Source organism: Pristis pectinata, chromosome 10, assembly GCF_009764475.1.
Source record: "Pristis pectinata isolate sPriPec2 chromosome 10, sPriPec2.1.pri, whole genome shotgun sequence".
In the NCBI taxonomy this organism is placed as follows: Eukaryota; Metazoa; Chordata; class Chondrichthyes; order Rhinopristiformes; family Pristidae; genus Pristis; species Pristis pectinata.
Genome location: NC_067414.1, coordinates 32,495,892 through 32,567,980, shown reverse-complemented (window position 1 = coordinate 32,567,980; position 72,089 = coordinate 32,495,892). Strand labels below are relative to the sequence as shown.

Here is a 72,089-nt window from a genome sequence, read left to right as displayed (position 1 = left end):
AATTAGATATCACATGGCCAGGTTTCTTACAGTAATAACAAGTACGCTCAACAGGTTCCTCCAGCCCTGGCTTCTTTTCATCTTTTCCTTTTTGATTACCTCCCAATTTAATCTCCGGTTTACCTGGATTGTCTTTGTAACTCTTTTGAAAGGTTTTAGGTTGTCCCCATTTGGATTTATGGGTTAAAGCATAATCATCTGCCAACCTAGCAGTTTCTTGTAAAGTTTCCACTGCCTTTTCATTTAAATATGTTGTTAATTCAGCTGGAACACATCTTTTAAAGTCTTCCACTAGTATCAATTCTGTCAATTTATCGTAATCCCCATCTACATTTTTAGCCAGGCACCATCGTTCAAAACATATTCTCTTTCCATTGGCAAATTCCATATAAGTCTGATCTGCAGATTTCCTCAAGTCTCTGAATTTTTGTCTATAAGCCTCAGGGACCAATTCATAAGCCTTCAAAATAGCTTGTTTTACCTTGGTATAATCAGCTGCATCCTCAACAGACAAAGCAGAATAAGCTTTTTGAGCTTTACCTTTAATCACACTCTGTACCATAAGAGCCCATCCTTTCCTTGGCCAGTTTGAACTCACAGCAACCTTTTCAAAATGTTGGAAATACTGATCAACCTGATCTTCTTCAAACGGAGGGACTAATCGAACCTCCCTGCTGGCTGAAAAACCATCATCAGAATCAGATTCCGAACTCCTACGCTTCATTTGTAACTCATGCTGCCTCTGTTTTTCCTTCTCCTCTGCCTCAAACTTTAACCGAATTAGTTCCCGTTCCGCCTCTAACTTCATCCGAGTTATCTCTCGTTCGGCCTCTAATTTCTTTTGTTCGGCCTCTAATCTCTTTTCCTCTCGTTCAGCTTCTATCTTTAACTGGGTTTGCTCTCGTTCGGCCTCTAATCTCTTTTGCTCTCGTTCAGCTTCTAATTTATTTTGTTCTCGTTCAGCCTCTATCTTTGCCAGCTGCACCTGTGCCTCAGAAATTGCTATTTCACTGCCAGGAAACTGTTTTAACACTTCCTTCTCAAACACTTTCTTTTCCACATAATGGCCAGCTATCAGTCTCTGAATATCTGCCTTTCTCATAGACTGCTTTACTTCTGTAAGGTTTAGCCTTGTAGCAATCTTTATCAAATCATCCTTTTTCGCCACTTCCAATCCCTTTTGGGTTGGTGACTCCAAAAATGCCTTAATATCCATTGCTGCTGGTTTCCACACACACAAGCCAATTAAAAAGAATTTATCAGACCTCCCTCAAAAATCTTTGGATTGAATCCCGAACAAATCTCGTCAATCTGGGGAACAATCCCAGACGACACTCGTTAACCTTTGGATTGGATCCCGGACGAATCTCGTTAACCTTGGGAACTATCCCGGACGACCCCCCAATTTTGTCACGAACCAGCAACAAAAGAAACACACTGAGCATGATTTAGTGTTAAAAACTATTTTATTAATCACTACTTATGATAATACGTAAAATAAAAGTAAAAATGTTAGTATGTTAGAATTCAAAAATGTTAAACCTCGAACGTTAACCCCAAAACTAAACTCGTCGTGTGTGTGTGTGACAAAGTCCAAAACTCCCAGTTCCGGAATGGTTCTTAAAGTTCAGTTCCGCAAGCCATAAGGTGAAACGTGAGCAAGGGCTTCTTCAACAACCACCGTTGTCTGAAGATAAGACGTAGACGTAGAGAAACATAGGGAGAGTAAATACGAAATCCAAATGTTCCATGATGGAACCCAAACGACACTCCAGCATTTACTCGGTAGTGACTTCCTCACCCCGAAAAGCATCCGAATCGTGGTCGTCCACACACAAATACCTGTTTCCTTCTACAGGTCAGCAACAAAGTGAACTCCACCGGATTACTTCCAACTTCCATACATGGATTTCAGTAGCAAACACAGTTATTGTTTCTCATCCATCGATAGAGAAAACAAGCAGGCTGGTGTCTCTCTCCCTTCTCTCTCTCTTTCTCTCTCCTTCTTTCTTCTTCTAACTTCTTCAACAACGTCATTATGTCCTTTATCTTCTATTGACGTAAGCACGCCCCACACACACACACACACACACACACACACTCACCATCTTAAAGGGACTTTCACTGAGTCCGTAACAGCCTACCATGCGGAACCTTGTCAAACGCCTTACTAAAATCCATGTAGACCACATCAACTGCACTACCTTCATCAATCTTCCTGGTCACCTCCTCAAAGAACCCTATCAGGCTAGTGAGGCAAGATCTTCCCTTCACAAATCCATGCTGGCTGTCCCTAATCAGTCCATGATTCTCTAAATGATCATAGATCCTATCTCTTAGAATCCTTTCTAGCAGCTTACCCACCACATACGTAAGGACCCCCCCAATCCCCCGGTACCATCCCCATGGACAACAAGGACTCAAAGATCCTAGCCAACTGTTCAGCAAACTCCTTCCTCGCTTCACGAAGCAGCCTGGGGAATATTCTGTCAGGCCCCGGGGACTTACTTATCTGTCCTAATATTTTCTAACAGCTCCAACACATCCTCTCTCTTGATATCTACATACTCTAGAACATTACCCTTACCAACACTGTCCTCAGCATCATCAAGACCCCTCTCCTTGGTGAATACTGAAGAGAAGTATTCATTGAGAACCTCACCCACTTCCACAGCTTCCAGGCACAGCTTCCCACCTTTGTCCTTAATCGGACCTGCCTTTACTCTAGTCATCCTTCTGCTCTTCATGTACAAGTAAAAAGCCTTGGGATTCTCCTTAACCCTACTCGCCAAAGCCTTTTCATGTCCCCTTCTTGCTCTCCTCAGCCCCTTCTTAAGTTCCCTCCTTGCTACTCTACATTCCTCACGAGCCCTGTATGATCCTCGCTGCTTACACCTTATGTATGCTGCCTTCTTCTTCCTAACTAGTTTTTCCACCTCTCTTGTCACCCATGGTTCCTTCACCCTGCCATTCCTCCTCTGTCTCACCAGGACAAATTTATCCCTAACATCCTGCATATCGACCACATCTCTATAGTACATTTCCCTTCAAAAATGTCATCCCAATTTACACTCTCAAGTTCTCGCCTTATAGCCTCATATTTCGCCTTTCCCCAATTAAAGATCTTCCCGTCCTCTTTGCTCCTCTCCCTGTCCATGACAATTCTAAAGGTTATGAAGCAGTGGTCGCTGTCCCCCAAATGCTCACCCACCGATAGGACTGTCACCTGACCTGATTCATTACCTAAAACTAGATTTAATATGGCATTTCCTCTAGTCGGCCTGTCAACATAGTGTGACAGGAATCTGTCCTGGACACACTTAACAAACCCCGCCCCCATCTAAACCTTTGGCACTAAGCAGGCGCCAATCAATATTTGGGAAGTTGAAGTCTCCCACTATAATAACCCTGTTATTTTTGCATCTTTCCAAAATCTGCCTCCCAATCTGCTCCTCAGTATCCCTACTGCTACCGGGGGGCCTACAGAATACTCCCAGTAGAGTAACTGCTCCTTTCTTGTTCCTAACTTCCACCCATATTGACTCTAGAGAGGATCCTTCTACATTATCCACCCTTTCTGCAGCTGTAATAGTGTTCCTGACCAGTATTGCCACCCCTCCTCCTCTTCTCCCCCCTCCCTTTTAAAACACTGAAAACCAGGAATATTCAATATCCATTCCTGCCCCCATGTCAGCCATGTCTCTGTGATAGCCACAATATCGTAGTCCCATGTACTTATCCAAGCTCTCAGTTCATCTCCCTTATTCCTGATGCTTCTTGCATTTAGGTAAATGCACTTTAGCCCATCCGCCTTACTACTTTTATAGCCTGTATTCTGCTTCTCCTTCCCCAAAGCCTCTCTACCTGTTAGATCTGACTTTTCCCCATCCCCTTCTTCCTCTGACCTACTCCTCCGGTTCCCATCCCCCTCGCAAACTAGTTTAAACCCTCCCAAACCACCCTAGCAAATCTGGCTGCAAGGATATTGGCCCCCCCCCGCCTCAGGTTCGGGTGTAACCCGTCCTTTCTGTACAGGTCCCACCTTCCCCTGAAGAGATCCCAATGATCCAAAAATCTAAAACCTTCCCTCCTGCACCAACTTCTCAGCCACGCATTTATTTGCCATCTCCTCCTATTCCTACCTTCACTAGCGCGTGGCACTGGCAGCTATCCCAAGATTGCTACCCTTGAGGTCCTGTTCTTCAGCCTTCTGCCTAGCTCCCTAAACTCACTTTTCAGGACCTCATCCCTCTTCCTACCTATGTCGTTGGTACCAACATGAACCACGACTTCTGGCTGTTCTCCCTCCTGCTCAAGAATCCTGTGGACCCGATCAGAGATATCCCGAACCCTGGCACCTGGGAGGCAACATACCATCCAGGATTCATGCTCACTGCCACAGAACCTCCTCTTTGTTTCCCTTACTATCGAGTCCCCTATCACTACTGCCTTCCTCTTCTCCTCCCTTCCCTTCTGAGCAGCAGGACCGGTCGCAGTGCCAGAGACCTGGCTACTGCTGCTAGGCCCCTGCAGGTCATCCCCCTCAACAGCTTCCAAAGCGGAAAACCTGTTATTGAGGGGAACAGCCTCCGGGGTCCTCTGTACTATCTGCCTGTTCATTTTCTTTTTCCTTTTCTCTCCACTGACAGTCACCATTCTATCTACTTCCTGGACTCCAGAAGTACCTGCTCTAAGAGGGGTGACTTGTCTCCGGATGTACAGTATCTACATAACTCTCTCCCTCCCTGATGCTTCGCAGTGTTTGAAGCTGCAACTCCAGCTCATCAATTTTGGGCCGAAGTTCCCCCAGCCTCAAGCACTTACTGCAGATGTGGCCATCGTGGACCGCAGCAAGGTCCACAAGCTCCCACATCAAGCAGCTGCAGCACACCACCATGTCCTCCATCTGAACTAATTCTTTTTTCCCCCCCTACCTAGTTTTTTCCTACTTAAATATTTCTAACAGATAACAGGTAAACCTTACCTTTACTTACCAGCTACTCACCTGCCTCATCCCTTTACCACCGAAGCCCCTTGAGCCAAAGCCCAACCAGTCTGCTCCCTCTCACTCTGCTGCCCGCTCTGACGCTGCCCGCTGGATATGGCGGTTTGCTTTTTAAACTGCCCGCACTCTACCTGCTGACGTCACGCGCCTGCGCAGTCCTGCCCCCACTATTCCCGATAAGAACTTATATAAAAAGACTTATAAAAAAGAAGCTTATAAAACAAAATCTTATAATAAAAACCTTATATAAGAAAAAAGAAAAACTTATCTGTTCCGAAGTCCCGACGCCTGCCGAAGCGAAACCCACAAAACCTCCGAAGTTTGTTTTTTTTTTACAGTAAAGGGTGATCCGTTCTGACACCAACTTGACATAATTTTTATACAGAGTTTGGAGCACAGACTTTCCACTCAGAAATAATACACAATCCTAGATCCATCCATGATGCAGTACAAGATGACAAATGTCCCAGCATTCATTACAGCAAAAAGAAAATTGACCTGATGTTTGGGTGCTGCAATAGAAACATAGAAAATAGGAGCAAGAGGTGGCCATTTGAGCCTGTTCTGCCATTCAATAGGATCATGCCTAACCAGTTACCTCAATACCATATTCCTGCTCTCTTCCTCACTCCCCTCGATGTTTTTTTTTCTGTCCAGCAATTTATCTCCTTCTTAAAAACATTCAGTTTAGGCCTCTGTAGACCTCCGTGGTAGCAAATTCTGCAGCTTTTTATTTTCTGTTTCCTCTTATCTCATCCTTTGTAATTCCCTCTGACATTTTCCCCACTATTCATGTTAGGCTAGCTGGTCGGCAGTTTCCTGTTTTCTCTCTCCCTCCTTTGTTTAATCGCAGGGTTACTTTTGCCATCTTCCAATTTGCAGGAACTATTCCATAATCTATGGAATACTGGAAAATGATAATCAATGCATCCACTATTTCCATGTCGAACAATTTTGGTACTCTGGGATGCAAATTATCAGGCCCTGGGGATTTAAGATAAGATATTTATTTATTAGTCATATGTACACCGAAACACACAGTGAAATGTGTCTTTTTGTGTTACTGGTTTTCAATGCCATTAGTTCCTCCAGTACTATTTTCTTACTAAAATTAATTTCCTTTAGTTCTTCAGCTTTATTTCAAAACTTGATTCCTTAACATTTCTAGAAAGTTACTTGTGCCTTTTCTGTGAAGACAGAACCAAAGTATTTGTTTCATTGTCGGCTATTTTCTCCTGTTCCCTGTTATGAATTCTTCTGTTTCTGACTGGAGGGAACCTGTACTTATCTTTTTCTTTATTTATACCAATAGAAGATCATTCTGCTACTGTGAAAGCTCACACTACTGCTGTGGAAGCTCAGTAGCTACCCACAGACTCAAATAGCCATGCACGTTCAGAATGCTGCCATCATGGCTATGGATACCAATGTGTGAAGTTGCTTGAAGCATGTCATAACAGTCTGACAATCTGTCCTCCAGCAGTGCCAAGACACCATCCAGGACAGTGGCACTGGCTCCTTACAACATAAACCTGCTGTCCTCTAATGATAGCATTTGTCAAAATGTAATCTGTTGCAAAAATTTCCAACCTTCACCTGCCAGGATCCCAACTCATCAAGTTCATGGCCATTGTACAATGAAAGCAACAGCTAATAAAAATCAATCAGCAACCAACCAGCAAATAGTTGATGACTCTATTATCTTGCACTGGCAGAGAGTTGTCCTGCTACAAATGCACATTCAGATGTCCAAGATTAAGAGAAGGATTTAGCTGGAGCTTTGAGTTCTAAAATAACAGCACTGGCAATAAATCAGCATTGCAGGCAGATTACCATTGTGATCTGACCATTTTGGATGCTTCTGGTGGGCATTAGCTGTGTCAGCATTCACACTTTCAAGCATGCAGCCATTCTGAAACTGTACAAACTTTCTTAGTGTGACAGAGCCACTACAGAGCCAAAATTTGCACTTCATTCCTATAAACCCTTTTACTTGCCACAAATGTAATAACATATCATTAACATCTATTCTCTAATGTGGTAATGACTCCCTGAAGCTAAATGGAATACTTAAAACATTTGCCACTTAAAGAAGAAAATACCCCACTAAAAGAACAATTCCATACAATTCTACAGATGATAAAACTCATAATTAGGTTCAATGACACAAGGAAGCAGTGTGACATAGCACGATGCTGAGAGCAGAATAAAAGCAATATTGTAACTGTCCACAACATTTTGCAGTTCAATTTGCACCAGAATACATATAAATCCTCTCTTCAGCAATGTTAATAAACTAGTAAAACCAAACCTGAATGCAGTGGAAAACCTTCCCACCCCAGTATCTGATGACATATGAACTATTTTTGCCTGTTGTCAGATATACATGTGCAGAGGCAAAGATGTGCTTATGGCAATTAGACATGAATAGAAGGAATGTTCAACATTAAGAGCTTCCTCGGGGACTTTAAGAATTAAATATTTTTACCTGCTCTTAGAATGTGGACTAAGCCATAGGACCACATTTATTGCCTATGCTTAAGTGTTTTGAGATAATGGTGGTATTTCTTTCTTGAGTCCCAGTAAGCTCATTAAAGCTCCTCAGAAGGTATTCAGTGTCATTCAGGTAATGTGAAACGTGATGACTGAAGCCAATTATAAGTCACACAGTTATGAGCAGCAGGTTCCCTTCCTGAAAGAAGTAATTTATTTTTTCTCTACAAATTGTTATTGCTTTTTTGCCTTTGGTGCTAATTGAGATTTATTAAATTCAACATCACTTTATCTTAGCAGATTTGCATGCCAAATGTCTGGAGTTTGCTGCAGGTGCTACACCCATTTCACCCTTCTCACCAGATTCGTGTCTTGGCCATGCCCGAAACAATCCATAATACTTCACAGATTAATTCAAATTATCCCAATTCTAAGAATTAGGGTGGAAGCATGAAGCCTCAGCACACCACAGTGACTCTGTTATTGCTGCAAGAAACAAGAAACACAAGCAAGTAGGAGCAGGAGCAGGCCAATTGTCACCTCAAGCCTGTCCCACCTTTCAATGTGAACATGGCTGAACTACCCCAGGTCTTGACTCCCTCATTATGTCAGATCCCTACAGCATACAATTCCTTGCTCTTTTAAAAATTTATTTACGTGCACTTTGAATTCTTCTTTTAATCTAGCCTCTACTATTCTTTGGCAGAGGGAATTCCAGAGGTTCACTACCCTCAGTGAGAAGAAATTTCTACATACCTCAGTTTTAAATGACTGATCCCTAATTTTGAAACTATGTCTCCTCTTTCCAGATTCTCCTTCTTGTGAAAACATCTCAATACCTACCCTGTCGTACCCCTATATGATCTTATATATTTCAATAAAATCACTCCTCATTCTTCTGAACTTTAAAAAATACAGACCCAACCTCTTTAACCTTTCTTGATAACTCAATCCTCACATTCCAGCTATCAGCCCGATGAATCTCTTTTGGACTGCTTCCAGTGCTACTATATCTTTTCTTAGGTAAGGGGACCATAATTCCAAGTGTGGCCTCACCAATATGCTGAATAGTTTTAATATTTCTCTATTTCTAAACTCCAATCCCTTCACAATAAAGGCTAATATCCCATTTGCCCTCTTAACTACTTGCTGCACCTGCCTGCTACGTTTTTGTGATTCGTGTACTAGAATACCGAGATCCCTCTGAACTTCACTAATTTGCAGTTTCTTTCCATTTAGATAATAATATGCCTTTTGATTCTTACCAAGTTGCATGACTTCACACTTTTCACATTAAACTCCATTTGCCAAGTTTTTGCCTATTTATTTAATGAATATCCCATTGTACAGTCACAATATCTTCATCACAACTTACCCTTCCACCTATTTTTGTGCCATTGGCAAACTTGAAATCTTTAAGTTCTGCCCCTTTTCTGGGTCATTAATATAAATAGTAAAGAATTGAGGGGCAAGAACTGATCCCTGGGGTATTCAACTAGTTACATCCTTCTAACCTGAAGTAAACCCACTTATTCCAACTCTCTTCTTTCTATGTGACAGCCAGCTTCCAACCCATGTTAACACACTTCCTCTAATAACTACCATGAACTCTTTTATGTGACATTTTGTCAAATGCCTTTTGGAAGTCCAAATACACCACATCCACAGGCTCCCCTCTATCTACTTTCTAGTTACATCCTAAGAACTCAAACAAATTTGTCAAACATGATTTCCCTCTCATGAAACCATGTTGACTTGGGTTGATTAAATTGAAGTTTCCTAAATGATTAGCTATTTCTTCCTTAACTCTACAATTTTCCCATCGATAGATTTTAAACTAACTGGCCTGTGTTACGGACTCAATGAATGTCCCTTTAAGATAGAGAGAGTGTGTGTGTGGGTGTGTGTGTGTGTGTGTGTGTGTGTGTGTGTGTGTGTGTGGGTGTGTGTGTGTGTGTGTGTGTGTGTGTGTGTGTGTGTGTGTGTGTGTGTGTGTGTGTGTGTGGGGCGTGCTTACGTCAATAGAAGATAAAGGACGTAATGACGTTGTTGAAGAAGTCAGAAGAGAGAGAGAGAGAGAATGGAGAGAGAAACCAGCCTGCTAGTTTTCTCTATCAATGGATGAGAAACAATAACTGTGTCTGCCGCTGAAATCTATATATGGAAATTGGAAGTAATCCGGTGGAGTTCACTTTGTTGCTGACCTGTAGAAGGAAACAGGTATTTGTGTGTGGACGACCACGATTTGGATGCTTTTCAGGGTGAGGAAGTGTCGTTTGGGTTCCATCGTGGAACATTTGGATTTCGTATTTACTCTCCCTATGTTCTCTACATCTACGTCTTATCTTCAGACAACGGTGGTTGTTGAAGAAGCCTTTGCTCATGTTTCACCTTATGGCTTGCGGAACTGAACTTTAAGAACCATTCCTGAACTTGGAGTTTGGGACTTTGCCACACACACACACACACACACACACACACACACACACACACACACACACACACACACAAAGAGTTTAGTTTTAGGGGTTAACGTTCAAGGTTTAACATTTTTGAATTTCTAACATACTAACATTTTTACCTTTATTTTACGTATTATCATAAGTAGTGATTAATAAAATAGTTTTAACACTGAATCATGCTCAGTGTGTTTCTTTTGTTGCTGATTCGTGACAAAATTGGGGGCTCGTCCGGGATCCAACCCAAAGATTAACGAATGTCGTCTGGGATCGTTCCCCAGATTGACGAGATTTGTTCGGGATTCCATCCAAAGATTGTTGAGGGAGGTCTGATAAATTCTTTTTAATTGGCTTGTGTGTGTGGAAACCAGCAGCAATGGATATTAAGGCATTTTTGGAGTCACCAACCCTAAAGGGATTGGAGGTGGCGAAAAAGGATGATTTGATAAAGATTGCTACAAAGCTAAACCTTACAGAAGTAAAGCAGTTTATGAGAAAAGCAGTTATTCATAGAATGATAGTTGACTATTATTTGGAGAAGGAAGTGTTTGAGTTGAGTGAGGTAGTTGAGTTTCCTGGGAGTAAACCAGTGATTTCTGATGTGACTTTTCAACCAGTGGAGTTGGAGGATCTGGAGGAGGAAGAATTCGAAGAGTTAGAAGAGTTTTCTGGGAGTGAGTCAGAGATTCCTGTTAGACAGGTGCAGATAGCAAAGATGGAGTTAGAACAAACACGACTGAAGTTCAAGTTGGGACAAAAAAAGATAGAGGCTGAACGAGAGCAAACCCAGTTAAAGATAGAGGCCGAACAAGAGAAATTAGAGGCTGAACGAGAGCAAAGGAAATTAGAGGCTGAACGAGAGATAACTCGGATGAAGATAGAGGCTGATCTAGCAATGAAGCAGATGGAATTGAAGAGGATGGAGCTGGATAGAGAGGAGAAGGAGAAACAGAGGCAGCATGAGTTACAAATGAAGCGTAAGAGTTTGGAATCTGATTCTGATGATGGGTTTTTAGCCAGCAGAGAGGTTCGATTAGTCCCTCCTTTTGAGGAAGATCAGGTTGATCAGTATTTCCAACATTTTGAAAAGGTTGCTGTGAGTTCAAACTGGCCAAAGGAAGGATGGGCTCTTATGTTACAGAGTGTGATTAAAGGTAAAGCTCAAAAAGCTTATTCTGCTTTGTCTGTTGAGGATGCAGCTGATTATACCAAGGTAAAACAAGCTGTGTTAAAGGCCTGTGAATTGGTACCTGAAGCTTATAGACAAAAATTTAGAGACTTGAGGAAATCTGCAGATCAGACTTACATGGAATTTGCCAATGGAAAGAGAATATGTTTTGAACGATGGTACATGGCTAAAAATGTAGATAGGGATTTTGATAAATTGAAAGAATTGATATTAGTGGAAGACTTTAAAAGATGTGTTCCAACTGAATTAACAACATATTTAAATGAAAAGGAGGTGGAAACTTTACAAGAAACTGCTATGTTGGCAGATGATTATGCTTTAACCCATAAATCCAAATGGGGACAACCTAAAACCTTTCAAAAGAGTTATAAGGACAATCCAGGTAAACCGGAGATTAAATTGGGAGGTAATCAAAAAGGGAAGGATGAAAAGAAGCCAGGGCTGGAGAGACCTGTTGAGCGTACTTGTTATTACTGTAAGAAACCTGACCATGTGATATCTAATTGTGCCCTTTTGAAAAAAAGGAAGGAAGCTGTGCCCAATGCTTGCTTTCAGGCAATTAAAAATCAAAAAGGTTTAGGAGATGCTGTTAAAGATTAGTCCTTGCAAGAGGTAAAAGCGGAAAAGTTGGAGGAGGTGAGAAAGGAATTCCATTCTTATGTATCAGAGGGTTTTGTTTCACTGAATGATGAGTCACCCCAGGTGCCAGTGAAAATTTTTAGAGATACTGGGGCTTGCCAATCTCTCTTGCTGGACAGTGTTTTAAATTTTGGTGAAGAAACTGACACTGGTGAGGTAAATCTAGTGCAAGGCGTTACAGATGACACCATGTCTGTCCCTTTACACAGGGTGATTTTAAAGTCAAAGTTCGTAGAAGGACCAGTCGAGATAGGGATAAGACCTAGGTTACCAGTGGAAGGAGTTTCTTTGTTATTGGGAAATGACCTTGCGGATGGAGAAATTGTTCCTGTGGTACAGTTAATGACCAAACCAAGGATTGATGAGTCTGAGAATGATCCAGATGTGTACCTATCATGTGCAGTGACTCGAGCTAGAGCTAAAGAATTAGCCAAGACCGACAGTCCGGTGCAGTCTGATGTGGTTCCCTGTGACAGTCCTAAACAGGAAGAAAATTATGATGCCTTGTCTGAGACTTTTCTGTCTTCACTGGAGAATCAACATCCTTATAGTGAGCCTGAATTTAAAGATTTGTCTTTGTCGAGGAAGGAGTTTATGGTGGAACAGACAAAGGATCCTGAGTTGACAGAATTGAAAGAAAAAGCACTTTCATGTGAGGAGATTGAAAAAGTGCCAATTGGATATTATGTCAAAAATGGAGTGTTAATGAGGAAATGGAGACCTCCTCATGTCCCTGTTAATGAGGAATGGTAAGTTATTCATCAGGTTGTTGTTCCAAAAGTTTATAGGAATGAGATTTTAAATCTGGCCCATTGTATGCCTTTAGGTGGCCATTTTGGTGTGAATAAAACTGTAGGGAAGATCTTGAAACAATTCTATTGGCCTGGTTTGAGAAAAGATGTGGTGATGTTTTGTCGAACCTGTCACACATGTCAGATGGTAGGTAAACCAAATCAAAAACCCCCTGTGGCTCCGTTGAAGCCAATTCCTGCTTTTGGTGAACCCTTTTCGAAAGTGATTGTGGACTGTGTTGGCCCATTACCAAAGTCTAAGACTGGAAATCAGTATTTGTTAACCATCATGTGTGCCACTTCTAGATTTCCAGAGGCAATACCCCTTAGAAATATTAAGGCCAAGACGGTGTCAAAGGCTCTTTTAAAATGTTTTACCTTGTTTGGTTTGCCAAAAGAAATCCAATCTGATCAAGGTAGTAATTTTATGTCAAATTTTTTTGAACAACTAGTCTATGAGCTGGGAGCAAAGCAGATTGTATCATCTGCATATCACCCAGAATCTCAAGGAGCTCTGGAGAGATTTCATTCTACTCTCAAAAATATGCTGAAGACTTATTGCTTTGAAAACACAAAGGATTGGGACGAAGGTGTTCATTTACTTTTGTTTGCCATTAGAGAATCAATCCAGGAGTCATTAGGATTTAGTCCGTTTGAGCTTGTATTTGGACATAGGGTGAGAGGACCTTTGGAATTGTTAAGAGAGCAATGGGTTAATGAAGAAGTGCACTTGAGTCTGTTGGACTATGTCCAAAAATTTAAAACTCGGTTGGAGAGAGTCTGCCAGCCAGCGAGAGAGAATTTGAAAACCAGCCAGATAAGAATGAAGACATATTTTGATAGACGTGCTCGGCCTAGGACATTTGCAGTGGGGCAAAAGGTGTTGGTATTTTTCCCTAGCCAAAATAATCCATTGCAATCTCGTTTTTCTGGACCCTATGTTATTGAATCTCGAGTGACTGATTTAACATATATAATCAAAACACCAGATAGACGCAAGAAAACACAACTCTGTCATGTAAACATGCTAAAGCCTTATTATGAGAGGGATTCAGTTGTGGCCTTGGTGGGTGATGTGAAGGTTGTTTCTAGAATGCATGATGTGGATGTTGAGGAAGGCCAATTTAGACCAAATATTGTTTCATCGAAACTAAAAAACCAAAATATCCTGGAGAACCTTGAAACAAAGTTGGACCATTTGCAAGTTTCACAAAAACAACAGATGAGAGAATTAATTTTAAAATTTAAAAATCTGTTCCCAGATGTTCCAAACAGAACATCGATAATTACCCATGATGTTGATGTTGGAGATGCAAAACCAATCAAACAACACCCATATCGCATGAATGTGGAAAAAAGTAAACTTGTTGATCAGGAGATAAAATACATGTTGGAAAATGATATTATTAGACATTCTACTTCAAATTGGAGTTCGCCCTGTGTTATTGTACCTAACCCTGACGGAACTGTTAGATTTTGCACAGATTACAGGAAAGTGAATGCTGTAACAAAGTCAGATGCTTACCCTATTCCTAGGGTGGATGATTGCATAGATAGAGTGGGAAAGGCAAAATTTCTTACAAAGATTGACCTATTAAAAGGGTACTGGTGTGTTCCATTAACAGATAGAGGAAGGGAGATTTCAGCCTTTGTAACCCCTTCTGGATTGTATGAATACAATGTTTTGCCATTTGGAATGAAAAATGCTCCGGCAACATTTCAAAGAATGATTAATTTGGTGATTCATGGGTTAAAACATACAGATGCCTACATTGACGACTTAGTGACTGGGAATGATACATGGGAGGATCACATCTCTGCGTTAGAAAGGTTGTTTGAAAGACTTTCCGAAGCTAACCTTACAGTTAACTTGGCTAAAAGTGAATTTGGCCATGCCACTGTGACGTATCTTGGTTATGTTGTAGGTCAAGGCAAGCAAGCTCCTGTTCAGGCAAAAGTTCAAGCAATATCTGAGTTCCCTATTCCCACAGGTACGAGGACTGTTAGAAGAGATTTGGGAATGGTTGGATATTATCAAAAATTTTGTAAAAATTTTGCTGATATTGCTCTTCCCTTAACTAATCTTCTGAAGAAGGGAGTAAAGTTTGTTTGGACAGATTCTTGTCAAGAAGCATTTGAGAAGCTGAAAGCCATTTTATGCTACCATCTTGTGCTCAAAACACCTGACTTTGAAAAGCTATTTTCATTAGCAGTAGATGCCAGTGATGAAGCTGCAGGAGCTGTGTTGTTGCAGAAGAGTGACCTTGATGATATTGACCATCCTGTAGCTTACTTTTCAAAGAAATTTAATGAGCATCAAAAGAATTATTCCACCATAGAGAAAGAATTACTGTCTCTTGTTTTAGCCTTGCAACATTTCAGTGTATATGTTTGCACCGCTCAGAAACCATTGACTGTATATACAGATCATAACCCACTGGTGTTTCTGAGCCGAGTCAAAAACAAGAACAGAAGGCTGTTAAACTGGAGTTTAATTTTGCAAGAGTTTGATCTCATGATAACTCACATTAAAGGCAAAGATAATGTGATTGCTGATTGTCTTTCCTGATGTTAAATGGGAAACATGTATCTGTACTAATCTGTTATTCTGTAATTGTGTAGCATGATAATTATTAACATTACTAACTGTATGCGCGGTTAAATTTTTCTTGGGAAAAATTCTTTTTAGGTGGGAGGTGTTACGGACTCAATGAATGTCCCTTTAAGATAGAGATAGAGTGTGTGTGTGTGTGTGTGTGTGTGTGGGGTGTGCTTACATCAATAGAAGATAAAGGACGTAATGACGTTGTTGAAGAAGTCAGAAGAGAGAGAGAGAGAGAGAATGGAGAGAGAAACCAGCCTGCTAGTTTTCTCTATCAATGGATGAGAAACAATAACTGTGTCTGCCGCTGAAATCTATATATGGAAATTGGAAGTAATCCGGTGGAGTTCACTTTGTTGCTGACCTGTAGAAGGAAACAGGTATTTGTGTGTGGACGACCACGATTTGGATGCTTTTCAGGGTGAGGAAGTGTCGTTTGGGTTCCATCGTGGAACATTTGGATTTCGTATTTACTCTCCCTATGTTCTCTACATCTACGTCTTATCTTCAGACAACGGTGGTTGTTGAAGAAGCCTTTGCTCATGTTTCACCTTATGGCTTGCAGAACTGAACTTTAAGAACCATTCCTGAACTTGGAGTTTGGGACTTTGCCACACACACACACACACAAAGAGTTTAGTTTTAGGGGTTAACGTTCAAGGTTTAACATTTTTTGAATTTCTAACATACTAACATTTTTACTTTTATTTTACGTATTATCATAAGTAGTGATTAATAAAATAGTTTTAACATTGAATTATGCTCAGTGTGTTTCTTTTGTTACTGGTTTGTGACACCTGTAGTTTCCCACCATTTGTCTTCCTCCCTTCTTGAACAAGAGAGGAATGAAGGGAACATTTTCAAATCCATTGGTGCCCTCAAAGTACTCAGTAAGTTTCAAAGAACTTCAACTAATGAGCCCACTACCACTGAGGCTATTTTCTTTAAAATTCCTGAGCCCAGGCCATCAGGCCCTGGTGACTTACTTGGCCTTAGACCCGTGAGTTTTTCTAATGCGTTATCATGATTGGGATTTTTTACAAGTTCTTCCATGCTGTTTGAAACCAGCACATCTGTTATCATCAAGATATTTGCAGTGTCTCCACAATGAAGACTAATGCAAAAAATTGATTTAACTGCAATTTATTGTTTCCTGATATTAATCCCACAGCCTCACTCTCCATAGGTCTCACACCCTAGCCACTCTCTTCCTTTTCACATATCCAGAGAAACATCTACTATTTGTTTTGATATTACATGCAAGTTTTCTCTCAAAATCAATTCTCTTTTTATGACCTTTTTAGTTTTTTGTTGCTGGTTCCTGAATAATTCCCAATTCTCTGGCCCTCACTACTTTATATGCCCTACTTTTCAATTTAACATTATCTTTGGCCTCCTTTATTAACCATAGATGGTTCCTCTTTTTCATGGAATCCCTCTTTCTAGTTGAGATAAATTTCTGCCGAGTGTTATGGACCAGCTGTTTAAATATCTGCCACTGTTCCTCCACTGACCTATCTCTTAGTTTATTTACACAATCCACGCTAAACAACTCCATCTTCATACTCCTGTAATTGCCCTTATTTAAGTTGGAGACACTGGTTTTGGACCCAAGGTATTCACCTTTAAATTGTATCTGAAATTATACCACGTTGTGGTCACTACTACTCCTTAACCACAAGATCACTTATTAATCCTTCCTCATTACATATAACCAAATCTAAATTAGTCTGTTCCTTTGTAGGTTCTGTAAAATAGCCTGTTCCCAGGTAGTATAAGTCTCCTCGTGACAGGACATTTGTAGACCTTCAGCATGTAGTGCTGTAAGTGGGTCATGCAAGCACTAGTTTGTCTGTGTTCTTCGCATAGCCAGAGTATTAGAATTAAACTCCCAATATTTTTAATCCATCCAATAATATTTGATGACTAAATTTCAATTCACTTGTGATTAAGTAGAAGGAGAAAGTATTGGATTCCAAGTGGGTGTTCATGTCATTTAGTTTCTGAGGACTTTTCAATGTGAAGATTAATTAACAAGGTTGAATGGTAGCATCCTTCCTCCAAGTCAGAGGTTGCAGATCCCTTCAGCACTCCAGAATACAACCTAGATTGGCACTCTGGTGGAGTGTATTCCTGAGATATGGCTTCATCTGGTGCTGTCATTCAAACCCAAGGCCTGTTCGACTGCCTGCCTGTTCAGGAAGATGCAATTCTCCAGGTGCTCTGGCCAATCAGAGTAAATAGTCTTTACTCAATCAATGCTACCACAACAGACAACTGAGCTTTCATCTCAATTGCAGTTAGTGAGATTTACCATTATTGTGTTTGATTTTGTTTCCATAACCAAACCTAAATGGTGTATATCGAGTGTGCCTAAACCTTAGTGCTTGGAGGGCCATTTTCAGATTGAAGAGGGAGTCTATGTGCCAGAATTATTGCTGGTAAGCACTGGGACGCAGTGACCACTGAGTATGTGCAGAGATGTCACTTGTGTAAAGTTCTACCATGCATGCAAAGAAAAAATGCAGCCCCACTTGGGCTACTTGCAGAGAGCATAAGCAGTCTTCCTTCATCCAGGAAGGTACCCAGTTTACACCCTTTAAAAAGCAAATAACCACAAATAGTGAAAATTTGAAATTAAACCGAAAAAGTTGCAATTACTCAGCTGGTGAGGCAGCATCTGCAGAAAGAGAAACGGAATTAATGTCTCAGGTTGATGATCTTTTACCACATCTGGAAAAGTAGTAATATCTAACAAAAACTTACAGGAGAAATTTGGATCTTTTTTCCAGTTCTGATGAAGGGTCTCTGACCTGAAACGTAAACTGTGTTTTTCTCCCCCACACCAACCACTAGCCCCTCTAGATCTATGTCCTCTCACAAGCTTCCCACCACCACCATTACCAGACCTTGATCCTTTCTCCAACTCTTTCCTCCCCACTGTGGTCCTCTTTTTAACCTCCAAGATTTTCTCCACAACATTTCTACCATAGGTGATGCCTTGTGCTCGATGTGTGGTAGCATACCCAAACCTGGGAGCTTTTTAGCAGGCATTAAGAGTTGTGTTACAGGCTGAATTTGGTCCAAGGGTATAGCTATCCCTGGTGTAGACAGAAACATAAAATTATCAAGGGTTATTAAGAAAATAAATGAATAAGCAAAACAGTGGCAAATGGATTTCAATTCATAACCGGTGTGAGTGTCATTTAGTTTGACCCTTTATGGGGTAGATCAGAAAATTTTCTAAATGGTGAATGGTCGGAAAAAGCAGAGGTCCAAAAGTTTCAAGAGTCTGTGTACAAAAATTATTAGAATGATAAGGAGAAGTACAAAAAATGATCAAAAGGACTAACAGAACATTGTTTTCTGTCCCTAAAGGACAGGAATATAAGATGGTGCTACAGCTAAACAAAGCCCTTGTTTGACAATGCCTAAGACAATGTGACAGGTTCTGGGCACCACACTTTAGGGTGGATATTCTGATCTCAGTGAATGTACAAAGTAGATTTACCCACATGCTGCCTGGATTCCTAGGCTTATGTGAATAGGTCGCAGAAACTGAGAGTATTTCCAAGAGCTTAGAGGACTGTGAGATGATTTGGTAAAAAATCTTCAAGATATTAGAAGAAACTGATTTCTGCAATTTGGGAAGTATAAGATTAGGAGATGGGTCCTAAAAAAATTAAAGCCAGGACTTTCACAACTTAAAGTTAAGGTAAACTACATCACAAATGGGACAAAAAATAATTGGAACTCTCTTGCTCAAGCAGTGATTGCCCCTTGGTTATTTGGTATTTTTAAATCTGTGAATGATAGATTTCTATATGAAGACATTTGGGGCAATGGCAGGTGAAAAGAATTAGGTGACAGTTCACCCACAAACTTGCTGAATGAAGAAACATACTGGAGGGGAGAAATGACCAACTCCTGTTTCTGTGAGTAGATTCACATAAGTACCATTGAATTAGATGTGTAACCAACATTCATATTCTACTAAAAATGTTCTCATATTGGGCAACAAGCGGTTACAGGTTATGTATACTTTATTGCAGAGTACATGAAGGATGCTGAACATTTCTCAGTACACAATGGAATCATTCTTAAAAGATCACTGAGAAGATATATATCGTGGAAAAACAAACTCAACCCTGGTTCCTTTTTGCACAGAGTAGGGATTTTTTTGGTTTTCTACAAAGACTTCTGTTCTGCATATGTATGAGGAACAGGTAGTAGAAGAGTACAGCATTCTAATACCAGGTTGTTTTGTGGTTGGCATGAGACAAATAAAATCATGTTATTTTGAAGTCACCACATTTTGTAAGATAAATTTTAACAGTCTAATTAACTCTGTGAATAATAGATTGGGTAATGCTCTCCAGATTATCATTACTAAATTTGGCAATCTGTAAAACTTCTAGTGCATTTTTATCTAACAATTTTCTGACTAAATCCATCCTGCCTGTTCTGAACTTTCTCTAACTGGGGCTTTCAGGCTCTTCACCTATACTGTATATACCTCAGAAAGTGATCAGACAAGAATTACATTCAGGAACTCCTTCAACAACTTCTTTCAGAATTTTTTTTAAATGTCTCCTAGCAAGTTTAAGACTCAGTTAACTGCCACTAACTCCAAAATTCTGTAACCATCGTTAAATAGATGAGCACTGAATTTTTACTGCATTAAAGTTAATCTGAGCAAAGTCCAAAAATAAAAGGTACTATTGATATTTCCAACTTTAAGAATATTGGATACCTTTAGCCAGTACAATTCCTGTTAATTTTTGTGAGCGTTAATAGGATTTTGGCAGTACATCGTGCAAATTTATTATTGATAAGATATCTTTATTTGTCACATGTACATCCAAACACACAATGAAATACATCTTTTGTGTAGAGTGTTCTGGGGGCAGCCCACAAGTGTCGCCACGCTTCCGGAGCCAACATAGCGCGCCCACAACTTCCTAACCCGTAACGTCTTTGGAATGTGGGAGGAAACTGGAGCACCCGGAGGAAACCCACGCAGACACGGGGAGAACATACAAACTCCTTACAGACAGTGGCCAGAATTGAACCCAGGTTGCTGGTGCTGTAATAGCGTCACGCTAACCGCTACACTACCGTGCCTGTGAAGTGGTTTTCAAACATATAAAGAAAAATATGTAAAAGTTAATACTTGCGTTCAGTGTCATCCTTGGCTTAGCACTAACGCTCTTGCTACTGAGTTGGAGGTTATGGGTCCAGACCTAATCCCTACCAGATCTTACCTGTATTTGGCAGCTGTCATTCTGTTCAAATTCTGACAAGGTAGATATGTTACCTGCCTTTATGCCCGATGATTTAACTTTAATGGTGCGGAAGCTTTCACTCCACCCTAGCTTAGATTGTGTCGATCAATTCAGCCCTGATTCACAATGCCCTGGGGACACAGCTAAGAGCAGAGCCCACGCAGCAAACACAACTGAGCATACAGTATGCTTCTTAAAGAAGTACTCCTGATGTTTGAGTAAAGAAACTAAGATGTTTAGTGGAAAAAAAAGTATATCTGCAAAAGAACATTGCCAGGACTGCAACTGGGGTAGGCCATCAGCATTTATTCCTATTCTTTCTACAGTGCTGATTCCATTACACAATATGCACACTCACCACGGATCATTCTGTTCTTGTCCCCCTTTTATAATTGTGCCCCCAAGGAGGACATAGCATTGCAGCTCAAGGCGTGTTCAACAACTGTCTCAGCACCTGGAGGGCCTCTGCCATGAGAGGTTGCATTGTGGATGGTGGTCGTACTGATTTAAGGCTTACTATATTCCCACCATGCCTGGACTGAGCAGCTAGTACATGCAACTTGATACTTCCTTCATCGAATCCCCCAAGGAGCAAATCCAGGGCTCTGTGTGCATGTGGAATCTGCCAGCCCTGGTGTCCTGCCACTGGTGATCCGCCACCAAGGATCCTGCCACTGGTGATCCAGGCAACATTGACATGTGAAAGCAAGGCCAGAGGGGAAATTGGCTACAAAAAAATGAATTTTTGTTTTCTGTAGTATTGTAGGAAGCAGCACCAATACGTTTGATGAAGTATCCTAAAAAGCGTTGAGGGAGAGGGTCTGAGTAGAAGAGTGCAGATGCTGAGCAAAGAAAAAACGGCTAGAAGAACTCAGCAGGTCAATCAGCATCTGTGGAGGCAGAGGGAGAGTCTAGGTTTCAGGTTGAGATCCTGCATCAAGACTGGGAGTGTAAAGGGGAGATAGCCAATATAAAGTGGTGAGGGGGAGGGGTGAGGCTGGAGCTGGCAATTGATGGGTGGAACCAGGTGGGGAGAGGTTGATGGGTAGATGGAGCCAGGTGGGGGAGGGAGGTATAGAGATGGTGACAGAAGCTGAACAACAAAGGGCTGCAGAATCTGATAAGCAAGGAAGGTGAAGAGTGAAAATAGATAAGGATAGTGGGCAAAAGGGGAACTGTAGGGGCAGGAGATGGGACAGGGGACTAAGTGGGTAGAGTGTGTGTGTGATTGACAGACCAGGTGGGATCAAGTGGAAAGGAAAACCGAGGGCTGGAAGTGGGGGGTGGGAGGGGGGAAAATCGGTGGAAAGAAGTGGGTGTGCGAGAGGACCTGGGGGGGATCAGGAGGACAGAGAAGGGATCAGAGGGGATTCAGGTTGTTGGATGATGGTTTTTGACAAAAACCTTTTTTCATTAAAGCTGTGTTCACTGATCAATTGCAGAAACGTTGTGACAGTTGAGTTGAATTGTTTTCCCCAACTAGATTAAAAGCAAAATAAATTTTGTGTATGCATGTACTAAGAAATGCAGGATTCATGCCCACAGACAATATCCATAGAAGATGCAGTGTTCTAGAAAATGAGGTTATACTTTTCATTCAATCTTTCCTGGTCTCCTTGCTATCATAGACCATCCCAATGGTTTTCTGTACCCCTCTCCTCTTCCTCTGCACTTTAAAACTTGTTTCCTTTTTCCCAGTTCCGATGAAGGTTCATTGATCTGAAACATTAACTCTTCATCTCTCCCCACAGATGCTATGTGACCCGTTGAAGTATTTCCAGCTTTTTCTGTTTTTATTTATGCTCAGTCATCAGTTGTACTTGAGAAGACCTCTTCAGCTGGCTGTGGTGAAAATGTACATTTTACAAGACTATAGGAAGTCACTCAGAAAAACGCAATTTTAAAAAACTAATTGTGTATGTTGATTTTGGATATTATAAGACTGTTGAACTGTCCCTAGTACAATAAGATGGACTCTTGACCTCACAATCTACCTCATTATGGCCTTATTGTCTGCCTGCATTGCACTTTCTCTGTAACTATAACACCTTATTCTGCTTTCTCTTATTGTTTTCCCTTATACTACCTCAATGCACATATGCGATGAAATGATCTGTATGAATGACAGGCAAGACAAAGTGTTTCACCTGTACCTGGGTACATGTGACAATAATAAACCAATTTACCAATTTCAGTCTGAATTGTTTTGCAATTTATTTCCTTTTCTTTCCTTTTTTTGGTATTTGGTAGCACGGTAGCGTAGCGGTTAGCGCGACGCTGTTACAGCGCCAGCGATCGGGGTTCGATCCCCGTCGCTGTCTGTAAGGAGTTTGTACGTTCTCCCGTGTCTGCGTGGGTTTCCTCCGGGTGCTCCGGTTTCCTCCCACATTGCAAAGATGTACGGGTATGTTAATTTGGGTTTAAAATGGGCGGTGCGGACTCGTTGGGCCGGAAGGGCCTGTTACCACGCTGTAAGTAAAAAATTTTTTAAAATTAAAAAAAATTTAAACTGGGCGGGTAAGTACTTAAGCTCTTGGCAATGTTACAGACTGGCATATGATCAGCCAGGCTGCCAGTGGTGCTATAGTTAGCCACTTGCCTCTGTACACATTTTCCTCATTCAAAATTTCCAACTCAATAGTTTGCTGATTTTTGGATGCAGCATTCATTTACAGCATTAGTTTGCAGCTGACTGAAATGCTGAAAAAAATTGGAGGGAAAACATGACCAATGACTGTGATGCCCCCCAAGGTAACTGCAGTGTTGAAGGATTCTTCAGAGGTGATACTCCAAGATCACAGCTATTTGTTTTATAAAGACCAAAGCCTGAATGTGACCTGTCCAGCCCTCGTTGCAGTAAAAATGCATTTTGCCAGATTGCTAGTGAGAAAATATTTCAATACAAGTCTAGCCAAAGAGAATAATAACAGAAGGGAGAACTATTCCGTTTCTCACTTTTAATAATAGAACATAGAACATTACAGCAAGTACAGGCCCTTTGGCCCACAATGTTGTGCCAACATTTTATCCTGCTCTAAGATCTATCTAACCCTTCCCTCCCATACAGCCCTTCATTTCTCTATCATTCAGGTGGTTATCTAAGAGTCTCTTAAATGTCCTGAATGTATCTGCCCCCACAACCTCTTCCAGCAGGGCGTTCCATGCACCCACCACTCTCTATGTGAAAAACCTACCTCTGACATCCCCCTTATACAATCAAACTTGAGGGATTGATGGACGTGGATCCCAAGATTTCACTGTTCCTTCACACTGCTAAGAGTCCTGTCATTAACCTTATATTCTGTCTTCAAATTCAATCTGCCAAAGTGTATCACTTCACACTTCTCCGGGTTGAACTCCATCTGCCATTTCTCAGTCCAGGTCTGCATCCTATCAATGTCCTGTTGTAATCTACAGCAACCTTCTACACTATCCACAACACCACCAACCTTTGTGTCATCAGCAAGCTTACTAAACCACCCTTCCACATCCTTATCCAAATTATTTATAAAAATCACAAAAAGCAGGGGCCCCAGAACAGATCCCTGCAGAACACCACTGGTCACCGACCTCCAGGCAGAATACGCTCCATCTACCACCTGTCACGAACCAGCAACAAAAGAAACACACTGAGTCATGATTCAGTGTTAAAAACTATTTTATTAATCACTACTTATAATAATACGAAAAATAGAAGTAAAAATGTTAGTATGTTAGAATTCAAAAATGTTAAACTTTGAACATTAACCCCAAAAACTAAACTCTTTGTGTGTGTGTGGCAAAGTCCCAAACTCCAAGTCCAGGAATGGTTCTTAAAGTTCAGTTCAGCAAGCCATAAGGTGAAACATGAGCAAAGGCTTCTTCAACAACCACTGTTGTCTGAAGATAAGACGTAGATGTAGAGAACATAGTGAGAGTAATTACGAAGTCCAAATGTTCCACGATGGAACCCAAACGACACTTCAGTGTTTACTCGGTAGTGACTTCCTCACCCCGAAAAGCATCCGAATCGTGGTCGTCCACACAAATACCTGTTTCCTTCTACAGGTCAGCAACAAAGTGAACTCCACTGGATTACTTCCAATTTCCATACATGGATTTCAGTAGCAGACGCAGTTATTGTTTCTCATCCATCGACAGAGAACACTAGCAGGCTGGTGTCTCTCTCCCTTCTCTCTCTCTCTCTCCCTTCTTCTGACCTCTTCGACAACGTCATTACATCCTTTATCTTCTATTGACGTAAGCACGCCGCACACCGACACACACGCACACACACTCTATCTTAAAGGGACTTTCACCGAGTCCGTAACACACCACCCTCTGTCTTCTATGGCCGAGCCAATTCTGAATCCACACAGCCAAGTTTCCCTGGATCCCATGCCTCTTGACTTTCTGAATGAGCCTTCCATGAGAAACCTTATCAAACGCCTCACAAAAATCCATGTACACCACATTCACTGCTCTACCTTCATCAATGTGCTTTGTGACATCCTCAAAGAATTCAATCAACCTCGTGAGGCATGACCTGCCCTCACAAAGCCATGCTGACTGTCCCTAATCAGCCTATGCTTCTCCAAATGCACATAAATGCTGTTTCTAAGAATCTTCTCCAGTAATTTGCCCACCACTGAAGTAAGACGCACTAGCCTGTAATTCCCAGGGCTAACCTTACTCCCTTTCTTAAACAAAGGAACAAAATTTGCCACCCTCCAATCATCTGGCACTACTCCTGTGGCCAATGAGGATGCAAAGATCATCGCCAAAGGTGCAGCAATCTCTTCCCTCACTTCCCGTTATAACCTTGAATATATCCCGTCCAGCCCCAGTGACTTATCTATCCTAATGTTTTTCAAAAGTTCCAGCACATCCTCTTTCCTCAAGTTAACGCCCCAGTGTATCAGCCATCCTCACAAATGTCAAAGTCTCTCTCACTGGTGAATACTGAAGCAAAGTATTCATTAAGGACCTCCCCTACCTCTTCTGACTCCAGGCATGTTTCCTCTTTTATCCCTGATTGGTCCTACCCTCACTCTAGTCATCTTCCTATCCTTCCTGGACACACCTAACAAGCTCTGCCCCACCTATCCCTTTACGCTAAGGAGGTGCCAATCAATATTAGAGAAGTTGAAATCACCTATGACAACAACCCTGTTATCTTTGCACCTCTCCAAAATCTGCCTCCTGATCTGCTTATCAGTGTCTCTGCTGCTATTGGGGGGTCTGTAGAATACTCCCAATAGAGTGATCGCTCCCTTCCTGTTTCTGATTTCCATCCACACTGACTCAATAGATGATCCCTCCAGGTTGTCCTCCCTTTCTACAGCTGTGATACTGTCCCTGATCAGCAAAGCCACACCCCCACCTCTTTTACCTCTGTCCTTGTACCTTTTGAAACATCTAAACCCCGGAATATCCAGCAGCCATTCCTACCCTTGTGACAGCCAAGTCTCTGTAATGGCCACCACGTCAGGAATAAGGGTGATGAACTTAACCATGCTCTAAGTTCATCACCCTTGTTTCTGATACTTCTCACGTTAAAGTAGACACACTTCAGTCCATCCAACTGATTGCAACTTTGCCCTTTCAACTGCCTATCCTTCCTCACAGTTTTTCTGCACAATGCATCTACTTGTACACTAAATGCACCAACATCTGACCTATTACTCTGGTTCCCATCCCACTGCCAAACTAGTTTAAACCCTCCCCAACAGTTCTAGCAAACCTGCCCGTAAGAATATTAGTCCCCCTCCAGTTCAGGTGTAACGCGTCCCTTTTGTACAGGTTGTACCTTCCCCAGAAGAGATCCCAATGATCAACAAATCTGAAACCCTGTCCCCTGCACTAACTCCTCAGCCACGCATTCATCTGCCAAATCATCCTATTCTTACCCTCAGTGGCACATGGCACAGACAGCAATCCAGAGATTACTACCCCTGAGGTCCTGCTTTTCAGCTTCCTACCTAGCTTCCTATATTCCCTGATTACATCAGGAAACCTTACCTCAAATATATGGAAGTATTTTGAGCAATCATGACACATTGCAGAACATTTTTTCTGATCTTTGGTTCAATGCATATTTTGCATTAGGTCTAGTTTCCCACCCACACTACCCCACCTCACCCCATTGAATGTAGAATGAGCCAGACCTCATTCCTTCCCAGGTCTCACTCAGTCCGAGGCCTCTTGCTACTTAATAGTTCAGAGCCTGTATCATTGCCAGCAGCGGTTCCTCACTGATGCAAGGGGCAAGAGATTCCTCTCTCCCAGACTTGAGAAACCAATGGGTGAATAGTCAGAAAATTGCCAGCTCAGCAGTTGGTGAGCAATTCCACCGGTATGGCCACCTTCTGACCTGAGAGTTTGGTGAGTGTCAGCAATCATGATATTTACAGCAGTCAGACAATGCAGCCTGTTATGCAGTCAGCTCTCACACACCAATATTGTTATCATGGACTTTTACCCCAATGAGAAGCAACACCAGTACGTGGACCTTTTATCTGGAAAACATTATTTTATTGAACACACCTGCTTATGGTACAGTGAAACACAAGATCAATTTCCATGTAATAGTATAATTATTAATCTGCAACTACCTCATCTTCTTACTAGAGGACGTCGACAATCTGTTTTCAAATGTAAACTTACCATCACAGGTATCAAATTTGAATGAGAATTTGAAAATTAAAGAAAAATCCCTAATCATGATTGCTTTATGACTACAAGACTCTATCACCTGACTGTGAATGATCTCATGGTTCTATTTAGAAGAAAACTGAACATAATTTCTGACAACCTGTTCATCACTCATTAAACATCAGTGAAATTATATTTGCGGGGCATTATCACTCTGCTGTCTGGGGAAACTTCCTTCATTCTGCTTCTGCTTCTTCTTCATAGGCAATCCTTGAGGTTGAACATGACTTACTTCGACTCTAGTTCCATGGGTACTGAAGTAATTGATGAGGCCAACATGGTACACAAAGACTCTGTCACTGATGGGGCAGGAGATGACTGATGGGTCAGGTGGGTAGGTAGTTTGTGAGATGGTGCTCTACTTTCATTGCTTACTCAACTCGAGGTTGTGCCGAATGCACCTTCTCCACTTTGAGCAGTCATGGACCAGGGATCCCCTAGAGTCAATGGGGATGTATGGGAGATGGTACACTTGTTACTTTGTTTTTGCTGGGCTTCCACATGCTCCCAGCAGGGAGACTCAGGATACTCAGTGCCTTCCCAATGCATCTTCCTTATTTTGATCAGTCATTGTCCAGGGATTGCCACAAGTTGGTGAGGCTTGAAACATTTTTTTTCATGGAAGCTTTCTGAATATTCTTGAGGCATTTCTTCAGTCCTCCTGGTAATCTTTTGTTATAATGTTTTAGCAACGTATGCCACACCACAACAATGACCTGTATTTCAGATAAATAGTTTATTGCCTGTAAAGTGCTTTGGGAGATCCAAAGATCATTTACAGTGCTCTATGGGTGTCTTTGCTTCCTTTGATCTCCCATGTCTCATCAAAATCTGATCAGTGTTCTGCCATTTCTAATAAATATTAGGATTCTCCATTCATAGTTGGAGTTCTGACAAGTTGGATTTCCACTGGTCTCTTGCATAACCCAGACTGATTTCCCAAGATCAGGAGTCATTTAAAATGCCTGATGAAGTCCAACCTCAAGAGTGAGCTCCATGTAAGTGGTCAGTGCCACCTCAAAACCACCATCCAGACACTACACATAAGGAGATCACTGCCTACATCCAGCACTTATGTGTGTTCATGTATCATAGGTGAGAGAACCCAAAAGGAAAATCACTCAACAAGATCAATGCATTAAGTCCTCTATCAGTTTTCCGGTTAAATTCTTTCATGTAATAAATATAAACGTTAGAATCAGAGAGCCATACAGCACAGAAACAGGCCCTTCAGCCCACCCTGTCCATGTGGATCAAGTATCTATCAATAGTTACCCTATGTACCAACACTTGGTTCACAGCCTTCTATGACTTGACAATTTAAGTGCTCTTCTACATACTTTTTAAACATTGTGCGAGTGTCTGTCTCCACCATCCCCTCAGGCAAGTTACGCAGTTTGATAGAATTTCTAGGCCAGTGTATGCTGGGTGCAAACTAAAGTCAAAGAAGAATGCAGAAAATGCAATTCTTTAATGTTAACTGGTCATGCTTCTACCTGGGCATTGACATCATTTGTCCAAGGATTATAGGCACACATACCTTTTTTTTGTCCAGAGCTAAATGTAATGTTGTTGCTCCTCTGGCTGCCTTTTTGCAGAATTGCTGATCACTACCCAGCTGTTATCAACATATTTAGATATGCCTTGTTATACAACTTACCTCTCAGATCTCCTTTAAATTTCTCCTCTCTCACCTTAAACCCATTGCCTCTAGTTCTAGGCTCCCATGCCCTGGGAAAAAGATTCTATCTATCCAATCTATGCCCCTCATTATTTTATGAAGCTCTATAAAGTTACCCCTCAGCCTCCCATGTTCCAGTGAGAATAAACCCAGCCTATCCAATCTCTCCTTATAACTACAGCCCTCCATCCCAAGCAACATCCTTGTGAGTCTCTTTCTATTGTTACCATATCCTTCCTGTAGCATGGCAACCAGAACTGTACACAATAGTTAGTTTGTGTGACCTCACCAATGTTTTGCACAACTGCAACATGATGTCCCAACTTTTATACTTAATGCCTTGGCCTGTGAAGGCATGGATACTAAATCATTTTTCACCATCCTATCCACCTATGTCCACACTTTCAGGGAGCTATGGACTTACACCCCAAGGTCTCTTTGTATATCAATGCTCCTAAGGTCTCCCTTCCATTTACACTTGTCTAGGTTAAATTCCACCTGCCACCACTCTGTCCAACTTTCCAGCTGTATTCTGAGATAACATTCTTCACTATCTATGACTCAAACAATTTTCTGCAAACTCATCATACCACCTATATCCTCATGCAAGTCATTTAAACATATTACAAACAACCAAGGTCCCAGCACTGATTCCTGTGGTATACCATATTTTACAGACTTTCAGTTTGAAAAACATCCATCCATCACACTTTGCCTCCTATTACCATGCCAATTTTGAATCTACTTTGCCAACACAGCTCAGATCCCTTGTGCTTTATCCATTCATAGTTTTGGCTCTTTGCTGACTGTCCCACCAATGAAGCGTGTGGTGGTTAGACACAGAAATTATTGAAATAAACTGGCAGGAAAATGCAATCAGTGGAGGTGGGTTAAATGCCCATCATAATCCTCACTCCATCACTCACACATAATCACAAAACTATTAGTACTGACGCCTTACTAGTTATAGTCCAACCACTGATTCACCCTGGCCTGAGGGCCTAGTGCATACTCTCAGTAATAGTTTATTTCAAGAATGTTGTTCTTTTTGTCAAGTGATGCAGTGCAGAGTCCCAATGTGATCTTTTCAGGAGGAGAAATCCCACACTAATGAAACCACCCTTTGTGTGTCATATAACGTGTGATGCTTCCAAAAGCTGCCCATGTCTTGTGTAACTAGCTATGAACACTTTCCATATGGATGACTGTAATAAGAATAAAAGAAATAGAAGGAGTGTTGGCCTTTCAACTGTTTGTACCTGTTTTGCCATTCAATAAGATCCAGGCTGATCAGCTACTTCAGCGCCACTTTGCAGAACTTACCCCAAATCCCCTCATTTTCTTATGATTCAACAACCTCTCGCTCTCTATCTTGACTTTACTCAAGACTGAGTCTCCATGGCCCTTGGGTAATGGATTACCAGGAGTAACTTTCCTCCAGGTACTCACTTCCTTTTTGAAAGACCACTCACTTTTTTGAGACTTCAACTCCTCCTGTAGACACCCTAGAAGAGGGAAACATTATCCCTGCATCTACCCTGGAGTGCCTTGCTTGAATGTTGTTGAAACAATAAAATAATTTCTCATTCTTCTAAACTATAGACAATATAGGCCCAGTCAGCTTAAACATCCTCATAGGGCAGATCCCCTACCTCACTTCAACCATCCTATCCCCCATGTTGGAACCAATCTGGTGAACTTTGCTGCACTCCCTGCAACGCAAGTATATTTTGTGTCTCCATCCTTCTTTAGCTAGAGAGACAAGACTCATACACAAAACTCCAAGTGCCATCTCACAAGGGCCTACATTCCACCAAGACTTCTTTACCCTTGTACTCAAATCCTCTTGCAACTGAAGCCAACATATTATTTGTCTTCCTAATCACATACTGTACCTGCAGTGATTTGCATCTCTTCTCCCAGATCCTTCTGAACACCAAACACTTTTCAATTTCTCTCCATTTATTAAATACTCTTCTTTATTGTTTTTCTACCATGGTGGATAACCTTGCATTTTCACACATCATATTCTATCCAACATATTCACAACCCATGCACTTCACCTGTCAGTATCCCCCACACCCTCTTCACATTGTCCTTACAATTGACACTGCCACCCACTTTTAGACCATCAGCAAATATTGATAAATTACATTCAGCCCCTCATCCAAATTATTGTTATGTTATAGCAGAACAAAGGGGGGAAATTATGTGTAAAACAAAGGAATTCTCCTGTGATGGGATGAGTACAAACTGATAAATGCCCCCCTTAAACCATTTTGACTCATCCTATCATAGACATTCCCTTTGTTCTACATATCCCTTCCCCCACCTTCAATCCTACTGAAAACCTATGTGCACCTCTCTCCATCCCGGTTCTACAGGTCGCAGACTCGAACTGTTTACTGTTTCGCTTTCCAACAATGCTGCCTAACTGAGCTTTTCCAACATTTTCTATTTTCGTTTCAGATTTCCTGCGTCAACGGTTCTTATCTCCCAGCACCGTCGAACTTGTCATTCAAGAAGGGTAGGATAATATGACTACGACCGAAGCAGGTCTGGGTGAGATGAGCCAAGATTATTAATCACATGTACATAGAAACACACCGTGAAATGCATTTTTTGCGTTGAGTCTTCTCGGGGCAACCCTCAAGTGTATAGAAAGTAGCTGCAAAGCATCAATTACTCTGTATTGACCATTTTATTTTTTTTTACTAATTTAGTCTTTAAAAGTAAAGCTACAAGTCCCTAACTCACCAAAGTCCACATTCCCTAGACACTACACTCAGTAGGCACTTGTTTCCAGATCAGGAAGGTACGTCTGTTCCCTGAGGTGCAAGCAGTGGGAGTGTACGTGGATGCACTGTGGTTACACCTCGCTCCTCAGCGTAAGGCACTGCTGAGTTTCATTTTCTCCATCTGCTGAACAACCCACGCTCTCTCTCTCTCTCTCTCTCTCTCGCTCTCTCTCTCTCTCTCTCTCAGCGGGGGTGTGCTCGCTCGGGCTAGGTGCGTGGCGGTAGCAGCCGCTGCCACTGAATACGGTAACATTCAGCAGATGCCCAGTGCATTCGCGCACACAGATTAACATGTTCCGAACAGGGCTTTTCCCCGTGACCTTACTCATTCTTCTGGCTGAAACAGGTAAGACTGAAATGTCAGTTACCCCCCCCCCCCCCCCCCCCCCCCCCCCTGCCCTTATTATTATGTTTGTTTTGGACTTCACTCACGGAATAAGTCAGATTCTCGGTTCGGTAAATACGTTTGGTTGTAACAAAAAAAAAGTTCTGTTGTCGCTGTTGCTACCCGACGGCAACTAGAATGGAATAATGCCATTTGCTTCTAATTGTTCTGTATTATACTGGTGCTTGGACACAATAGTCACGGGGAAGGTGTAGAGCGATTTACCCAATAGGTTGGAAATGAATAAACTGCAGAGACTGGAAATGGAAATATAAATGGAAGATGTGGGAAATGCGGAGCGGGTCAGATAGCATTCCCCACATCTTCCCTTTTCAGTCCAGATTTCCAGCATCCTGCAGTTTGTTGATTTTCATTACCCTGTGCCAACCTGCTTCAGTTGGTCAGCATTATTTCAGTGTCCTGTGAACATTAATTGGATTCTCTTCCTTGCATCTGGTGACTTTGGGGACATCACTAGTTATTGGCTGTGTAAAATCTTTACATATTTTCTTCTGTTCATTAGATTTGAAGAAGTGCTGAGGTTGGGGTTTTGTTTTTGCATTTGCAGAGATTTTTTTCATAGTGTGGTATAATTTTATGTATAATTTATGGATAATTTATAGCCTGTTTTCTGTACCTCCCTGTCTGTGATGCTGCTACAAGCTTTTCATTGTACCTGTACCTCACCTTATTTGTGAACTTGACTTGACAAACCAACAACAACTTGCATTCATAGAGCACCTTTAAAGTAGTAAATCCTTGCAAGATGTTTTACTTGTATATATTAGGTGTACAGGTGTGTGTTAAGTGGCTAATACCATTTATTGCCTGCAAATTACAGACCAGTCTTCCAGAACACTGCCTTAATACACTTTAAAGATCTGTTGGCCTAGTAGTTATTCAGCTTCCAATAAAAGCACATTAAACTGACACCACTTGGGGTGCCAGCTTCAGTGTGTGTGTGTGTGCCCACGACCCCCGCACTCCCTTGCCCCAGAGCAATATTTTATCAGCATGATGAACCCTATGCAATAGAATGGGCCCTGCAAATGAAAACCCTTACAGGAATTTTCCCTTCACTAGTTTTGTCATTGCAGAGCTAGTGGAAGATGTTAGGCCGCAGATTGCTAGAGGGATAGCAATGGAAGGAATGCCAGAGGGTGGAGGGATGCCTATGGAGGATTAGAGTCTGGGGGATATTGTAGGATTGGGTGGGGGTTGGGGGCTGGGCAGAAGAGAGAAGGGTTCAGTAATGTAGTGTTAAAATTACTGGATTAGCAGCCAGAGTTCTGAACTATAGATTTAGAGAATGAAACTGTTTAGAAAAATACATTCCAGAAATCTGAAGTAAAAACAGAAAATGCCAGAAACATTCAGCAGGTCAGGCAGTATCTGAAAAAGAGAAACAGAGTTAATGTTTCAGGTCAGAGATCTTGATCAGACTCTGAGGGCTTCCAGCATTTATTTGCTTTTATATTGATCTGGAAACATGAGTTGGGGAATTTAAATTCATCATTAAATAAATCTGGGATTAAATAAGATCTTTATTAGTCACATGTACATCGAAACACAGTGAAATATATCTTTTGCGTAGAGTGTTCTGGGGGCAGCCCACAAGTGTCGCCACGTTTCCGGCGCCAACATAGCATGCCCACAACTTCTTAACTCGTACATCTTTGGAATGTGGGAGGAAACCCACGCAGACACAGGGAGAACGTACAAACTCCTTACGGACATTGGCCAGAATTGAACGCATCTCAACATCACAAAACCACTGGATTGTTGTAAAAATCCATCTGAATTCACTAATGACCTCAAGGAAGGAAAAAATGCTGTCCTTTCTGGTCTGACTTATTTCAGACTCCTGACCCACCAGTGTGGTTGTCTCGCTGCTGGCGTCTCCATTGAAGGCAATCACTAGTGGCAGTGCCAGCAATGCCCACATTTCAACTGTTTAAAGCCAGCTTTTGAAACTCCGTGCTTTGTGCATAAATGGCTCAGACAGGTTTAGAAATCATATTTTAGATCAAATTCCCTCCTGCCATGCAAAAAAATTGTGTAACAAAAAAATTTAAGCTAATATTCTTTGTTTCCTCCATCCATGTGAAAGTTAAAATCTCATGCGTTAACCACCGTTTTCTACAGCTACACATCCCATGACCACATCATTACTAAAAGAAGTTCAGGTCGAAACTCCTGCCAGAGGTTTGGCTCCTTTAATGCTTCTACACACTTTCCCTGGAATTGCTTTTATCAGTTTCTATAATTCTTTCATCAATATTGCTGTTTCTCCTCTATTCCCAGTTCTTCTGTCTTTAGAAAAATCTTATAGCCTGAGACATTTATTTCCTAATCATGCCCACTATGAAATAGTTATCACACCATTGCCTTTATTTACCTGTAATTGCATTTTGAACTCACTTTATTACTTAGGCTACGTGCATTCGGTCAAAACTCTTTCTTAACCAGCTGCCCTGACTTTGCTCATATACCTTCATAGGTTTTTCTCATACCTTTTGTTGCTGATCATCAGTACATTATGTTATAGGTTCATTACTTTTTCACTTTTGTAGGTACTTTATCTTCCTGTCACTTTTTTTGTATGAAGTATATCAATTTTTGTACTGTAACCTTTGCTGCCAGTTCTTATCTTTATCTGTTATGACACTCCCATACTGACACGTCTATCCATGGCCTCCTCTATTGCCACATCAAGGCCAGACTCAAGTTGGAGGAACAACACCTCGTATTCCGCCTTGGGAGTCTCCAACCTGATGGCCTCAGCATCAATTTCTCTAACTTCCAGTACCCCCACCCCCTTGTCTTCCCTTATTCCTGTGGCTACCTTCCCTCACCTTGATGACCTGCCCATCTCCTCCATCCTTTATTCCATGGTCCACTGCCCTCTCCTATCGGATTCCTTCTTCTTCAGCCCAATGCCGCTTCTATTCATCACCTCTGAGCTTATTACATCTTCTCCCCCTTCCCCTGGACTTGCCTATCATCTGAACTCACCTATCCCCTGCCTGCATGTACTCCTCCCCCCTTATTCTGGATTCTGCCCTCTTCCTTTCCAGTCCTGATGAAGGGTCTCAGCCCGAGTCGTCGACTGTTTGTTTCCCTCCATAGATGCTGCCTGGCCTGCTGAGTTCCTCCAGCACTTTTTGTGTATTGCTCCAGGTTCCAGCATCTGCAGAATTTTTTGTGTTTCTGTTATGAATATTCCTCCTTTCTTCTTTGGTTGACTTACAAGGTGGAGGATGACTTGCTTCCACCCCATCTTTGGCAGAATCTGTAGGTTCCCCTTTGGCTAACAAGGGGATTGTGAAACCTACAAACTCTACCACAGGTAGGGTAGGAGGTCCTTAATGGAATGGGCAGATGGGTAGTTTGCTGGATGGTGTGTGTCTCTCTCTTATTTTATGCTGCATTTTTACATACTCCTGTCAGATGGACTTTCAATGCTATCTTGAGTGCTCCTTTTCTATTTACAGTGACTATGGGCCAGGGATTTTCATGAGTTGAAGAAGTTACACTTTTTCATGAATGGTTTGAGAACATCCTTGAATTGTTTCCACTCTCCGCCTGATAACCTATTGTAGTGGCAGATCTTGGACTAAAGTGTCTGCCTTGGATACCTGACAAAGAACACAGTCTGTGTCATTGAAGTCATCTGAATGTAATTAGGGCCTCAATGCTGACCTAGGAGTGCAGAATGACATTGGTTTGCTTATCCTGCCAGTACGTTTGGAGGATTTTGCAGAGACAGCATTGTGGTTTCTCTACAGTGCCTTGAAGTCCCTGATATAGGTAATTCATGACCTAAAAGCATACAGGACAGCAGTGATCATTATTGCCCACTAAACCATGGGTTTTATACAGGATTTGAGATCTTGATTTTCTATCATAGACAACCAAAGCCAACAATGGAGTACTGAAGGTGATGGTGATGTTCATCATCAATGAAATCTTAGCTATTATTTTGGATTAAAACACTTCCCAATGCACAAAGACTCATACGATCGAGGAATTTCTTCTCCCAGGGTTGGGAATCTCTGTATTTCTTTACCCAAACAATCTACGAATCCTGAGTCATTCTGTGAAGCCTCAATGATCAAGCCTGGGGCCTCAGTTTTATATTAATGGCATGGATGAAAGGAAGGTGTGTAATATATCCAGGTTTATAAATAAAAATGGCAAAATAAATTCTAAGGAAGACAAAATGTTTACAAAAGGATGCTGACAGGTTAAATAACTGAGCAAAGAAAGCAAATGAAGTTTAATGAGGGAGATCCAGAAGTGTTGGTGTTCAGTGAGAATTTGGCTTGCAGACCCAACAAGTAATTAAAGAGGCAAGTAGAATGTCATCCTGTAAAGGGAATGGAATACAAGAGTGCAGTGCCTTAGTGGGACTATGCCTGGGGTACTGTGAGGAAATTTGTATGTAAGGAATGTTATACTTATTTTGGATGTGATACAGCAAAGGTTCACTGAATTGATTCCTGGGATGACAGTGTCCTCTTAGGAAAGGTTTAGAAGAATGGGCCTGTACCGTCTGGGGTTCAGATAGAGGTGTTTTCGTGGAAGAATGAGGGAATGAGAGGGTAGATGCAGTGAAGACACTTCTCCTGGTGAAGGGCAGGCACAGTAGTGTAGCGGTCACCATAATGCTTTACAGTGCCAGCAACCCAGGTTCCATTCCAGCCACTGTAAGGAGTTTGTACATTCTCCATGTCTGCATGGGTTTCATCCAGGTGCTCTGGTTTCCTCCCACATTCCAAAAGACACACAGGTTAGGAAGTCATGGGCATGCTATGTTGGCACCAGAAGCATGACAACACTTGCAGGCTGCCCCCAGAACACTCCACGCAAAAGATGCATTTCACTGTGTTTTGATGTACATGACTAATAAAGATCTTATCTGAAAGGCTAAAGAACCAGGGAGCATATCACAGCCTCAAGACCTTTGAGATTGAGAATTTTTTTTTCCCCCTCAGGTTTGTAAATCTGTGGATCATGAGTCAGTAAGTATAATCAAGACAAAACTTTTGGAATTAAGGATAGGGAAATAGAATAGGAAAATAAGGTTGAACATGAAGGTTTGATTGGCTGTGGCCTTATTGACTGGCATGGCAAGTTCAATGTACTGTATGGTCCACCGCAGCTCCCACTTCATATTTTGAGAACAATGGGTGAGGGGTGAACTGTGTTATAGCACAGGCAGCAGAGATTCAGATGAGTTGAAGTTTATCAAGGGTGTAAAGTGAAAGGCTTCCATTAGAAGAGTAAAATAAAATTAAAACAATGCTTGTTCAGGTGTGATATTATGGACCCATGTCTACCTGCTTCTGAGCATGTGGCAGATCCTACTCTGTAGAAAATTCTCATTTTGAGCTATTCAATTGAAAGTATAAGAGTTTTCTATAGATTCCTGGGCAATATTTATCACTGAACTCACATCATTAAAATGGAGCAGATGGTTCTTTATAGAGAAAGTTAACATTACAGAACCGATGAAAGGTCAAGAATCTCTCCGTAGATACCAAGTATTCTCAACACTAATTTTAGATTTGCATTGTCTGCAGTATTTTTTTTTCTGGTCATTATCTCAGTGATTGAGAGGCCTTGTGCACAAATTAGCTGCCGTTTCCTATAGTACAGCAGTGCCTATGCTTCAGAAATACTTCATTCAATATCATTTACTTGAGCCCATGAAAGATGTTTTATATAGCACTTAGAAGGTAGTAGAAACACTCAGCAAGTCAGACAACATGAGGAAATAAGCAGTTGATGTTTTAGAATGATAGTTTTTTCAGAACTAGTTCATCAATCTAAAATATTAGCTCCAACTGGCTGGCTATTTGTAGAATTCTTCTGTTTTTATTTCAGACTCCCAGGATTGTTGGTATTTTGCTTTATAAATGTAAGTTTCTTGTTCAGCTTAATTAACTTTCTCATGCTTAAGTCAACAAGCTGTTTAGCTTTTGCATTTATAAATGCAAAAGCTAAACAAGTCCTAACTATCAAAGATGTCCTGATGAAGGGTTTCAACCCAAAACATCAACTGTTTATCTCCCTACATAGATGCTGCTTAACCTGCTGAGTTCCTCCAGCATTGTATGTATTGTATTGGGGATGATACACCTTTAAAGAATGAGGTCAAACTAGTTTACCAAATACAGTTAGCAATGGAGCAATGAATGGAATTCAAATGAAGTCAAAGTCAAAAAATAAATAGTAAAATTGTGGAACAAGCTAAAGATATTAAGATGAATAAACTCACTCAAAAGGTGAGAAACTATTGCAATAATTTCAAGTGCTACTGAATACAAGGAGGTCAGACTTGTATCCCACAATTGTTTAATCTCAGACTTAAGACTTTACATGCATCTGAATTCAAGAAACTTTATGGAGGCTCTTTGTTAAGGGAGTCATTAACCTACCTCAACCTCACTGCATACATTGCTCAGCAAATTGAAAAAAACTAGGATATACACCTGCTACCAGAGGCTACTGCCATATCAGCTTGTATGAGGTGCTTAGATCTCCACTTAGAAAATGAGTAATGTAAGTGGAAAACAGAATCTTATTTTAATGTAGGTCATAACAAGTCATAGCACAGGAGGCCATTCAATCCATTGTGTCCACATTGTGCAAAAAAAGTGGACTTTAAGTCAAACCACTTTCTAGATGTCTCCTGAACATTACCTTTGTTTCAACAAACGTAATCTGCTGGAGGAACTCAGCAGGTTGAGCAGCAACTGTGGGGAAGGAATTGTCAACATTTCAGGTCAAAACCCTGCATCAGCACTGGATTACCTGTTTCTCTTTCTAAGGCTGTTATGAAGTCTGGAGCTGAGTGGTTCTACTAAACCCCAAACTAAACATCAGTGAATAGGTTTGTTGAAAGTACTGCTTAATAGCACTGTCAATGATAATCACTGTGCTGACAATTGGAAAGCTGGTGGGACAGTAATTAGTCGAATCAATTTGTCCTGCTATTTGTGAGCAGGATATGCCAAGTCAATTTGCCACAGTATTGGGGAGACACTTTTGTAGCTGGAACAGCTTGGCTAGTGTCTTAGTGCCTCTCTCATTCACTCTCCAAGACACTTAAAGTAGATGTACTTTGAACTATTAACAATGATTGGTGAAAGACTTACTGTCTGACAGCAAACTGTCAACAGATTGACTGAAGTTTTCTGTGGTAGATAGCTACAGTGCAGAGAGCAGATAGTCACATGATATAATCCTCAATAAGATGACAGCATTTAAGCAGCAATTATCCACAAACTGATATTACAGAGTATGTTACATACCTCCTTGAATGATGGAAGAAAATACAAGTATCCAAATAATTGTCAACCTCTGTATTACAAAGTCCAAGATACTTGCTTCAATGGACTGTATAATAATCTGGCCCTAGTTGGTTTCAAGGATCTGTTGTCTAGCTGTGGCATTCTTGTTCAACAGGTTTAAGGTGCATTCTCCTCTCTCCATAGCTGTTTCAGTCAAGCAAGTCCCTTTGGTGGTCTTCCTGATGTAATGTATTCCTTCAATAAGGGACATACCTTGTTGATACCTCGTGATCTGGGATGTGGTGTGTCAAGTCACCACTACATTCTGGTCAGTCTGCCATCAGTCTAATGTAGTCTGTATCCTTATTGCATCTCCCAACTAACAGCAATAGAAGGTCTTTGGCATCTCCATTGTAGAGGTGTGCCTTTTTTTTGGCCACCTCCATTTGTCCTATTTTTTGGTACTTATAGCTCTAACAGAAGCAGAGTTCTGTTTCCTTCTTTCACAAGTCTCAGGACAGCTCATCATCCTTCTGGTTGAGAAATTGCAGAAGGTTAGAATGCTCCAACTTAACTAGTTCAGGCAGATCCTCATCCTTCCCCACAGTGTTGTCTGCCTTTCCACTTATCCTGCAGAGTGATTTGATCTTGTCTGGTGACCAAACTGTCAAGCCTTTGAGAACCTCAGAGTTTCCCACTGAAGTGGGGCCCCATTATCTGTGATCAGCACCTCAGACTATCGATGTGTTTTCTAAGAAGTCCATCTCCCAGAAATTTGGAAAATAATCAGTTCTTACCAGATCCACTTGCCCACCTGACCTGACTTTTGCCTAGGGTCTGTCTGGGTTGATGAGAATGAAGCATTTATTTCAATTGGCTGCTTTCTAGTCATCAGAAAGGTAGCAAGTCTCTGCAACTGGTCCCATTTCATCCCTGGCCAGTAAGTACTGTATCTTGTTCTGCAGAAGCAACCATTCATTCCAGATGTGAGGAGTGAACATGTTATATTGTTATTCCTTCATAGTGTCTGTAGGCTTTGCAATGTCCAGTGCTCTCAGTATTTCTTGATGTCCCATGGAGTGAATCTAATTGGCTGAAAACTGACCTGTATTGGTGAGAACTTGAGGCCAATCCGCTCAGCACCCCTAAGAGGTGTTGCAAATTCAACCTCTTCCTTGGGAGAGGTGTGTTGCATCTTCCTTCACTGAGGTTAGGAATGCATTTGAAGCCTCCTCTTCCCATTAGGTTTAATTTATCCACAAATGGATGTGGGGAGACTGCAGAGCTTTGACCTGATCCCTTGGCTGCGCCATTGCTTAGCTCCATTACATCCTGCTTTTGCTGTTTAGTTGCAGCTTTACCCAATTGGCACCTATTTTTTGGTACAGCTGGTACTGCTCCAGCCATATCCTTCTCCACCCACTGTTGCACTGGGATTGGTCCCCTTGCTTTCTCATTGACAGTTGGAAGGACCTGCCAGGCCCCGACTTCAAATTGCTGTGAAATAAAATTTGCAACTATGACAATCCCCATATATTTGAGGACTTTGGAATATTGGCTAGGTTACAAGTGAAGTTGCCATGTGCTAATCTAGGTGTCATATGATCTATCAATTTATAGAATATTACAGCACAGTGCCTTCAGCCCACAATGTTGTACTGACATTTTATCCTGCTCTAGTAGCTATTTAGAGCTTCCCTCTCATCCATTTGGCTAAGAGTCTCTTAAGTGTCCCTAATGTATCGGCCCTCAACTTCTGCTGGCAGTGCATTCCCCACACCCACCACTAAAAACTTACACCTTTGACATTCCCCTTATACCTGCCTCCAATCACCTTAAAATTATGCCCCCTCGTGTTAGCCATTTTCACTCTGGGAAAAAGGAGAGAGGTGACTTGATAGATGATAAAGGCATGGATCAAGTAGACAGTCAGACCTTTTTCCAAGGTGAAAATTGCTAACATGAGGGGGCATAATTTAAGGTGATTGGGGGAAGATACAAGGAGGGGGGGGGCAGAGATGTCAGAGGCAAGTTTTTTTTTTTAAAAAGGTGGTGGGTGCTTGGAACACACTGCCAGCAGAAGTTGTGGGGGACAGATACATTAGGGACATTTAAGAGACTCCTTGACAGAGACATGAATGATAGAAAAATAGGGGGCAGTTTGGGAGGGAAGTTAGATAGATCTTAGAGCAGGATAAAGTATCAGCACAACCTTGTGGACTGAAGGGCCTGTGCTGTGACATTCTATGTTCTAGTATGTACCACACCACCTGGCTGTTCACTCTTCCCCTTCAGAATGCTGTGGGCCCAATCCAAGACATCTGACCCTGGCACCTAAGAGGCAATATACCATCCAGGAGTCTTTCACATCCACAGAATCTCTTGTTTGGCCCCCCCCCCCCCTTACCAATGGAATCCCCTATCACTACCACTCTCCTCTTCCCCCCCCCCCCCCCCCCCCCAACCACATGATCAGGCTCAGTGCTAGAGACCTGGTCACTGCAGCTTTCCCCTGGCAGGTCATCTTCCCCCACAGTATCCAAAGTATTACACTTGTTATTGAGGGGAACAGCCACAGGGGTACTCTGCACTACCTGCCTATTCTCCATCCTTCTCCTGACAGTCACCCAGCTACCTGCATCCTGCAGCTTAGGAGTGACTACCTCCCTCTGGCTCTTGTCTATGAACTACTCATTCTCCCATTGGAGCTGAAGGTCATCCAGCTGCAGCTCGTGTCCTAACACAGTCTATAAGGAGCTGCAGCTGGATGCACCTCATAGAGATGTAGCTATCAGGGAAACTGGATGTCTCCCAGAACTCCCACATCTCACAAGCTGAACACACCACTGACCCTGAAGCCATTCTCACTACTCTGGCCTGGCACTAAAGCAAACACTGAAGCAAAAAAGAAACTTACCATCCCCTCTTCTCACCAAAGCCTCAAACTCCACTCCAACACTGGTCCACTCCACTTATACCTACCTTCCTTTTATTTGCTGCTGTTAATCAGCCAATCAACTGGTAACAATTTGCAAATGTGCCTCGTTTAGACTCTTTCAGGTTGAAACTCACAGGCTCAGGCACAGAGACTCACCTCTTTTCAAAGGTCCCGCTCCAAATCTGGCTCCAACTCCCGACTCTGCAAAGTGAAACTCTTTATTTTGATTGAATATTGAGGCTTGATGACATGCTGCCATTTCGCCTCATAGTCAATAACACTGCTGTAGTCCAATGTCAACCTGAAAAATATTATCATAGAATCATAGAAATATGCTCTTACAGCCCATCTCGTCCATGTGACTATGATGCCTATCTATGCTATCCCCATTGGCCTGCATTATGCCAGTATCCCTCTCTGCTTTTCCTATCCAAGTGCCTGTCCAAATGCCTTTTAATTCTGATTCCAGGCAACATACAGGTGAATATCTTCGGCATTCTCTCTATTGTTAGAACATCCTTTCGGTAGTGTGACAACCAGAACTGTATGCAATACTTCAAATGTGGTCTAAACACAATTCTAATACTCAATGCCTTGATTTATGAAAGCTAGCATACCAGATAGCTCTTTTACTGCCCTCTCCACCTACGTTGCCATTTTTCGGGAGCTATGGATATGCACCCCAAGGTCTCTCTCTACTCTCTCTACCACAGGCACGGTAGTGTAGCGTTTAGCATAACTCTATCACAGCGCCAGCGACCCAGATTCAATTCCGGCCACATTCTCCCTGTCCTCCGGGTGCTCCGGTTTCCTCCCACATTCCAAAGACGTACGGGTAGGAAGTTGTGGGCATGCTATGTTGGCGTCGGAAACGTGGCGACACTTGCAGACTGCCCCCAGAACACTCTACGCAAAAGATGCATTTCACTGCGTGTTTCGATGTACGTGTGACTAATAAAGATATCTTATCAATGCATCTAAGGTCTCTCCCATTTACTCTATAAGTCTTACCAGAACTTGACCTCCAAAAGTGCATTACCTCACACTTGTCTGGATTAAACTCCATTCAACTTTCCAGCTGATCTATGTCCTGCTGTATCCTTTGACAACCTCCTTTGCTATCTACAACTTCACCAATTTTCATGTCATCTGCAAACTTACTTATCATATCTACCTTTGATTCAAGTTGTTTACATGTATTACAAACAACAAAGGGCTGCAGTACACCAATACCCTCTGCCTCCTATTGCCAAGCCAACTTTGGATCCAGTTTGCCAACGCACCTCAGATCCATTGTGCCTTAATCTTCTGGACCAGCCTACCACGGGAGCTTGTCAAAAGCATTCCTAAAGTCCTTATAAACCACGTCTGCTACTGAGAGCATACCACTGGGGTAACTAAGAGCATTTTGGGAAATAAAATGCAAGAGGATGGTATATAATGAATGGAGGGACCATTGAGAGCAGTGATGTACAGGGGATCTTGGCGTGCTAGCCCATAGCACCCTGAAAGTGACAATTCAAGTGGATAGGGTAGTAAAGAAGGCATACAACTTGCCTCATTCATCAGGCCATTGAGTATAAAATTTGGGAAGTCATACTGCAGCTATATAACACTTGGTTAGACCACCTTTAGAATATTGTGTGTAGTTCTGGCTACCACACTATAGGAAGAATGTGGAGGTTTTAACCAGGATGTTGCCTGGATTGGAGTGCTTTAGCCATAAGGAGAGGTTGGACAAACTTGGACTGTTTTCTCTGGAAAGTTGGGCTCTGATACCTGATAGAAGGTTATAAAATTCTGAGAGGCATAGATAGGATAGATAGTCAGTGTCTTTATCCCAGGGTGTAAATGTCAAATACCAGGGGGCATAGGTTAAAGGTGAGAGGAGGAAAGTTTAAAGAAGCTGTGTGAAGCAAGTTTTTTTAAACAGAAAGTGGTAGGTGCCTGGAACACGTTGACAGGGGAGTTGGTAGAAGCAGATATGACAGCAACATTCGAGGCAGTTACACAGACACATGAACAGGCAGGGAACCAAGGTTACAGACCACGTGGAGACAGATGGGATTAATTTAATTTGGCATCCTGGTCTGCACAGACATGATGGACCAAAGGGCCTGTTCCTGTGCTGTACTTTTCTATGTTTCTATGTTTCTATGTTCTATTGAATTAGGTGTTGAAGGGAACCCTGAGATAGGGTTTTATATACTATTTTAGATATTTATCACTGTTCTTTTTGTTGCACTGATATGAGCTGGTGAGAAACAGTATTTCATTTCTTTTGTGTATGTAAATACTCAGAGAAATGACAATAAAGCAAATCTTGAATCTTGAATCTCTTGAATCTAGGTCTGGCTGGAGAAGAGTGGTGAGAGCTGAAATGCAGGAAAGTGAGCAGGTGCCTTTGAGAGTCCTGTCAACTATTGTAGAGCAGAATCCACTGTTAAGGAGAAAGAAAGACATCTTGGAAACACTGGCAAGGAAAGATATGAGAACAAATATGATAGAACCTGAGGGACTAGGGAGATGGAAGGGTGTCTGTGAGTAGGAATAGGTGCAGTCAAGGTGGTTGTGTGAGTGTAATGGATATTGGTGTCTCTCCGGTTCTGATGTAAAGTCATCTATCTGTAGCATTAACTCAGTTTTTAATCTTACCGCAGATGCGGCCTAATCTGCTGGGTATTTCCAGCATTCTCTTTTGTTTCAGATTTCCAACATCTGCAGTGTTCTGCATCTCTCAGTTCCAGCTTTGTTTGTTTTCTCTCTATTGTCCTCTTTCACCTTCTCCTATTTAGTCTTCCCTCAGGCAGATCATCTGTGAGTGACGAATACTCATCACTCAGTCTCAGATGGCACCAATAGCATTCACCTGGACAACCTCAGTCTCCACCCTGTCACAAACATTCTCACTGATCTCTCCAACCTGTTCCCTCCACCCTGTCACCACAATTCAAGTACACTTGTTTTCTCACTTTCTAGTTCTGATAAAAGGTCATCAGCCTGAAAGGCTAACTCTGTTTCTCACTCCACAGATGCTGTACAACCCACTGAGAATCACCAGCATTTTCTGTTCTGTCATCAGTAAAGCCTACCTCAAACTTTACAACACTTCCAGCACAGATTTAAATCTTTGTAATGAGCAGGGAATATATGAACATGGACAAATAGTTATATAACAAGTAGCAAGGTATTTCAAACAAAACAGCAACAACTAGATTTCCCAGATATTACACCTCCATATGCTTGTTCACTAAGTGTCTCAATGATAGAGACACTATTTCTTTATGAAGATCCGAGGATTTTTTCTGATGTCCTGACCAACAATTATACCATAACTTAATAAAAACAGATTATAACTTAATGCCTCATGATTCTGACTAGTGTCCTTGATGATTACAATATCTGCAATGTTTCCCTACATAACCACATTGCAATACCTTAACTGGCTAAAAAAAAACCATTGAAGTGTTGTGAAAGAGCTTTGTAAACTGAAGTTGGCACTGAAGTACTTGCAGGAGCCCTGGGGGCACCAGAGGCATTGTATGATGCATTTTTTTCTTTCATTGCTAGCTAACGACATTTTTTTGCTCATCCTTCCAGCAATCACCAAATTCAAAATTAAATGCTCTTGACTTGACGTAAAATGTCATTGCATTGAAGCAGGTTTTCTTGTTGTTAAGCCTGGGTGTGCTGATCACCTGCATGTGGCTCATTTTAGAAAATTGGATGAATGTCATACACTGTGAGAGACGCCCCCTAAATTTTAGTCCATTCATTTAAATCATTTGGTAATTAGACTGGCTCCATTACTTCTGCACAATTCTCTCCCCCCCCCACATCGAGCTCCCCCCACCTCCATCCCCGGCACCTACTTTACATCCACACACTCTATGTAGTTAATCCTATACACCCAGACCCAGTTATGCAAAGCACTGTCACAATAACTTCTCCACATTTTACTTTTGGACTATATCATTGTCTGAACTTTCAGAACAAGTTCATTTTAATGCTCTGAACTTTATGTAAAGATTTAACCTCCAGTCACTGAAAGAATGACTGGTACCTGGAACGCAGTGCCTGAGTGGGTGCTGGAGGCAGAGATTCTCACAACAGTTAAGATATATCAAGACAAGCGCGTGCATCACCAGGGCAGAGAAGGCAATGATCCAAGAACTGGAAAATGGGATTAGTATAGATGGGTTCTCCATAATCAGCATGGACATGGTGGGTTGAAGGGCCTGTTTCTCTCTTGTATAATGTGGAAGGGTAGGTCTATCATTCATTTTGGAGTAATAATTAGCCATCTCATTGAGGTATGAGGTTTGACATGAATCCGGGGAGGTACAAGAGGAATGCAGGTGAACTTGTATCCATTGATTATCTGTAATATTTTTGTTAACTGATTTGAAAGGATAATCCCAAAATATACTGAAGAGGATGCATGCAATGACATAGTTTTACCAAGCAGCATATATACAATGATGGGAAAAAGAGTCAGATCTAGCCTTTTGTGGATAGATTTTCATCACTCTTAATTTTGTTCTTCTATCCAATACTATCTACAGCTGAGGGAGTATTTGTGTTGCATGATCCCAAGCCATCATCAATCCGCATTGTGTTCTGTAACTAATGTAACAATTCAAAAGATATCGGGGATCATTTTTGACTTACAGTTTGTACCTAAAACTGGTGTTATGGACAAGGCAATCTGGATTGAAACTTTCCAAGTTTCCTGTTCATTATATATATATATATCTGTGTGTGTGTGTGTGTGTGTGTGTGTGTGTGTGTGTGTGTGTGTGTGTGTGTGTATATAGCAACATGGTGAAAGTGACCCTGACTGTACTCCTTGCATTCTCTGCAGCAGATAACATTATTCACTGCACAACTTAGCTCTTTGTTGCTGCAAATGCATTAACAGCAAGTCATTCTCTGCACATTCATGTGCCTATCTAAGAGCCTCTTAAACACCTCTATCATATCTGCCTCCACCACCACCCCTGGCAACACATTCCAGGCACCTACCACTCTCTGTGTAAAATGAAATACTTTTCTCCGGTATTTCATCTAAATGTCCATTAACCTTGCGTGAATCCACAACAACACATTTCAAAGGGGACTTCTGACATAAACAGTGTACTTACTGTTTGTTTGCTTGTTACCTTAGTTACTGCTACTTTCACCAATTTGAGTCAGGAAGTTCTGAATACAAGTCCAACTTCCAGAGATTTAAGTACATTTTTGAGCAGGTGCTACCCTATCAAAAGTGCTATCTTTCACATGAGGTATTAAAACTTAACCCATGTGGTCACTTAGGTGGATTTAAAAGATCTCGTAGCACCATTTTGAAGAAGAGGGCAGTGAATCCTGTCACCCGGTTAAAAATTATCCCTCAATCACGATGACTAAAATCAGATTTATCTGGTCACTTAAACATTGTTATTTATGCAAACTGACTGCTTTATATCTAACATTGCAACAGTGGTGACTTAACTATTATTACATTGATTATAAAGCACTTTTGGACTTCCTGAAGTGGGCATGAAAGCCCATTAATTAACTAAAGTCTGTCCATTTGTCTTTTTCTTTTTCTTTCTTTAATTCAAAATGTGACACAATAAATAGTATCACTTTCCCACCATGCCTTTGTTACATAAGACAGCTTTTATGCCGTGTCCCAAGGATGTAAAATAGACAATGGTAATGCCTCATAAGTTCATCTGGTAGCTGAAAGCAAGAAAATTGAAGTCTGAGACACAGCTAGCAACAGAAGGTGACATGCATTCAGTGTCTCAGATAGCCACAAGAACCACAAATAATATGCTTTGCTGCTGAGAGACAAAACCACAATGGAACAAAAATTATGCACGATGGAAAATTCCTAACCAATATAAACAGAGAAAACGTGCAGGCTTTGTAAATGGTATGTTCTGTAATTTATATGTTTGCCTTTTGAAATGTTGGTCTACTAAGTATACATTTTAACTCTTCCAAAAGACAGTATATTTAAATTTCTTTTTATGGGCTATTTGCCTAGAAATTGGATTGTCTCATACGGCACAATTCAATTACACAGAGAAGTAAAGCTGTGGAAAATTGAGGACTTACTGTGCATTGTGAAAAGTCTACATATTTCCTTCTGGGTTGTCCATTCACTTAACATACCACTGTATAAAGGTGGTACGAAATGGCATGAAACACATGCCTGGACTGGCATTTCGACAATTCTCATCCACACATGCCTGACTTGTAATGCTCGTGAGCCTTGCTTCAGCATTACTTAAAATGGATCAAGCTGAGCAGGTCCCAGACTAGCTTGGGAACTTGCCTCAGGTAGGTGCCTTCCATATTATGCACTTATCTGGCCTTTCCTTGGGATCCCAAACCCTACTGTTAGTGACAAGAACCCGCACACCAACCCATTGATCTGTTGGCTTGACCCAACCACCAAAAGGATACTGTTCTAAAAAGAGGGCAGCAGTGGAGGTATGGGAGCATAAGTCATTAAAGTGGCAGTGCAGGTTGAGAAAGCAATTAATAAGGCACACACAGTTTTGAGCTTCATCGATAGAAGTGTGAAGCAGGGAATTATGCTGGAGACACAGGAGATGAAGATGCTGAAGTCAGGAATACAAACAAGCTGCTGGAAGAACTCAGCAGGTTAGGCAGCATCTGAAGAGACTACTTGACCTTTCCAAAATAGAGAATATTTTATGGGGTATAAGCACCAATGTGGTTAGGTTACTTTTCATGTTGATCATTTTGTGCAATTTTATCTGGCACAAATCATTTTACAACTGCAACATATATTCTAACATTGCTGCTTTGTTTTTTCTCAGCAAATTCCAAGAGAAGCACACTCCCTGCACCAATAAAGGTGCACTTCTTGTCAACAAACTTGCAGAACGTTCTACACTGGGAAGTGTCTACCATGACAGGATCTGGGAAACAACATTTCAGCGTGCAGTATAAAGTGTAATTTCTATTCTCATTCTCTGTTCATGCATTGTAATTTAGAGCTTAATGTTTTCTTTATGTTTTTGTTTTTGATTTCCAGCAACTGCAATTTTTGCTTTTCAATCCTTTGCCAATTTTGATGTAATTCAGTTTTTCTCTCTCCACAGATGATGCCTGACTTGTTGGGCTTTTACAGCACTCACTTTGATGTCAGATTTTCCTTCTAGCCATAGTGCTCTGTATCCCACAGTTCCAGTCTGATTTTTATCCTTTTTCTTTCCTTCTCTGTTTTCCTTCTATTTACACCTTCTCCAGACATATTAACTGCCATTAGCAAGCCTTCTTCACTCTCTCAGGCAACACCAATCTGGGTCATCCATTTTCTCTTGCTCTCCGCCCTATTACAAAGATTTCTTTGTTCTCTCCACCAATTCCCCTCCTTTGCACCTTAAAACATGCCTGATTTCTAAATGTTTAAAGTTCTGATAATAGGTCATCAACCTGAAACTTCAACTCTATCTCTCTGTCTCCATAGATGTTGCCCAATCTTCTGATTATTCCAGCATTTTCTGATTTCCATTTCCACTGAAGTCCTGTATAGAAAAAAATCTGGCAACTCTAACAATTAGTCCAATAGCAATAAAGAGCAGGTTTTTTTTTAAATAAAATGTGGGTTAGAAAGTGATTTTTTAATATAATTTTGCTGTTATGATCATCAAGATCAGAAATGAAAAACTGAATATTTTTTCAAAGCAACCTTTCTTGTAACAATGTGCTACAATTCCACCATTGGTTTATCCATTATATTCCCCTCCATCATCAACACACACGTGTGAAATTTTACCACATTAGGTATCTTAGAGGCCTCCAGTTCTGTCTGTCTACCAAACTGACTCTGAATTTATTCATCACTTTGTTACTGATTGGAATTCCCCAGATCCATTTTGCATAAATTAGTCATAGCCTTCAGGAAGTAGAAATACTCATCTCATGGTCCTGGACTGATTCAAATTCCCTTCTAAAAGAGATGCTGCGGCAACATGTGTCCCTTCCCCTTCTTAAATTTTCTAAGAATGTTTTTAAAATCAGTGAAGAATGTTGTTCAGGAAATCTTAAGACCTTTTTTTAATGTGTGTCAAGATTTAACAACATACTGAATATGACTGGAAAAGTAAGAGTTCTTTAACTCAACGATCCATAAAATTGAATTCAGCGACCTCATTCAGAAATTTAAAAGTTTGGTTAACTACAATATATGTGCTCCCTGCAAACAGAATTCATATTTACTATGTGATATTAAACATACTATACAATGGCTGTTATGACCACTGAGTGATTTATATTAAGCAGCCTTGAACTATTATGTTGAAATATCAGTTCATCTTTGAATCCTGTATTTTTAACTCCTGAAGTGTGAGAAAGTTATCTTAATCAACAGTGTTCACTTTAATTGTATTGCTTCTCTTATTACGTTCTTGGAAGGGATTAGAATTAGAAAGATATGACTGGAATGAAGTTCATTTTTGGAGTAGTGCAATGGGACGATGTGAAAAAATACAAAAGGGTAAACAATACATTTGCAGTTGCAGCTTCTCATAAAATGTTCACCTCAGTAACCACATGTTGCACGCTGAGGTTACACAAACATGTGTCCCACTTTACATTAATTTGTTATCTATCTGTGCATCGATTTATATGCAAAGCTGAATTATTTCTTCTGAAGCAATCTATTCAATTATTTTAAATCAGTTTCATAATTTCCCAACCAATTCACCCTGTGCATGTTAACTTTTAGACAGCAGAAAATGTGAGAAACACCCAGCAGGTCAGGCAGCATCTGTGGGAGGAGAACGCTGCTGAGTGTTTTAAGTATTTTCTGTTTTATGTTGAACTTGAAGTATATAAGTGAGGACTTATAGAATAACTGGTGATATACAATTGATATATTTGTGCCAATCATAAATTTTGTTTGTGGTCTTAGATTAATTACAATGTCTGATGTCTGCAATTGTCACAATTTCCTCTTTTGTTTCCTGAACCAGTTCATTTTATTTCTTGATTACAATATAAACCATTCAAAGGAAAAACCCTTATGCTGATAATTGTTCCTTTTTTTCCAAGTGTGTATTTGAAACAGAGATTGTAGAGTACAGAGTAAATGCCTTGGTGCTTAAATCAATACTCCTTTCAAATGAACCCAACCATTACCTGTTCCAAGATTTGGTAACAGTTTGATCCCAGTTGATAAATTTGCGCCTTACGTTTTCTATAAGACACCATCTACCTGACTATTTAAAAGTGAATTTATCAACTGGCATGTTAGAACAGGGTAGTTTTAAGATTCATCACCTTGTTATGTTGGTAGTTCATTGTAAGTGAAGGCTTTTTTGAAGTGTGAAAAGTACATGTTTCCATATACATTTTAACTTTTAACCTCTCTAGTATTGTCTTGATCCTGACTCACACCTTGTCTACCCAGCACTCTCATGACAGACAATGTCCATTGAAACTACCTTGCCTTCACTCACCACTTGATCCAGTCCCCATCCCAGTCTGGAGCAATTAAGTAAAGGCAAACATGTGTCAATGAGCCTGTGTAAAAGTGCTATGGATTATATGTATTTTAATTGGCAGAAGACCTAGTATGTTCATATACAGGATGAGACATTACAAATTTGGTATTTGCTAAGAGTTTTAATTGTGCAATTTTTAAATCAGGTATGGAGAAAGCGATTGGAAGATCAAAGCTGAATGCCAGAATATTACAAAAACATATTGTGACCTTTCAAATGAAACAGATGATTACAAAGAATATTATTATGCCAGAGTAAGGTCTGTTTCGGAAGTAGGCTTTTCAAATTGGATTAGAAGTGGAAGATTCAATCCAGAAGTGGAAAGTAAGTGCAGTATTTCACCCTTCCCCAGATGAACACAAATCATGGAAAATTGATGTGAATTACAATGAAAAAATTGGTAAATTGGTTTATTGGTAAATTGGTTTATTATTGTTACATGTACTGAGGTACAGAGAACAACATTGTTTTGCATGCCATCCATACAGATCATTTCATCACATCAGTGCATTGAGGTAATACAAGAGAAAAGCAATAACGGAATGCAGAATAAAGTGTTACAGTTACAGAGAAAGTGCAGTGCAGGCGGACAATAAGGTGCAAGGCCGTGACCAGGTAGACTGTGTGATCAGGAGTCCATCTTATCGTACAAAAGTCTTACAACAGCAAACAATTTTTGTTTGTTTATATTAGAGAAGTGTTTGTATGGATTTTGAAATTGTTCTTTGAGAGAGTACAGAAGAGGTTCACCGGGATGTTGCCTGTATTAGAAGTACTAGATATAAGGAAATGTTGGATAAACGGGGATTGTTTTCTCAGGAGCGTTGGAAGCTGAGGGGCGACCTGATAGATGTATATAAAATTATGAGAGGCATTGATAGGGTAGATGGAGTCTTTTTTCCAGGGTGGAAGAGTCAAATACTAAAGAGCATAAGCTTAAGGTGAGATGAGGAAAACTTAAAGGAGATTTACGAGGTAAGCTTTGTTACCTGGAGATTGACAGGTGCCTGGAACATGCTGACAGGTGAAATGGTGGAAGCAGATACAATAGTAACATTTAAGGGTCACTTAGATAGGCGCATGAGCAGGCAGGGAATGGAGAGGTATAGACCATGTGCAGGGAAATGGGATTAGTTTGGATTGGCATTTGGGTGGGCACAGACATTGTGGGCCGGAGGGCCTGTTCCTGTGCTGTTCTATGTTCTATCCATAACAGGCAATATCATATCTCAAGTTCTTTGTCTTTAAGGTTCCAAGCCAATTATAGCAATGTTATTCATATTGATTTTAAGAGCCATTCCCTTGGGTAACTTTTCAGCACAGATATAGTTAGTTAAGTACTGACGCAGGTTTTTGCACATTCCACTGAGGGTTTGGTTGCAACTGGATTAAAGGCAGTAAATGCAGGACCAATATTGATGATATTCCTTCATGATTTAATCAAGTAACTGTAGAAATATCAGGCATGCTTAATGCATGATTTACTTAAAATTCAGTGGCATTATATTTACCTCATGAGGGAACACTGGAGTGGGAAACCTGATAGAAGTCTATAAGATTATGAGAGGCATGGGTAGAGTAGACAGTCGATATCTTTCTCCCAGGATCAAAATGTCTAATACTAGTTGACATGCATTTAAGGTGACAGGGATTAAGTTCAAAGGAAAGGTACGGGGCAAATTTTATTACACAGAGAGCAGAGGGTGCCCAGGATGCTCTGCCAGGGGTGGTAGTGGAAGCAATACGATAGAGGTGATTAAGACGGTCTCAGATAGGCACATGAATGTGCAAAGAATGGAGGGATATGGACATTGTGCAGACAGAAGGGATTAGGTTAGTGAGGCATTTAATTACTAGTTTAATTAGTTCGGCACAACATCGTGGGCTGAAGGGCCTGTTTCTGTGCTGTACTGTTCTATGTTTTATTGAACACCTTCCATGCTGTTCTGCATAGAACATAGAACATAGAACAATTACAGCACAATTCAGGCCCTTCAGCGCACAAAGCTGTGCCGAACATGTCACTATCCTAGAAATTACTAGGCTTACCCATAGCCCTCTATTTTACTCAGCTCCACGTACCTATCTAACAGTCTCTTGAAAGACCCTATCGTATCAGCCTCCACCACCGTTTCTGGCAGCCCATTCCACGCTAAGGTAAAATCTAATGTCCAGTATGATTCAGTATAAATCTTGATAAATCCACTATATTTAATTCTGAAAAGCTTTATAGGTTTGAAAGTTTATCACATTCTTTAACACATGATAAACTCAACATAAATGTTTGTGATGGGCCAAATGCTATTTTGGTATCAAAATAGCAAAAAAATGCAGTGAGTTCTCCTGTCCAGGCTCTTTCCTCCCTCAGTCAACATCATCACACAATGAATTTTTATTTATCTCAAGGTTTATACATGAATACTTTGAATAGTGCATGCGTATTAGAAGTAGTGAACTAAAGGCAAACAAGTGAATATCATAAGTTCATGATAAGTTGCTTTGCAACTTCAAAGAGTATAATTTTATCTTTGATCAATTACACTAAACCTGTACATAGTGTGGTAGGTTCACAGTGCACCCTTGGTAAGAAATTCGATTCCATTGAAGTCAGTAGAACCAAATTTTGGAAGCTGAGCACAACATTCTATTTTATAAGACCCATTTAGTACAAACAACAAAGGATAGATTTCTAACCTTTCTTCTTTCTTTTTAGGGTTTTAGTAGGTAACGGTAGGAAAATCTAAGCACTAACAGAAGAAAATTCATCATTACTGCTCTTATATAAAATTTGTGTCTTTGGCAAGGAAACACACTCTCTTTTCCGGCTTAGCAAGTTGAGTCATTACTTTTAACATTTATTTCTTTTGAACTAAATTATTTCTGACAGAGTCATAGAGTCATACAGCACAGAAACAGGCCCTTTGGCACATTGAGTCTGCGCCAACCATCAACCACACATTTATACTAACCCTACATTAATCCCAATGATGAATTTTTCGTGATGTTTGGAGTTTAACGTAGTCATATCTTACCCAGTCATTTTTCATGCTTTAAGCAGAGTAAAACAGCAAACAGAAAATAGGAACAATAAAGGAAGATCTATACATTAATGGTTATTTCCTCTGATAACTTCTTGCAAAATTCATTGTTCTGAGGTTAGAAATACAGAATAACCATAACAATCTGTTTCACAATTTAGGAAATAAATCAACAGGACTACTGAATGGCAAACTTTTCTTTGATTTTTTTTTTCCTTGTGTATCTGTTACTGAGTTATGTCTTAAATGGCAAATGTTGTGTGCTTGGATTTAATATTTGCTTACCTTTCAGCAAAGTTCACTCCCCCAAAAGTAAAACTGGAAGCTGGGGTTTGTTCCATCTTAATCACATTGACACCTCCCAAAAAATGGCAAGACAACCATCATGTCCAATCTATTTCGCTCACTAAAATTCTCCATGAATTAAAATTTGAAGTGCTTGTTATCAACAAAAAGACCAATAAGTCGGTAAGAGAAATTTTTATTTTATGTTTTATCATAATAGCATTTTTCAATGGATCTGAAGATTGAATAGAAATAAGATAAAACATAGTTAACATTGTGAGGTCAATGACAATGTGCTGACCATGGGGAACAGCCATTTTGTTCCATTCATTCACCAGAAGGTGTTGGTAACAATAAACAATGATAATAATTTATAAACAGCATGGGTTATAAACAGAGTTCTACTGCACTAGGGTAGTCACATGTACATGCAAGGAAGTAGTACCCAAAGTTTGAACTTGAGTTAAAGAAAAACACATTGTTTCATTGGCTAATCTAGAAAATTAAAATTGTGTAGGAAATATTTACAATTTAAAAAAAAATAATTATAATTTGATGCTTCTTATAGTGGACTTTCATGGAAAACGGTGAAATTAAAAAAGTAGACACACTGGAACATGACACCACATACTGCGTAACTGCCTGGTCAGTGGAACATTCCACTTTTAGAAAAAGTGGCCCTTCTGAAACTCAATGTACAACAACACCAAAAGGTGAGGATACCAATCTAATGAGAAACTATACAAATCAACTAGCTCAAGATTGTTTATTATGTCATGTAGAATTGTTAGATGTGCAATGATCATAGAAATCACAGTTCAGAGGAACGAATGCAGCCCATTGTGCCTGGTCCTCCTCATGATAGCTCTTCTATCTAACCTTGCCTCTTTCACTGTATCCTTTTTATATATTTCCTTAAAAGGAATTAACTGGAATTCATATTAACTCATTCTGCATTCTAGTAATCTACTACATGTACATTTTTTCTAACTTTTCCTTTGTTCTTCTAGCAGTAATGCTAAGTCTTTGTTTCTTTGTTACTGCCTCATCAAATGTCACCTTTTTAAGCTTTTACTAATATGAAAATCTTTAAATCATGTCTTGATTTTATCTATTCCAGCATCAGTCCCTTTAACTCATATTCTTCGTGTCATTCTAGTGAATTATCACAATATCTTTTCATTCGTCTACAAAGCCTACCTTATTCCTGCTATGGTTTGTACAATTTAATTGTTCATTGCTATGTTAAAAAATGCTCTGTACCATCTTAGAATCTTTTCATTCTCACCTCTAAATTTCTGCCTTCGCGGATTTTCATAACTTACTTAGAGTGTGCATTGTCATGTTTCACTTCAGATAAAATCAAATTTCAATCACATAACTAGAGAAATATTATATGATAGAATTGCTGAGTCTATATTCAGAACACATGATGTAGTCTTCTCTACACTGGAATCACCAGAAACAGATCAAATGACTGCTTTGTAGAACTCCTCTAATCAGTTCATATGCAAGATTCTAAGTTTCGAATCATCTGTCTCTTTAATTCTCACCTGAAACTTCAATTCTCCATTTCACATCTGCCTGTTATCTTTTCCATTGTTCTAGTGAAACACAATGAGAGTGGAGGAACAGCACCTCATCTTCTGACAAGACACATAAACCTAGACTCAACATTAAGCTCAACCATTTCAGATAATGCACATGTCCTTCCCATTTAACCCTTCATTTGATTATTTATTTATTTATTCACCTATTTCATCTTTCACCATTGTCCCTATTGTTTTTCCATTATATTGCGGGCCTTCCCACTTGTTTAGCCTCTCATTTTCCTCTTTCTAGGGTTTTAAGTCATTTTATTTCCAATTTTTCCCGGTTCAGATATAAAGCCATCATTTGGAAGCAATAAATCTGTTTCCTTCACCTGCATAACCCACTGAGCATTTATACTTTATATGAATTTTTTGTGCATTTTCATTATATCTTCCTTTTCTTTGACAGATCCAACAAAACAAATGGTTAAAATTATTCTGTTTGGATGTGTTATGCCAATCTTCATTTTTATTTTTTTGTTCGCTTTGATGTGCTGCTTTATGTACAAATACGTGAATGCCAGTGATCAGAAGCAACCTATAAATCTGGTAAGGAGTTTCTGACAGATTATTTTGCAATGGACTAATGTGATACAACTGTTGGTATGAGCCCTACAAAAAGGGAGCCTATTTTAAACAGTGCAGCAGGAAATATATAAATAACTTGCTCGTAGTAAATTTAACAGCACAATCAATGGTGCAAATATTTACAGTGCTCTTCATCTAACATAAGGAGATAAGGTTTTATCTATTTAAGAGTAACATTTATGGACAAGGTAATGTGCAACAACTGTATATATTGTAATAGGTGAACTAGAATTAGACACAGCCAGAGAATTTTTTCCGAAGGTAGGAGGGAAAATGTGTGGAGAACAGGGCAGATTAAGCAAGTAAACAGGCAAGAAGGTGGCATTTACAGTATAATGAGAAAAATGTTAGTTTATTCATTTTCAAGGGAAGAATGGCAAAAAAAACATTTTTTAAATGATGAGGAACTGGTAAATGTTGGCGTGCAGAGAGATCTGGGTGTGGTGGTACAGGAAGTTCAAGGAAGTAACAGCTGCAGCATGCAAATTGGAATAGAGGTGCTATGTTGTCCTTTATTGCGAGGGAGTGAGAATACAAAAGTAAGAAAGTCTTGTTGCAATTGTATAGAGCTTTTATGAGACCTCACCCAAGTTCCTGTGCGCAGGGAATCTTCACCAACTCTTAGGAATCCCTAGCCCTCAACTAATCCAAAATGGAGAAGGAAAGGCATTGAGAAACTTGAATCTTTTTATCAGCAGCATGCAAAAACCCAGTTAAAGTAGCAAAGAAGCACACCACCTCCCAGACACTCTGTCAAATATTGTCAGTTGCCTCCTTCAATAACCTTCCTTAATAAGGGGTGATATTCACTGATGGTTGCACAATGTTCATTTCCATTCACAGTTCTTGAGCAAGTGAACTGTTCCAAGAGTTAGGCAGCATTCAGATACGGCCTGATAAATGGCAAGTAACATACACACCGCAAATGTGCCAGGCAGTGAACATCTCCAATAAGAGAGAGTTTAACCATCAACCCTTGATATTCAATGGCATTATCATCAGTGAGTCCCCCAGTATCAATATTTTGGGGGTCACTATCAACCGGAAATCCACTTGAGCCATACACATAGGTAGCATGGCTACAGGAGCAGGTCAGAGGCTGGACATCCTGTGGCAAGTGACTCATCTCCTGACACTTCAAAACCTCTCCACTGTCTACAAGGCACAGGTTAGGAGCATGTTGGAATGCTTACCACTTGCATGAATGAATGCTGCTCCAACAACACTCCAGAAGCCCAAAGCCATCCAGGACAAAGTGGCCTGCTTAACTGATATTCTATCCACCATCGTAAACATTCCCCCTCCACCACTGACATCCTGTGGCTGCAGTGTTTGCCATCTCACAAAATGAACAGCAGTTACTCGCCTAGGTTTTTCTGACACCTACAAAACCTATGACCTCTAAAATCTAATAAGAGAATGGTAATGGATGCATTAGAATACCACCACTTCAAGAAATTAGCTCATCACCACTTTCTCAAGGACAGCTGGGATGGAGAATAAACACTGGCCTTGCCAGTGACATCTACATCCAAAGTTGAATTGAAGAAAGTTACATAGCAAATTTCAGAGTTCACATGCCCTCTTCCTATGCCTCTTCCTGAGCATCTTATTTTTTTTTAAAGTGTACATGAAATAATGAGAGAAATTGATTTAAATTTAGATTTGTTGAAACGATATTCACATTTGAAAGAAAGTGTTAGATTATGGATGTAAGTCACTAGCATGAAGAAGGTCAAAAGTGCAGCAAAAGTAGCAGGAAGTTGGCTTTCCCAAATTAGAACATAGAACAAAGAACATTACAGTATAGTACAGGCCCTTCAGCCCACAATGTTGTGCCGATATTTTATCCTGCTCTAAGATCTATCAAATCCTTCCGTCCCACAGAGCCTTCCGTTTTTCTATCATCCATGTGTCTATCTAAGAATCTCTTAAATGCCCCTAATGTAGCTGCCCCCACAACCTCTGCCAGCAGTATGTTCCACGCACCCACCACTCTCTGTGGAAAAAAACTTACCTCTGACACCCTCCTTATACCTTCCTCCAATCACCTTAAAATTATGCCCCCCTCATATTATCCATTTTCATCCTGGGAAAAAATCTCTGACTGTCCACTCAGGCACGGTAGTGTAGCAGTTAGCGTAACACTTTACAGCGTCAGCGACATGGGTTCAATTCCAGCCACTGTCTGTAAGGAGTTTGTACGTTCTCCCCGTGTCTGCATGGGTTTCCTCCTGGTGCTCCGTTTTCCTCCCACATTCCAAAGACATACAGGTTAGGAAGTTGTGGGCATGATATGTTGGCGCTGGAAGCGTGGCGACACTTACGGGCTGCCCCCAGAACACTACACAAAAGATGCATTTCACTGTGTGTTTCGATGTACAGGTGACTAATAAAGATATCTTATCTATGCCTCTTATCGTCTTGTACACCTCTATCAGGTCACCTCTCATCCTCCTTCGCTCCAAAGAGAAAAGCCCTAGCTCGCTTAACCCATCTTCATAAGACATGCTCTCCAATCCAGGCAGCATCCTGGTAAATCTCCTCTGCACCCTCTCTAAAGCTTCCACATCCTTCCTACAATGAGGCGACCAGAACTGAACACAATACTCCAAGTGTGGTCTAACCAGAGTTCTATAGAGCTGCAACATTACCTTATGGCTCTTGAACTCAATACCCGACTAATGAAGGCCAACATACTATATGCCTTCTTAACAACCTTATCAACCTGTGCGACATCCTTGAGGGATCTATGGACATGGATATCAAGATCCCTCTGTTCCTCCACACTGCTAAGATTCCTGCCATTAACCTTGTATTCTGCCTTCAAATTCAATCTTCCAAAGTGTATCACTTCACACTTTTCCAGGTTGAACTCCATCTGCCACTTCTCAGCCCAGGTCTGCATCCTATCAATGTCCTGTTGTAATCTACAGCAACCTTCTACACTATCCACAACACCACCAACTCGACATGGCAAGGCAAGCACTTACTGTGCTTGGGCTGAATGGCTTGCTAGCCCATTTCAGGTAGCAGTTCAGACTCAGCCATGCTGCTGTAGGTTTGGAGTTATGGTTAGGGCAGACCAGATGAGATTAACAGGTTCCTATCCATAAAGGATATTAGTGATTAGTCAATATTGTTGATTTAAATAATTGAATTTAAATTCCCCAGCTACCAGACAGGGATTTGAATTTGAGTCTCTTAATCATTAGTCCAGATCTCAGGATTACATTAAACTCCATGAACAAATATCATTAACAATTAGAATTTTAACACATTTGATCACTGCAAAAAGTGTAATGATGGTGTTGGGTCATGGTCAAATTAACCTGTTGTTTAAGCCAATGATTAACATGGGCAGTTTCATCTCCACCTGCTAGTTTAACCATACTGTCCTCCAACAAAGGAAGATCACATCCATAAAGAGCTGCAAAGGACAGATATATCAGTATATACATTTTTATTCTCCATATCAGCTACTGAAATTTGAAACAGATGAATTACAGCCAATGCACTTTCTTTTAATTTCTCCACACTCCACATCCCACTTCCCAGTCTTGTCAGTTGCTCCTTAGGATTGGATGCATGGGAATTCTCTAGATAGCTGTATGAAACTGGGAGTTCCTGCCTAATGCTGCAACAAATTGGAATAAGGAATAGGGTGTTGTGGGGAAGGAGAGGGCTGGCAGGAATTTAAAACATAATGGGAGAAACCACAGCAGGGACTGTGGCTGAGGGGTAGAAGAATGTCAGTTTGAATGGTTAGGAAGCAATAGAGGAGGATCCTGACATTTGAACAGCTGTCAAAAAACGTTTATAAACGTTCAAAGCTACAATTTTTTTTCTAAAAAAAACAGTAATGAAGAAGAAATGCAACTTAAAGTTCTCTAAAATGCTCTCACAATTAAAAAAAAACTAAATTAACTTATGCTTACTTGTTTCACCGTGTTCATTCTCCTCTGTCAAAGTAAATGAGGAAGCATCCTTGTGCCAGTTTGAACCTAACCCACTAATTGAAAAACAAAAAAAGCTGCAGATGCTGGAAATCAGAAATAAAAACAGAAAAGGCTGCATCTGCAGAAAGAGAAAGAGTTAATGTTTCAGATCAAAATTTCTTCATCAGAGCACATTTGCCATCAAAGGAATATGAAACAATGCTTTAGGCCTTTTTTAGATTTTATGACTATTATCAAAATTTTGCTTCATGCAGCAAATCTTGAATCCATTTTAAAACTGTTGCTCTAGATTTTCCTCTTCAGAATCTTAGTTTAAAAGCCTCAAATGCTTGGGGAGGGGGGGACATTGGAAATTCAAACCACAGTTTCCCATAAATACCTTCATCTACAGGAAACTATGGGTAGCAGGTCCCTTAATTTTGGATCTGTTGACTAAGTGAACTAAACTTGTATGCAAGGGCACCAAAGACAGAAATTGTTGCTGTAGTTTAGTTGTGAAGATTACTTTCTTTTATTTGTGTTTAAGAATTATTTCTTAATATGGACTTGCAGACGTTTTCCCCAGAAGAACTTTGAGAAGGTGTTTTAAATCTCAGAGAACTGACAACACTATTTCATTTAATTAATGAGGCATAATCTTCATGAAAAAATGTGCGATATATTTTTGTATAGATTGTGATTGCTGAACATGTTTATGCTAGTGATACTAAAGGATAAATGATTGACCAATAAGTGCTTTATTTGAAGCTATTTAATGCCTTTATCTTTTTTTTTCAGCTACAACATGGTTACCCGTTAAAGAAAACATTCCTGTTTTTTTCACCTGAATCGTTGACCATTAATGTTATGGTTCTGGAAAATGGGAGCAGTAGAATATCATCGCATGGTTGTATAGATGCTGATGATTGCAGAATCCCTTTAACATCCCAGTTTAGCAACGAGTCTGCAAATGAATGGAAAGCCACTCCTTTAGTAACAAAAAGTGAAAAAAGTATATATCAGTCTCAAACTGTTGAAAGTCCAACAACAGAAAACCGTGCAGGTGGCAAAGAGAGGGACGTGCCCATATCTGTTCAGTTCAAGCAAAGTGGTCCCTCAAATGAAAACGAAAAGTTGAAAGGAACTCAGTCTGAAGACATTGCAACAGAGAACATCAGTCACCCTCAACAGCTGCAAAACGTCCAGCTGCCAAGTGAGACTTATGGTGAACCGCTACAATCAGGGTACAAATCACAAATGCCATCACAGCCTCTAATCAGCAAGCAGGCACAGGATCATGTTGAGTATGCGTTCCTCGCAATAGATACATGTCTGAACCCAAAATATGAGCAACTGCTCCACTCACCAAATGGGAAGGCTGAGGATCCACAGCAGATGAGTTACCTGTCCCAATCTCTTGCCAATGATCCAAACACAGGGACTAAAGGGAGCGAGGTTGACTGGGCTAAAGTTGGATCCCATGATGCTCAGCATGGGAGAGTTTATCTTCCAAGAATGCCACTGGAACAAGAACAGAGTAATTATAAGTCACAGTTTCAACCACAGCCACTAGCTGGAAAGCCTCCAATGGATGATGTTGACCAATGTCCTATTGTATTAGATAGCAACATACTGAATGAAGAACACCATAATGAGGTGGAGGGGCCAGATTTAACAGTATTAGACTGGGACTTCAGTAATTCCAGGCTGACCTTATCTGCATTACATGTTAGGAGAGACTCAGAGAACAGTGATTCCCTGTCAGAAACTATAGAGCAACAGAATAGTCTTCTGTCCTCTGTATGTACAAAAGCTTTCCCAGATGTATCTTTAAAAACCGAAGAAGAAGCCTGTTTATCAAATTTCCAAGAACACTGGGGACTGTGCATTCAAGTATAGCAATCAGTGATCTTCGTATGCAAGAGCCATGTGTATTTTCTGCAAAATATGCCACCATTCTGTATTTCCTTTTGTGCCATTGTTGTAGATCATTCGCTGTCTTATGTCACTTCTTTGGCTGAAAGAGTAACCAAGCAATTTTCTCCTTAGCCTCTTCCTCCCCTTGGCTGAGTCCTGGGACACATGAGACAACAGAAGTCAGTAACTTGGAGGCTCATGGAAAAGAAGGTGCAATGTAAATTGTCACAACCAATGGACACCAGAAGCTGTCATAAGTATATGAAGTTTGTCAATTTGTGTTTTTCCCCATTCACCATATAAATTTCATTTCTGAAGTTTTTAATATCATCTCTAACCCCAACACATGATGGAAACTTGTACAACTGTTACCACTCTCCTTGATACACTGTCCAAAATGGGAGTTTTGACATTGGAATACAAATACTGAAGCATCACCCAATATGCCCAAGGCTAACTGACGATTTACCCATACATAAATGAAAAGGAACAGGAAAATAACCACGATCCATCACAATGGTAATTTTTAGTTGTCAATTAGTAGCATTGCAATATCAGGCAAAGCCAAAAATCAGAACCTTGGAGGAAACCCTTTGGCACAAAAATATCATGAAGTTCACTGAAACCAGAAGAAGGAGCTCAGGCAAGTCAGACCTGAGCTCCAAGTTAGTATAAATGGGGAATTATCTAAGGAAGCAGCATAATTGGCTTCTGAAACAGGAAAGCATTAAAGTACTTACAGTGCAAGAAAATGGTCAGGAAGCAGGACAAGGGTATGAATGATGGAAAAAATGCCACTCTAAGATGCTACAGATGCTAGCGTCCACCCGTTTTAACTTAAACAACCTCTAATCATAAGATGTGGGAAGGGAGTTGGGTTATGCTGCAGAGGACCAGAGTTTAAACTCTGTACACTTCCATTGGGAAATAACATCCAAGGATTTTTTTGCTTACTACCTTTATGGTGGATAGAATATTTTCTATTTTTCAAACTTGAAAATTGATCATGCATTATAATACCCAGTTAGACCAATGTGTTACACAAATGGAGAGTGTCAATAACCAAAGCAACAAATTAAAGTTGTTGAAAGTATTTTATACAGTATGTGCAGAATATTTTAGTATTTTAGAGGTTTTATATTTTATATGCTGTTTTCAATTGATTAAGTACTCTGAACTGAGATCTGGATTCAACATATCACAGAGGGCAATAGCTACCCACTGAAACCCAGAGTTTATGGAAAGTGCTGCAAATCCATTTACAGAGATAGTATTTAAAAGAAAGGTGAACAGCAAAAAAATAAGTAACTAACATAATCCGCCACATTTCACAAAATGGGAATTTGAAAATAAAAGCTGGAAGTCCAAAGTATATGAAGGGGATATGGCAAACAGAGAGAAAAGCTTCATCTGAAGTGCAGTGTTCAGTAATATAAAACACAGTAAACATCGAAAACAGAACCAGTACTGAACTGGATGTCGCAGGACCCACTTTGGAGAATTCATTGGAACTGGTAAAAAAATGAATTTTGATAAGGGAAACTGTCATTATTTGCTTTATTCTCATATATTCCACTTTTTATTTGCTTAGGGCGTAAAGTATGTGAAACATTTTTACATCTAAGCATTTTTCAGAGTTTGAGGTGGCTATTAATGTGTTTTAACTAACAGGTGCAGATACGATGACCTGTATGGCCTTCTTTATTGCAAATTTTCTTTGATTCTGTGTGAAGGTTGTGCTAGTGTATTTGAGCACATAATTCAATAGCAGTTAATTGTTATGTACAAATATTCTGCTGATAGTGGTATCAGTTTCAAACGTCACATTTGCTTTTGTGATACATTTGGTACTTGACACTGTATGCCTTTTCTTCACTTTCAAAGAAAGAAGTGATATATTGGTTATCCAATCAAAACCTCTGAGGGAAAAATTGAAAGCAAAATTTTCAGGAGAGCATAGGAAAACACAAATGAAAATTGAATGGAGCCTACTTTTTAGGCAGTGCCTTGGGATTGAGGACAACTTGCTTCATCTCCAGATTTGAGGGTTCTGAGGTGCTGATGGGACCTGCAGTCTCTGCCATGGGTGAGGCAGGAGGCAATTGATGGGGCTTCTTCTGCAGTTACTCTGGGTTTCCATTTGCTCTTATGCAAGGACAATTACCTCTCAGTGCCTTCCCAAATGCTCCTTCTTCACTTGGAGCTAACAATAGCCAGGGATTACTAGGAGTCATTGCATTTCTTCAAAGAGGCTTCAAGCATATCCTTGAATCTTTTCCTCCGTCCACCTAATAATCACTTCCCGTGACAGAGTTCGGAATAGAGAGTCTGTGTCAGAGTCTGCTATCAGGTGTGCAAACGCAATGGCCAGCTCAGGAAACCAAATTAATGTAATTACAGCCTCATTGCTGGGTGTGTTGGCAAGGAAGAGGTTGGTGATATTGGTTCACTTATCAGGCCAGTGTTAGGCTAATAAAAGCTTCCGTGTTGATGGTATTGGTGGTATTTCGAAACGCGGCTTGAAGTGCCTGCTATAGTTAGTTTGAGTCTCAGAAGCTTAAAAAGTGGGCAGGAATCATTGCTCAAGCTTGGCACGAAGTTCATGGACTGCATATTTGACATGTTTTCCTGTTTATTGTTAAGATGTATTTTTGTGCACATCCTATCCTTTTAACAGTATATTTGCTAATCGTAACTTGGAAACTGAACATTATTTGCCCATTGTCTAAGGGTCATCCTTCTTGACTGGTGTTATTACAAAGAAGACCAAAGACAGACCCACCAGGACTTGGGCTTTCATGTACCAGAGCAGGGATTGTTCACGTGATAGTTTCTCACCTGAAGTAGTTTCAGAACGACCATTTCCAAATTAAAGCACTTTAAAATAATTGTAACACATCCACAATAGGCAGGTTACTCTGCAGAAAGTCATTTACCTTTCTGAATCGCAAAAAATATATATCAAACATGTCACAAATCAAAATCTATGAATTTGGGTAGGATTCCGCCTGCAGGGTTGATCTTGCCTTGAAAAACTAGATGTATAATGCTAAACAAGGAAGCATTTGTTTTAAATTCATTTTCAGGATCTGAGTGTTACCAATAGGTCGGTATTTATTGACCATCCCTAATTGTCTTTGAGAAGGTGGTGATGAAGTCCTGGTGAAGTTACTCCCACATTATCTTGGTAGTGAGTTTGAGGAGTTAAATCCACCAATGATAAGGGAGCAGTGATATACTTGTACATCAGGATGTGCACAGCGTGGAGGGAACCTACAAGAAGATCCCACGCACCTGCTTCTCTTTCCCTTCTTGGTAGTAGAAGTTGTGGGTTTGGGAGGTGCTATTGGAATAGCCTGGGTCAGTAACTATAGTGCATTTTGCAGATGGTACACATTGCAGCCTTTGTTTCTTGAACAGAGTGAACGTTGGAGTGATTGATGGGGTGCCAATCAAGCAAGCTGCTTTTGTCCTAAACTGTGCTGAGTTTCTTGAGTGTTGTAGTCACAGTCATCTGGGGAAGTATTCCACCTGACCTGTGCCTTGAAGATGGTAGAAGGATCTTGGGGTATCAGGGGATGAGCATATGCAGCACCTCACTTGCTCTGGAGGCCACATGTGTATGTGGCTGGTCCAGTTCAATGGTCAATGGTCACCCCCACAATGTTGATGATAGAGGACTCAGTAATGGTAAGGTATAGACTGCTGTGTAAAGCCTCTTTTGTTGGAGATGGTCACTGGCTGGCATTTCCATGGCAGGAATGTTACCTACCACTTGAGTTCATGCCTGAATATTGTCTAGGTCTTGCTGCACTAGGCACAGGCTGCTTCACTTGCTGAGTATTCACTGTGCTTCTCTATAGAAATGCAACTGCAATAGAATGTTATGATGGACTATCACATCAGTTAACTGAAAAAAACTAATTCCCAAAATGGTGTAACTCATAGGCACAAATTCCTCCCTTCGCCAACTGGTGCATTCTTAATTATGCAGGTTTGTGAAGATTTGTGTTCAATGCCAATTGCAGACACCTCTTGCTATCTGAAGCAGTTGAATTTACACAAGTTGTTTGCCTGGTATTTTTGTCACCATGGTATTAAGTTCCTATTATGTGTCACGATTAATTACAGGCCACAGGAAAGTGCATTCCAGATAAACCAGTCTGCTGTTCATTCCTCCATAAAGTGAGTCATAGTATGATGTCAAGAGAAATTCCTATGTCATTTTCACTGTGCAAAACACACACAAACTGGATCAAGCACCAAGAAATAATCACCTGATAGACATTTCAGGACTGCAGGCCATAAAACATTATTGCTCAAAAACGTAATTGCATAACTCTTGGTCTGTTTGTGTTATATAACTGAAAATTGATTTGTTTTTCCAAGAGTAAAGCACGACAGTGACCATTTCTGGATCATTTCAGATCACATTGGAAGTTCAGGCGGATACTGCCTGTAAGTCATCTTACAACTGATGTGATTTCTGCAATAATTAGGATTATGGTAAATTTTAAAATGGGATTAATATAAAAGGATGCTTGATGGTCAGTGCAGACTCAGTGGACCAAAAGGCGTGCTTCTGTGTTGTGTGACCCTATAACATAGAGCACTGCAGGTTAATTAGACCACATTATCATGAGGGTGTCTGTTGTTGGCCACTCTCAGGAACATGGTCCTACTCCAGCAGCACTAACCTGGCAGGCCAAAGAATCACAGAGTCAAACAGCACAGATACAAGCCCCTTCGCCCACTGTGCCTGTGAAAATAATCAAGTACCTTTCTAAACCAACCCTATTTCCTAGAACTGGGCCTGAAGTCTCTATGAAATGGTGTTTCAAGTGCTCTTCAGCATACTTCTTAAATGTGTGAGAGTACACGCTTCCACCACCCACTCCAGCTGCACTTTCCACTCCCTGGGTGAAAAAATTCTTCCTCAAATCCTCTCTCAATCTTCTATCCATTAACTTAAACCTATGCCCTCTGCTGAGATAAATATCTTGCATTGTCTATCCTATCTATGCCCCTAATAATTTTGACTACTTCAATCAGGTCCCCCTCTATGTTCTCCACTCTGAAGAAAACCAACCCAGCCAATCCATTTTCTCCTCATAACTGAAACACTCGATCCCAGGTAACTTCCTGATGAAGCTCCTCTGCACTCTCTCACATGCACTCATATCCTACCTATAGCGTGGTGACCAAACTGTACACAGCATTCCAGCTGTAGCCTAACTAATATTTTATATAGTTGTATTTTAACGTCCCTGCTCTTATATTCTATGCCCCTGCTAATGAATGCAAATATCCCACGTTTTCTTCACCACCTAATCTACCTGTACTTCCACCTTCAGGGATCCATAGAGTGGTACTGTTGATCCTTCGCTTAAGTTTGAAGATATTTGGAGTCCATTTATTCAATATTTTCACATGATGTAGATCCCCTTTCAATAACTTTCCAACTTGGAAGAACAGACTTGATGACATAATATTGTTCTGTTTCTACTGAGAAAGTTTAGCCCAGTTTTCTTTTTCCCTTTTTTTTGTTGTTTGTTTTTCTTTTGAAAAGTTTTTTTTTGTTTAGTTTATATTGTTTATAATTTTTTTTCTATTGATTTGGGTTTTTTTTAATTTATATAATAAATCTTTCTCTTTCCTTTCTTTTATATTATATTCATTTACTAAGAGATCATTAGATCTACAGGTTTTTTTATATTTTATTCTTTATGATTACATATGCTATGATTGTTAGCCTGATCTCTTTGTATTACATGTATAAATATTGATGCTATATATCAATCTGTATTAATTTGAAAACTAATAAAAATATTGAAAAAGAAAAGGGATCCATGGACACATGCACCAATGTTTGCTTATTCCTCAGTATTTCCTATGATCCTCCCATTCACTGCGAATTTACTACCCATTATTAATCCTTACAAAATGCATCACCACATTAGATTACCTGCCATTTCCCTGTCCATCGATGTAATTTTTCAGCTGTGGTCTATTCTCCTCACTCTCAATGAGGACAGAGCTTGAGGCCACCCTCCACCTAACAATTCCACCTCACCACCTTCATCCCCTGATGTGCTGCTGGTCCCTATCCCCACTGCTGAATCCAGTCCTGCCAGCATAAAGTCTAGGATTTTTCCATGATTCCATCCTGAACTATATAATTTCATATTTCGCAAAGAAATGGGAGGACATTTAGCCCATCGAGTCTATGTTGGCTCTGGGAGCAACCCCATCAGTCCCATTCCGCCACTTATTTCCCTGCAACTTAATCTTTCTCACATGTCCATCCACTCCCCCCCAATTCTATCGCCACCCTCCTACACTAGGGGCAATTTTACAGGAGTCAATTAAACCACCAGCACATTCTTAGGACGTTGGAGGAAACTGGAGCACTTGGGGAAATCCATGCGGTCACAGGGATCCACTCACTGACCAGGACAAATGCTGGTATTCTCCCTTGATCCCCTCCAAAACCTTCCTGATTCCACAAATTCCAGTTGTGGCATATTTGAATGTGAGTTTACCTTTAAGGACTGTGTATACTTTGTTGTATGGCTTTTGGTACATTGTTTCACCAGGCTCTACTATTGATAATTGACTACTTTCAATAAAGAATGTTTAGGTGGTAGCTCTGTCTTGTAACTTGGTTTAGTGAAAAATAATACAAAAGATCTATGAACATCACACTGGTCCCTCCTTTTCCTCCATCCCAACCTCAAGCAGCAGTCTCACAGTTCCCATTCAGGCACATTCCCACCACCAAATGTTGAGAACCAACACACACGCACACACACACACCACCAGTACCACTAACAACACCACCATCCAACACTATTGCCACCACCCATCCGATACGGACATTGAATGCTGATGCACCTTATGGGTGCACTGGAAACTCTTGGTACATTAACTTAGAGAAGGATCTATTAGTGGCTGAGTTAGCTATTTGATCCAAAACAACTTACTGCAAGTTCTTGCTCATTAGTCTTACATTACCATCTTCTACAAATATTTATTCATTTTTCTCTTAAAAGATGCAATGGTCTCACACTGAAACATCCTGAAATATCTCCTCTAACAAAACATTCCAAGTTTAAGCGACTTTCTCCATTAAGGTATTGCTGATAGTTTTAAATTGCTAACCCATTGCTAATGACTTTTCAATCAGTAGAAATTGAGTTTCTCTAATCAATATATCAAGAAGCTACTTAATTTTTAGCATCAGATCCTTTCAGCCTCAGCATGTGTAATTGCTCAGAGCACTGACAATAACAGGAGGCAATGAATGGAGTTGTGTCCCTCCTACCTCACGTGCATACTGTCTGCTGTAGCGAGTGCAGCCCTGGCTTTTCAATCACACTCTATCCTATCCTCTCTGATATTGTTCTCATGAACTGATGCACATTCTTCCAATGTCTACAATTTTCTTCTCATACAGAAGTTCCCAGAACTACTCAAAATACTCTGCCCTAACCAAAGATCCTGTACATTGATACATTTCATCACCTTCTTGTTTATGTGATCTTGACCATTTTATGACATTCGGAACCTGTGACGTTTAAAAGAATGACAAAGGGTCAGAAGGAGCCATTCAGCCTTTAACGTTTGTTCCATCATTCAGTGAGGTTTAGACCATGGCTGACTTATATTTTAACTCCATCTGTCTTGGTTCCATAGTTTTTACTACCTTGGCATAACAAAACCCTATTATCAAGCAAAGGTATTAAAGATAGTCTTTCAGGGGAGAACCTTCTGGATTTCCTTTACACTGTGTGAGCAATGCTTTCTGTCATCACCCCTGAACAGGGATGGGTGGATGTGGTGGGATCTCTATAAGCCAAATGGATTGCACCTCATTGCAAACGGGACCAATAACCTCTCGAGTGGGGGAGGTGGGGGTGGTTTCCCAGGGCTGTTGGGAAGGGTTTAAACCAATTTAGCAAACAGATGGGAACCCAAGGGTAGGATCAGAAGGGAGTAAAACAATGCTGGAAATAGAAGATAGGGGTTCAGGTGAAAGGGTATTTAGAGAGACAAAGGAAAAGGAAAAAGCAATCATGTAAAGCAATGTCAATGGTAACAATAGCCAGTGTACAGGGAAGCAGCAGTGCATATAATAATAAGAGTGCAGCAGCAGCTTAAGTCAGAATAAAGAAAAATGATTATATAAAATTAAAGGAGCATAATCCTAAAACAGTATTTTTAAAAGATGGAGGATGTAAAAAATAGTAAGTGTTGGAAGTCAGTGGTGGGAATAGTATATAAGCTCTTTTAACTGTTGCTGTGGAATATAGATCAAGAAATAATGGGGGATTATAAAAGGTAGGGCAATAAAATGGCCAATTTTAATTATTATACAGATTGGATAAATCAAATTGGCAAAGGCGGCCTTGAGGAGCAATACTCTGAGGAAACAGGGAGCAGGCTGTTTTAGATCTGGTATTATATAAAGAAACAGGATTAGTTAATGGTCTCATAATAAAGGATCCCTTATAAAGGATCATTGCATGGCAGAATTTCAAATTTAGATTGAGGGTGAGAAATTTGGATCTGAATGTGGTGTTCTAAACATTAAAAGGCAATTACAATGGTATAAAGAAGGAGCTAACTTAAGTGGACTGGGGAAATATATTAAAGGTTAAATCTCAGCAAAGGTATATTCCAATGAACATAGCCATATTAAAAGGCTGCACCGTCTATGTCTAACTAAGCAAGCTGAGGATGGTATAAAATATTGCAAAGATTACTGGTAAGTCAGGGGATTGGGAAGTTTTTAGAAACCGGTAAAGGATGACTAAAAATATACATATGCAAAGATAGCAAACACTATAAAATGAGACTGTAAGAGCTTCTCCAGGGAAAAAAAAGGAAGAGAATGGATAATGTAAACATTGGTCCATTAGAGAATGAGACTGGGGAATTAACAA

General features: G+C 40.5%; 1 protein-coding gene across 1 annotated transcript; it reads left to right on the top strand.

The window, feature by feature from the left end:
- Nucleotides 1-31,837: 31,837 nt before the first annotated feature.
- LOC127575108 (interleukin-20 receptor subunit alpha-like) lies at nucleotides 31,838-64,623 on the top strand. Its single transcript, XM_052024768.1, has 7 exons — nucleotides 31,838-31,981; nucleotides 49,096-49,231; nucleotides 51,932-52,110; nucleotides 55,117-55,292; nucleotides 55,678-55,822; nucleotides 57,111-57,250; nucleotides 62,026-64,623. Exons 1-7 carry the CDS (start codon nucleotides 31,927-31,929, stop codon nucleotides 63,124-63,126), a joined length of 1,932 nt encoding a protein of 643 aa, XP_051880728.1. The 5' UTR covers nucleotides 31,838-31,926; the 3' UTR covers nucleotides 63,127-64,623.
- Nucleotides 64,624-72,089: the final 7,466 nt, after the last annotated feature.

What these genes read in the sequence shown, in the direction of transcription:
- LOC127575108 (XM_052024768.1), top strand. Translation starts at nt 31,927, where the DNA reads ATGTTCCGAACAGGGCTTTTCCCCGTGACCTTACTCATTCTTCTGGCT. An exon ending in CATTCTTCTGGCTGAAACAG is followed by an intron (nt 31,982 to 49,095) that starts GTAAGACTGAAA and finishes GTTTTTTCTCAG; the next exon opens with CAAATTCCAAGAGAAGCACA. An exon ending in ATGTACAACAACACCAAAAG is followed by an intron (nt 55,823 to 57,110) that starts GTGAGGATACCA and finishes TTTCTTTGACAG; the next exon opens with ATCCAACAAAACAAATGGTT.